Raw genomic sequence first — 72,089 nt, 5'->3', positions numbered from 1 at the left:
TGAAGGAGAAATAGAGCTCAGGAACAGGTTTACAGAGTTGGAAAATGAAGAAGGGGCACAGCAGGTGGTCACTGAAGGTGAGAGGGCAAGGAAAAAGAGAAGAGCAGATAGTCCTATTGGAAGAGGGCAAGAATCAATGGAGATAACAACACCAAATATGAGTCCCAGGAGGATATGGGATGGGTTGCAGAGGATTGCAAGGGACAATAGGAATCGAGAGGACTTGCGGCCAGATGGAACAGGGGATAGACTGGAGAATCGCACCATCACCAGGAAAAGGCAGGTCTACGTGATTGGGGACTCATTACTGAGAAGAATAGACAGGCCTGTAACAAGAGCTGATCCAGAGAACAGAAGGGTGTGCTGTCTGCTGGGTGCTAAGATACGGCATGCGGACCTGAGGCTGAAGAGGATCCTAACAGGAGTGGGAAAGAATCCATTGATTATCCTTCATGTGGGAACAAATTATATGGCTAGGTTCTTGCTGGAAAGTATAAAGGGAGACTATGCCAGGCTCGGGAAGATGCTAAAGGAAATCGAGGCTCAGGTGATCTTCAGAGGGATTCTGCCTGTTCCTAGAGAAGGGCAACAAAGGTGTGACAAGATTATGATGCTCAACAGATGGCTCAGGCAGTGGTGCTATAAATAGGGCTTTGGGATGTATGGCCACTGGGAAGCATTCATGGACAGAGGACTGTTCTCTAGGGATGGACTTCACCTGAGTAAGGAGGGAAATAGGCTTCTAGGATGGAGGATGGCACAACTGATCAAGAGAGCTTTAAACTAGGAATTCGGGGGAGACAGTTGGGAGATGTCCAGGTATTCTCTTTGAGAGGGAAGAAAATGAAGTAAGAAAGGATACAGCCATGGGTAGGAGAATGGACATAAGGTGAAAAGGCAGTGTACATACCAATCTAATAGGTAATATTGGCGGTAGACTGTCTGTGCCCAATTGGGTAAAGAATGTGAGTGAAGTCAAATGGAAAAAATTAAGAAGTTTGTACACTAATGCAAGGAGCCTAGGTAATAAAATGGATGAACTAGAGCTACTGGTGCAGGAAGTGAACCAGATATTGAAACAGAAACATGGTGGAATAGTAGTCATGACTGGAGTACTGGTATTGAAGGATATGTGCTGTTTAGGAAAGACAGAAATAAAGGCAAACGTGGTGAAGTAGCATTGCATATCAGCGGTGAGGTACACTGTAAAGAAATAAGAAGTGATGGAATGGATAAGACAGAGTCTGTCTGGGCAAAAATCACATTGGGAAAGAAAGCTACTAGAGTCTGCCCTGGGATAGTGCTTGGGGTGTGCTATAGACCACCGGGATCCGATGTGGATATGGATAGAGACCTCTTTAATGTTTTTTAAAAAGTAAATACTAATGGGAATTGTGTGATCATGGGAAACTTTAACTTCCCAGATATAGACTGGAGAACAAGTGCTAGTAATAATAATAGGGCTCAGATTTTCCTGTATACAATAGCTGATGGATTCTGGGGATGCCATTTTAGATTTGGTTTTGGTGAGCAGTGAGGACCTCATAGAAGTGAGCAGTGAGGACCTCATAGAAGAAATTATTGTAGGGGACAACCTTGGTTCGAGTAATCATGAGCTAATTCAAATCAAACTAAATGAAAGGATAAACAAAAATAGATCTGTGATTAGGGTTTTTGATTTCAAAAAGGCTAACTTTAAAAAATTAAGGAAATTAGTTGGGGAAGTGGATTGGATTGAAAAACTTGTGGATCTAAAGGTGGAGGAGGCCTGGAAGTACTTCATGTCAAAGTTGCAGAAACTATCAGAAGCCTGCATCCCAAGAAAGGGGAAAAAATTCATAGGCAGGAGTTGTAGACCAGGCTGGATGAGCAAGCATCTCAGAGAGGTGATTAAGAAAAAACAGCCTACAAGGAGTGGAAGATGGGAGGGATTAGCAAGGAAAGCTACCTTACTGAGGTCAGAACATGTAGGGATAAAGTGAGAAAGGCCAAAAGCCATGTAGAGTTGGACCTTGCAAAGGGAATTAAAACCAATAGTAACAGGTTCTATAGCCATATAAATAAGAAGAAAACAAAGAAAGAAGAAGTGGGACTGCTTAATACTGAGTATGGAGTGGAGGTTAAGGTTAATTTAGGCGTGGTCCAATATCTAAACAAATACTTTGCCTCAGTCTTTAACGAGGCTAATGAGGAGCTTAGGGATAATGGTAGCATGACAAATGGGAATGAGGATATGGAGGTAGATATTACCACATCCGAGGAAGAAGCCAAACTCGAACAGCTTAATGGGACTAAATCAGGGGACCCGGATAATCTTCATCCAAGAATATTAAAGGAACTGGCACATGAAATTGCAAGCCTGTTATCAAGAATTTTTAATGAATCTGTAAACTCAGGGGTTGTACCGTATGACGGGAGAATTGCTAACATAGTTCCTATTTTAAAGAAAAGTAAAAAAAGCAATCCGGGTAACTACAAGCCTGTAAGTTTGACATCTGTAGTATGCAAGGGCTTGGAAAAAATTTTGAAGGAGAAAGTAGTTAAGGTCATTGAGGTCAATTGTAATTGGGGCAAAATACAACATGGCTTTACAAAAGGTAGGTCCTGTCAAACCATCCTGATCTCCTTTTTTGAGAAGGTAACATATTTTTTAGACAAAGGGAACGCAGTAGATCTAATTTACCTCAGTTTCAGTCAGGCATTTGATACGGTTCCACATGGAAAATTATTAGCTAAATTGGAAAAGATGGGGGTCAATATGAAAACTGAAAGGTGGATAAGGAACTGGTTAAAGGGGAGAGTACAGGAGGTCACACTGAAAGATGAACTGTCAGACTGGAAGGAGGTTACTAGTGGAGTTCCTCAGGGATCGGTTTGGGGACTAATCTTATTTAATCTTTTTATTACTGACCTTGGCACAAAAAGCGGGAATGTGCTAATAAAGTTTGTGAATGACACAAAGCTAGGAGGTATTGCCAATTTAGAGAAGGACCGGGATATCATACAGGAAGATCTAGATGACCTGAGTAAACTGGAGTAATAGTAATAGGATGAAATTTAATAGTGAAAAGTGCAAGGTCAAGCATTTAGGGATTAATAACAAGAATTTCTGTTATAAACTGGGGACGCATTACTTGGAAGTAACAGAGGAGGAGAAGGACCTTGGAGTATTGGTTGACCACAGGATGACTATGAGCCACCAATGTGATATGGCCATCAAATAAGCTAATGCAGTCTTGTGATGCATCAGGAGAGGTATTTCCAGTAGAGATAAGGAGGTGTTAGTACCATTATACAAGGCACTGGTGAGACCTCATCTGGAATATTGTGTGCAGTTCTGATCTCCCATGTTTAAGAAGGATGAATTCAAACTGGAACAGATACAGAGAAGGACTACTAGGATGATCCGAGGAATGGAAAACCTGTCTTATGAAAGGAGACTCAATGAGCTTGGCTTGTTTAGCCTAACCAAAAGAAGGCTAAGAGGAGATATGATTGCTCTCTATAAATATATCAGAGGGATAAATACCACAGAGAGAGAAGAATTATTTAAGCTCGGTACTAATGTGGACACAAGAACAAATGGATATAAACTGGCCGTCAGGAAGTTTAGACTTGAAATTAGACAAAGGTTTCTAACCATCAGAGGAGTGAAGTTCTGAAACAGCCTTCCAAGGGAAGCAGTGGGGGCAAACGATATATCTGGCTTCAAGACAAAGCTTGATAAGTTTATGGAGGAGATGATATGATGGACTAGCCTAATTTTGGCAATTAATTGATCTTCAACTACTAACGGTAGATATGTCCAATGGCCTGTGATGGGATGTTAGATGGGGTGGGATCTGAGTTAATACAGAGAATTCTTTCCTGGGTGTCTGGCTGGTGAGTCTTGCCCACATGCTCAGGGTTTAGCTGATTGCCATATTTGGGGTCGGGAAGGAATTTTCCCCCAGGTCAGATTGGCAGAGGTCGTGGGGATTTTCGCCTTCTCTGTAGCATGGGGTATGGGTCACTTGCTGGAGGATTCTCTGCACCTTGAAGTCTTTAAACCATGATTTGAGGACTTCAATAGCTCAGACATAAGTTAGGGGTTTGTTACAGGAGTTGGTGGGTGAGATTCCATGGCCTGCGTTGTGCAGGAGGTCAGATTAGATGATCATAATGGTCTCTTCTGACCTTAAAGTCTATGATTCTATGATTATAATGACAGGTTTCAGAGTAGCAGCCGTGTTAGTCTGTATTCGCAAAAAGGAAAGGTGCCACAAGTACTCCTTTTCTTTTTATGATTATAAGTAATCTCTTTGTAATGTTGCTTAGTGAACTGTAACATACTACTGTTTTAAACAGCACTAAGGAAGCCTGGTGCTAACCAGTAGGGTCTACACAGACCAATTAACGTGCAACACATTAGTGCACTTTAGCAATCACACACACCCTGTAGTGCATATTACCACTCCATGTAGACAAGCCCTTAGATACAAGTAACCATTTCTGATGCTTTTCCAGTGTTTATCCAAGTGATTTCTTTCTTTTGTTTGTGTGTCTATAGAGAGTGTTTTATCAGTGTTAATTGGTTAACATCTACAATCAGAAGCCCTATACACATTTCATGCTGTACATGGTACACTTCCTCCACTCCTGAAATGCAATTACCTCTGGGCTGAAACAAATCTAGTATTTAACAGTACACCGTAACACTACACAAGAGTTTTTAGGAAAGAAAGTGAAAACTATGACACAAAGACAGGACCAGATCAGTCCAATGAACACCCAAAATCCTAAAATATTGGATAGCTTTAAATTAGTCACCATTTAGACCCAACATCGCTAAAGTGCTTCAACAAGAATATCTCAGAAACCAAAGCACTGGCGAGTGCCACCTCACTGCAATGTTAAGTCAGCTCCCCTTCTCTGCCTCTGCAGGAAATCCCTGATCCTCTGCTTTGCTCTTCTCTCCTCCCTGCCATTCTTAGCAGTGAGCCTGCTGCTCTGTGCACAGTGAGCAGTCAGCACGGCTGCAGCTGTTAAGTGCCAGCTGGACAGCCAGCCACTTCTCAAATACCCTCTTCCCACCTGGCTTCCTGTTCAGCCAGTGTTCCCCTCCCTACCCACATGTCTGAATGCCTCTCCAAAATAGCACTGCCAATATCACTGCATCCACATAGCACAGTCATTCTGGGCTCATAGGATATTACAGGCCTGAGTTCAGGTAGGAAGCATGTAAGTACCCAAGTTGAAATTTGACTAGGACACCTGGGTTATCAATTTAAGAATTCCCTTCCCCCCCCCCAAAAAAAAATTGTCTTGGGATATTTAATCTCCACAAACCACAGCTGGTTAGATCCTCAGTTTTATGTCAAAGATGGCAATTCTAGCAGCACAGTGCCCCTTAGAGCCCTAAGGACAAGTAGATGCATATTTAGAATTCTATGGTGAGGGAAAGGTGTTGAGATAAGCCAGCTGTTGTCACTCACCTCCTCTACCTTCCCCTCTGCTCCAGGCCCACCCCGTCTCTACTTTGTCTCCCTTGCCTTACTTGAAATGTACAATGTACGCTAACACAGTGACATACATGTCTAGTTTGTGCACAAACTGCCTGATCTGCCTGCACAAATCCCTGATTTGCAAAGCCATACAGCTACATAGTTGCCTATTAAGCACTCTGTGAGTGCACATCAGAGATTTGCATGTGTACATCTTGTGTAAACTAGGCCTAGAGGACCAGATTCCCTGGTCTGTTCTGGCCCTTCATGTCACTCTAGTAGCTCACAGGGTCAGCTGAGGAGCCCACCAGTGTGTACAACCAGGATAGCAGGCTGTAGGCCACCCTCCCTAATGCCTCCCCCTTCACCCTAGTGTAGCAAGTAGAGGTGATTGGGAATTTTTTGACAAAACATATTTTTTTTTACTCACTTTGGATGTGAGAGACCTAGATTCAATTTCCTGCTCTCGGTCAGTCTCTCTGGTGCAAAGATGACTTATTTATACAAAGTGGAACAGCTACAACAGGAGAGTGTGAGGCAGGATGAGAGACTGCTCTGCATCTTGGTGTTTAGGGCCCTCGCCTGCTCCCTGAGAGACTCAAGTTCAAGTCCCTGCCTGGAATCAGGGGGAGCAGGCACTTTAAATTGGGTTCCCACATCCTGTGTGAATGCTCTAGAGCACTGGGCTATTGCCTATTCTGGAGTGGGGTGTGCATGCTCTCTCTCTCTTTTACTTTCATGAAAAATCTCCAGAGGTCTCAGTTTCATTCCAATGCAAAATGAAAACAAATTCTGATATGTGGCTGTTGGCCACTTCTTGAAATCCCTACCCGCCCACATCACGGATGTAGTGCAAACAAGGTGTGGGGGTAGTCAAAGCTGGGTAGGGATCAATGGGAGCTTCTAGTCCTAACTTCAGAGATCCTCACTCACTCTCACACACCCATGGCCATGCTGTTAGCTTTCTGCCAAGCTGCTGCTGGCTGGCAGACAATGCCTGCACTGCAGCCACTCTGGTGCAAATCCTAGAGTGCATGTAACACTGACAGACACCGGTCATCAGGATTGAACCTGGGACCTCTGGAGCTTAGGGCATGAGCTGCTATTGCATGAGCTAAAAGCCCTACGGCTGTACAGCAGTCTCAATCTCTCTCTCTCAGTGCCACTAGATGGGACAGAACACCACACCCAGAAGATATGTGAGTTAAATACTGAGGAAGCACATCCCCAAGCTTCAGAGATTTCCCAGTTGAAATCCCAGACAAACCCCCACTTGTAATGCCGACAGACCCTCGGTCATCAGCAGACAGGATCGAATCTGGGAACTCTGCAGCTTAGTGCATGAGCATCTATTGCATGAGCCAACTAGCTGCTCGCTGAGGCTGTAGAACAGACTCATAATCTCTCTCTCTCTCACTCTCTCTCGCGCTCTCTCTCTCTCTCTCTCTCTCTCTCTCTCTGCCACGAGAAGGGACAGAACACCACACTCAGGAGGTGCATGGGTTACATACACAAGATGGGTTAATGCTGATTTAGGAAGCATTAACTGAACTGAACTTTAGTATAATATGAAAGGGAACATGCAGTTTAAAGGAGCTGGTTCCTCGGCCAACATATCTGTCTGTGCAATGCCCAGAGAGGACACCAAGGGTTATGTGCTGGAAGGGAAACATTCTGCATAGCCCTCATTCCCATCCATATGACTTGTCTGTAGTTAAGCTTCCCTCCACATCATGCTGATAGGGAGAAAATGAAGGCCTATGATCCTATATCTTATGATGCTGGTTCTTGCTTAGCAATTGTATCATGAAAGGGTCAATTCTACCTACTTCTATAATGTGTTTCTGGGATAAGATAGTGTTTATATATTACTCACTGCTAATCTCTTTGCAGATGTGCCTCACTTAAGTTTTTGCTCAGGCTTCATGTTGGTACAGATCCGATATGTATCAGGGAATACATGCCTGCTTTCCTTTCTACAGACAGGCAACAAGTCCTAGAATACATTTGACTCAGTGTTTATTCTGTTCTTTTTAAAAATGTAAAGTGTGATTTCAGCTATTTAGAAAATAGCATCAAAGGCACAATAGTTAAAAAAATTCAGGATAAATGTTCTGTTCGGCTTAAAATCATTTCAACCAGAGATAGAAGAAACTTAATTATGTTAATTTTTCCCATCCTGTCTTCCATGCAGGATTATTCTCCATGGTATAGTCTCAAGTACTTTGTCTGGTCCAGTCTTGGATGAGGCAAACAATGGGATTTCCACCATTGGTAAGAATTTTTTCTGATATTTAGCCTGAACATTCTGTTACTGAGTTCCATCCTATCACTCCTAATTAAAATGAATCCCTCAACAGTTCCTCTCCCTCCTAGGGCTCAATTATAGCCTTAGCTAGAAGACTCCCCTTGAATTACATGAGAGATTCAGACTCCCAGGAGGGAAAAAGAAAAGGAGTACTTGTGGCACCTTAGAGACTAACAAATTTATTTGAGCATAAGCTTTCGTGAGCTACAGCATCAGATGTATCCAATGAAGTGAGCTGTAGCTCATGAAAGCTTATGCTCAAAGAAATTTGTTAGTCTCTAAGGTGCCACAAGTACTCCTTTTCTTTTTGCAAATACAGACTAACACGGCTGCTACTCTGAAACCAGGAGGGAGAGAAATCCAATAGGTTTTTTTTCTACCCCTAATTTCTATGTATGCTTCAAGCAGTGCTGCTCTGTACTCTAGTCAAATCTTAGCATTGCAGAAAATTCTGCAGTCTAGTTCTATGATTCTAACCACCTCACTTTTATGCCATGACATGAAAAGTGCAATAAAACATTTATTCTAAATATCTTTAACTACTGTGCCTTTGACAGTGTTTTATAAACAGCTGAAAACCTACTGTATATTTTACAAAAGAGCAGAACAAACAGTGACTCAAATGTTTACTAGAAATTATACAGCCTTCAGATACTTGCCATTTTTAATAATCTCACCCTACTATAAATTCTCAGTAGTAGCTGGAAGCAGAATATATTCCTAAAGGAGAAAACAACCAAATAGCTCCTGCAGTAGGTGAGCAGGTTGATGTTTTAGACATCAGAAAACAGATTAAAATCTATTTCCTAGTACAAGCCTTACATACATAATTCACTACATAAATATGAAGAAACAGCCTAAAATGTGTGGGTTTTTTAATTGTAAGTTACTTCTTATTCAATTCAACTGCTGAATTCTGCATTTCCTCAGCCAGAGGGTGAGGAAATGAAACTTTACACCATTTACTAGCTGATTCACAAATCTGAATCATAAGAACCTCACTGAGGGCAAATTAGCCTTTGTTACCAGCCAGCATCTAAGTTAAAAATTGCCCAGTCAAGAGTTCTTCTACAGTTATGCCAGGGTTGGGGGTCAGGGGAGTACTGCTTTTCTATATCTGTTTTATTCATTATTCCTTATCAATGAAATCCACATTAGCCAGTCAGAAAATGTCTTTAATATTACGGGCAAGATTACATGTACAGTCTTGCATCTTCCAGAAGAAGACTACCATTGCTAGTCAGTCAATCAGGCATTAATCCTGTCTCCACTGAATACAATGAAAAAACTCTCATTGATTTCAATGAGACCAAGTTCAGGTCTTCACTGTTACGATTTAACAAAATCCCACAGTGCTAGATATAGCTTGACAAAACTCAGAGTTCACAAATATAATTTCAACAGTTGGAGTTGCATAAGCATCAAGAGGTGTAATTCCTTTAATCTCTAACTCATTTTACTGCATGCATAGCCCAGCATGATGGTGTGTTTCATCACACCTAGTGCTCGTCCTTGCATTTGGGGTAGCAGTCTGATTTTTGCTTCCAGCAACTTGGAAGGAACCAAGAAATCTGAGAGTCTGGAAACTTTGCCAACAAAAGTTCAGCAGGGCCAATGCAGTCTAAAAATCATCTGGAATGTGACACCCTCAAGTGCTTTCCAATGTAAATTATGGATTTGGAAGCAGCTGCGGAAAATGTAATTTACCCTTACTCAGAGCAAAGAAAAAAGTGAACTTCCTTACAAGCTAAGACATGCATGCTCTCCTCTAGTTCACTCTTCTTTTCTTCACTACACCCCAGATTCTTCTGATAGCCTGCATTTCAGGAGTTTGTGTACTACAGCTGGAGTTCAGAAATGCTGTGTGATTAATCTTGCCCTAAATTTTTCAAGTTTAAACAAACAGTAAAGCCCAAATCTTTAGATGCAAGTTTGTCTAAAGTGAGTATGCAAAACGCACACATACAAATTGAGGCTGCATGTTTTCTTGCATAAATCCTTGAGTTATGCTAATACATCAGGTATTTCAGGTGCACAACTAGAGTGTGTGCAAAAAATATGGACATAAGTCTGTGTAGTCACTTTTAAAAAATTTAGACCTGGCTGTTTACTACAAAAATATTAACTAAGGATATGACTGTCTCATATTCTCCACCAAGTGCAATATTTCACAAGAGATCTTAAATTCTGAGTTGAATTTTATAAACTGGTGTTCAAAAGAGCACTCACAAAAATTAGAATATGACCAGGTACCCCCTAAACTATAGAGCAACGCGCAACAGAGCTGAAAGCCTTTTATATTTGGCTTCTCTCCAGTTTCATGGAAAGGGTGAAAGGAGGGAGCCAACTTTCATTTGCAGCCAGTGTATTTTTTTTAGATGTAAGCAGTGCATCATCATGATGAATTCAGTGATGGAATTCAACTCCAGATGGCTGCATCACCCAACATCTATTTCCCATTAACTTAGAGGTCAGAAAACATGGGCAATCACACTCGCCTTCAAGAATGGTGAGCTTGTCACAGGAGAGTGATAGAGAGAAATTGGAAAAAAAACCTAAATCCCCAAAAGTCACTGCAATGATGTTGCTTTAACCAATGGTCATGATGCTAGCCATTAGATTATTAATCCATTTCAGACCTAGTCCTGCAACCTTGATTCTCATAAATATGAATCGCAGGATCAGATCATTTAGTTCAGCCTAGCTTAATACTTCACTGAAGTTCACTTTACTTTCAGTTATGGCTAAAAGAAGCACAAATAAAATAAATAAAAGCTTGATTTTTGTAGGGAGTCCAATAACTGGCATTTTTAAAGGTCTAGAACTGGCATGATTAAAGGTCTAGAAAACATGACCTATGAGGGAAGATTGAAAAAATTGTGTTTGTTTAGTCTGAAGAAGAGAAGACTGAGAGGAGCATAATAACAGTTTTCAAGTACATAAAAGGTTGTTACAAGGAGGGGGAAAATTGTTCTTCTTAACCTCTGAGGATATGACAAGAAGCAATGGTCTTAAATTGCAGCAAGGGCAGTTTAGGTTGGACTTTAGGAAAAACTTCCTACCTGTAAGAGTGGTTAAGCACTGGAGTAAATTGCTTAGGGAGGTTGTGGAATCTCCATCATTGGAGATTTTTAAGAGCAGGTTGGACAAACACCTGTCTGGGATGGTCTAGATAATACTTAGTCCTGCCTTGAATACAGGGGACTGGACTAGATGACCTCTAGAAGTCCCCTCCAGTTCCATGATTCTATGATTTCACAACACCTAAAGTGACAGCTACCAACAGTGGGCCAGATCCTGGACTAGTCTAGTCCATGTTATGCCATCATAGCAATACAAATAAGACCTAAATGGGCCCTACATAAGAACCCTAAGTCCCTTGGCTTGAGAGGGCGGGTGGCCAGCAATTCCTGCTTGTGTATTGGCCGCTGGGAGGCGTAACAAGTTGGCACAATTTAGAACAGGCCACTAGTTTTGGCCCCAGGATATGGGTGTGGATAGCTGTCTTTGATGCCTTGGTCCTGCTCAAATGTTCCAAACACTGGCTTGGGACACATGCACAGAGCTGATTGAAATGTTCTGAATTCTGAAAATTCAAATAAAAAAATCCAGGGGAAATATGAATAATTTTCCCTTTTCTGCTAACTCGACTAATGAGAATTCAGCCCATGGTTGTTAGTTACACCTTAGGGAGTGGGATAAGCTTCACTTCTTGTTAGAGATGTTCTAAAACAAGAATCTTATCCTAAACTACCTCTGTCCCCTTCCAAAAATGGATAGTTTAGATAAAATGGTACCTGGACTGAATCACCCTTGATTTTGAGTTTGCTTTTGGAAAACTAAAACCTAACCAAGTACATCAGTGGTGGGCAGCCTGCTGCCCACCAGACTCAGGTTGCCCACCATTGAATTAGATGTTGCAAAGTAACAATACAGCCTCCTCAGCACATCTGTACTAATTACATTGTATAATTTACTTTTTCTTTGAAAACTTAATTTTACCTTTTATGGCTGGCACACTAGGACACTACTAAAAAGTAGTTTAGACCTAACCATATATATTTTGTAAATAAACAAGATTCTATTCAAAACCTAATATGATTAGAAATATTTTCATTGAATTCTTTGGTGTTTCAATATTCCCCAGAAGCATGGGAAACCCAAACCCAAATAGTATAATATATATGAGAACCAGAAAGTGAAACAGATCATTATACAATGTGCAGATAGACACAATTAGAGTTATTTTGCAAGACATTTGCATTTTTATCCTGAATGGTCTCATGTTCAGAACTTCCTGGAAAAAATATTTCCAGTTCAGCTGGAATTTTCTGTTCTTAGCCTCAGGTCATTGGTGGATTTTTCTGACAACTTCAACTACATTTAGGTTAGGGAACTGAAGAAAAAACTGTACTTTTCTCACTGAGCTAACAAAAAGATGGGGAAGGTGTATATATATATATTCTGTGTGCAACTCATGGATTCTATCACATAAAATTTGAAATATTACAGAAAACAAATAAATAGTGGACATTAGTAGCCGGGTATACATCCCACTGAACTGTCAAATTCTTTGGATGGGGAGTGTGATCTTTTTTATGAGATTCTATCTAATACATGTACCTAATAATACAGTGTTCAACCACTGTAGTGTGCTATTCAAGATCACTCTTATGCTAGTCACTCATTCTTACATTTTTATTTTCCATAGCCTTCAGGCAGAAAGGGTCAGCTACTTAAATATCTCTAAGCCTGTTTTTGAAAAAGCCCCTCAGCACTGTCACGGCGCATTAATGCCCACAACATTTCTTGGCGTAGAATAGCCAGTAGCTTGCCCTGCACAAAACTTGAATAATTACATTGCCAATGGAAAACCTGTTATGAGAACACTAAGGTCTAATACCGGGGTGCACAAACTGGGGGGGAGTACAAGAGGTTCTCTGAGGTGGAGAGGGCAAGGAAACCTCAACCTTTTATCCTTTTAAAAAACAAACACACAAATAAAAGCACAGGCTGGCTTATTTTCAACAATTTGATAAGTTTCATCATTACAGAAGGCTTACTGTGCCTTTAAAATTAATTTTGATTCTCATAAATTTTAAAACTCATTTAATGATTAATAAGTGATATTAAGACATAAACTGGCAACATATATAATAATAGTTGAGAGCCCAGGACCTCTTGAGTGAGTCAGATGCTCTAACACTAAACCAAATGAATGAATAGTCTCATCTCTGTGTTTCCCCTCCACCTTCCAGCCTGAAAAGCAGTTTCAGATTACAAGTAATGCAAAAAAACCCCCCAGTTTCACATTCAAGTAAGGGAGGGAGGGGCACAACAAATCCTGTGAATGGTAAGGGGGAGCACAATTGGAAAAGTTCTAATAGAAACTGCTTATTATTTCACACACTTTCCTGCCTTCTAAAGGACAGTTTGGGCCAGAATCTTATTGAATATTCAGTGCAGGGGAGAGTGGAAAGAGCTTCACTTTGTGTGTGAAAGGCCAATCTGCCAGGCACAATTACAGTTCCTGTGTCCAAGGGCACATAGGCACTGGTCTTACTGTACTCCTAGGGGCCTTCAGGGCCCCAAAGAGGTGGAGAGGAGACGTGATCATCGCCCACACCAGTGCACAAAGCAAGACTGGTGCATAGGGAGAGTCTGCTGTATGCTGCAAAGGGACACTCCTAGTGAATGCTGGAATCTACATCCTGCGGTTGAGCTGGATTAATTGCTGGTGCTCCTCTGGGAGTAGGGTAGCTCTGCACCAACCACATCATAAAAGGCATATCTGTGCCTTAAATGGGGGTGAGCTCCATTTCAGTAATCTGCTGATTGAAAGTGTTCACCAAGCAGACTGCACCAAAACGTACTGTAATATTAGAGACTTGTCAGTGCATTTAGAATTCCCATGCACTCATCATTACTGTGTGTCTTCTCACTATCTTCATAAGTATAAAAGTGAGTAAGCTCATCAGGATTTCTTGTGAGATGTAGTACACTACCTTCTTTCCTTCATAAAAGGACCTATATAAAACAACAGTAGTAAAGGCATAAAACATTTTAAAAGAGCCATTGCCAACCTACTAACTGAAATCCGAACCAGCATATTCTTCCCTGGTGTAACTCTATTGGCTTCTGACTTGCTATTATTTAACCTGTTTTTTCGACCAATTGTTTTTATTGTGGTTGGGGTTTTTTGGGTTGTTTTTTTTTTTTGAGGCTGAGGATCCTTTTAAAAGTACTTTCTCAGTTTTTATATCCTTTTTGCTTCTACTGTAGATCATAATCCTGTCAATACTAAATTTGTCAGCCAGTAAATAGAAAGGGCCAACAGAATTAACTTTATGTGGTGCTTAAAGTAGACAGAGAAGTAATTATTTTTCAAAAGAACTCTACATCAGCCTGTCTCTGCTGACATTGAAGTCAATGGGATTTTCCATTCAATTACTTCAATGGGGACAGAATCAGACCAATGGTGAGAGCTCTTTTTAAATTCCAGTTGATGGTTTATAACACTAGAAAATGGTCTAGAGGTGAGGTGCATAGGGCTCCAAAAAACAGCTTGCTTCCTAATTTGCTGTTAGAAAAGTGAACCTTCAAAAATTGTCACATAAAAATTATCTGTTTCTGTATTAAAGTATGACTGTTGACCTAAACTAGAAACATTGGTTGATAGGGATCTTAAAAGTAGACAGCACATGGTGGGACTGATGCATCTAGCAAAGGAATGACAAAATGGTTTGGTTAAAATAAGACCAGTCTGAGAGCCTTAAGACAGCAGTGACTGTAGCTCTGTTCTTTGTGCTAGTGGAGAATCTGTCAGGTTTGTTTTCATACTATAAAAAAGGACCTCATTGGGCAACTTCTCCAAAGAAATTTGGGAGGAGAGAAACTAAGCTCAAAGGAACAACTTCCTAATAAAGGAACATAAATATTCATGGTTGTTTCTTATCAAGAGTGAACATCAGACTGATGGGCTTGTGTCCTCTTTTACCACGACCAATTTTGTTACAGTTTTTCACTGATTATCTTCCAGGAAGTGAAATAGGATCCAGCAATAAGAGGTGCAAGAAACAGTGCACACAGTTGAGGTGGGAAAAGGAAATAGAGATCACTAAATTCTTTCAATTAAAAAAAAAATCTCACCCTCCTGCACTGCACTTTGTTTCACTAGCATATGTGCGTTAGTGAGAAAGGCATAAAACATAGCATAATGTGAGCATTTCCATCCCTATTGTGGCAGGATACAATAAATATAGTAATCCACATTTATACTGGCTAAATTCTGAGGGTTTACCAAACTGGACTTTGCCTTAAAATTAACTATCGAAAAATTTGGCTGCACGGTGAAAAATAACTGCTGATTACTGGTAAAGAACCAACCAATAATTTTTAAGGTAAAATGGATACTGCCATCTAAATCCTAAATTATTAAAATATTAACAATTGCCGTTTTCCATATCTCTGTACAAAATCCTCTTTGCAAAACTCAAAACAATTTCTAGTCATAATAAAGAGAACATAACTGGCTATTTAGAAAAAAAATCTTCTCTATGTCAATTAGTGAGCACCTTCCTTTGGATATGGATCCTTCATATTTGGATCCTATTTGGTATGCACATCTACAGTCTAACATAGCCAGCTGTACAGGTAAAGACATGCTGCATATTGCACATGTCATATAAAACAAGACAGAGGGTTTTTTATAGAAAGCAAATTAAAGTAAATTGAGAGTCTAAAGTGACTGAATTCCTGCAGGCAATGGGTAAAATTTTCAAAAGTGCTTAAGTCTCATGTTTAAAAGAGACTTAGGCACCCAAATCTCACCAGTGAGACTTAGGCTCCTACATTACTTTGACACTTTTAAAAATTTTACCCAATGAGAAAGTGCTTTCTTTTTGGGGCTGCTTTAATAAAAATTCCATGGCTACTGAATGCATAAGGAATGTTTTGTTCCTCTCTTCACTGTGAAACTAATGAAGGGAGATGTCTCTGTTATTAATATCTTCACTGTTGCAAGGAAGGAGGAATAAAAAGAACTGAGGAAATTAAATTACAAAGTAAAATATAGAAAATTATGTAGGGAAGCTGAAATATAGCACCTAGACTTGTCAGTGACAATCTTATCATGTAGTGGGCCAAGTTGATCTCTGATGTAACTTCATTGACATTATACCAAGAATGAATTTGACCTGATCTCCCTTGAGAAATATGCATTGTTTATAAAGGATAAAGCTATTCATGGATGCCCTTGCATGGATGCACAGTGAGGAGGAAAGGCTCTTCGTTTTGCATGCCCCATACAAGATCTAGGCAATTGCAGTCCTCACTACTCTCCCAGGGGCAGGGAGGGAGGAACTTGGAGAAGACAAGGCCTTGGCTCTTGCAGCACAATTATTTACAGAATGAGACCAGTGAAGCACAGGAATTCAGTTGCACCCCACTGAAAGGGTGCAATAGTGGGCCTGCCAACTGTTTCCTCCCCCCAAATGAGGTGCTGGAGATCATATCCCAGTTATTTCCGACACTCTGATATTAAATCCACTGCTGATTATTTAAGCTAGCAACCAATATCAATTAGTTCCCAGCTAGCTCAGGAAATAAATGTGCTTTTGTATTGAGTCCTAAAGGACCAATTTTGACTTTTCCATTGCAAACGAGTACTAGAGTTGAATTGCCCTCCTCCAAGAAGGTCTTGTTGTCCCCAAATAGCTCAGTCCTGGCAACAGACAGCAAGGACCTCCTATTGACTTCAGTGAGAGGTGAATTGGACTCCAAGAGCATTCCAACCAGTCATAAAGTCCATCTCTGTATATATGGGTGGTGGTTTCAGAGACGTAGACTCTTTCTTCTCAGCATACTATAGCTCTGTAATGGTGTCTTTTCTAGGAAGAAAGGATTTGCCATACTGGATTAAACTACTGGACTGGACAACTATGTCAAATTGAAGTGGAAATTCAGTAAAGGCCTGAGGATTAGCTTATAGTTCTTTGAAGAAATAAGTAGGGAAAAATTACTCTTTCCATGAGTGAATCCTCCCACTGGAACTTATTACAAAGAACTCTGTCTTTCTGACCATTTACATGAGCTTTTTTAATAGATATGCTATAGGATAGAAAATTATAAGAAATAAATCTCATTTGGCTTCTTCTGGAAGCTCCTATCTTTTTAAGATAGCTTTTGTAGCGGAGTTGTCAGGGGATATTTTGTATTATTAGCAATTTCAGTTTGAATTTTGCCTAAGTCATTGCTGGCTACAGTGTTTTTAGACAAGATAATTTCTTCAAATGCTGAAAAAGATGTAATGCAAAAATGAATCCCTACAGTGGGTGGCTGATACTATATTTTTTTCCATTTTCTTTTCTTTTCTTCCTTTTTTTTTTTTTTTTGGTTCAGGCTGGTTGGTCAAGACATTTCTGTTATACTAAAGACTGCAAGGGATGTCATGTTACTCTTTCCAATGAATTTCAATGTGCCTATGCTAGCAAAAGTGTTTACAAAATAAGAACTTTGCAATAGCCATTACTTTCTGCCAGAAATGCATATAATTTTCCACTTCACAGTGTGGTTCCAAAAGGAGAGAGAATTCACTGAAGACCCAGTGTTCTTCGGAAACACTTTGATCTTTCCAAGCATCCAAGATGGCCTTAGCATTCTTGAATAGACTTGCTAAGCAACATTTGCCATCTTCTTCTGAGCATACCCAACTGCTGTATGCCTTGATCAATACGAATGAGACCATCCTGAAGACTCTGGGGGAGGAGGATCAGATTCTCGTTTAAGGAGAATAAGAATGGTGATTCTTTCAGACACACCCTAAAATGAATGAATTTTGATTAACTTAGAATGTGTGTGTGGTGGAAGAGAAGAAGAAATCTCTCTAACCCTTCTCCCCTTTCACCAACCCAAGAAAGAAAACAGCTGGAGATTAAATTTAGAAAAGAACAGAAAGCCGAGCTTCTCCCTTACATGTCTACCTCCCCCAAATCAGGATAGCCCAGGACTTCATAGGCGCCAAAGGCCAGCTCTGAGTCTCAGAATACCATTCAGAATGTGCTATTACTCACTATAGCCCAAATTGTGCCTGGCTAATGTGTGGATGCACAAGGAGGGACTGAAATCTGAAGTCTTACCTCTGTTCCCTACTCCCTCTGTGCAGCTGCCAGGTACAGTCAATCTCTGTCCAGAAAGAAGCACAAGAACTACTTCCACCTAATCACCCAGAAGGGCTCCAAGTCACCCTAAAGGGAGTAGCAAAGAGGTGATTTCTTTGTCCTGGATCCACAAACTGGCCAGCAGAACAGGGCCTGACTGCGAGAGGCCACAGCATGGCTTTCTCCTACACACATACAAGGCAGATTTTTTATCCTACATTGAGCTCCAATGGAACTACTTCAGATTACACTGGTGCAATAAAGAGCTTCCTCCTTGACTGTAGTTTTTCCAAACCTGCTACGGGTCTGATGGAGAAACCCACCAGTAAGTAGGGACATGCTATGATGATTGGTTGCCCTTCCTCCTAGGGAAGGACAGCCAATCAGATCTACTACACTTGCTGAAGGACCACTTCCTTCCTCAGCTCATGTAAAAGGTTTCTCCATTTCCTTCTGCTCTGTATGCAAAGGACTAGAGCACTCCTGTCTCACACCCTGGGAGCTGTTGCTCCCTGCTGACTTTACAGCTCACATGCAGTAATGAAGCACTGGCAATGGTGTCATTCCCCCTCCATCCCCACTCAGATCTGAAAGGGTGGGAGATGAAAAATCCCTGTCACCAAAGCAAGGATAGGCTGGAGTAGATGTTTTTTGAATGGTGGTAGAAATGGGCCTGTGAATCTTCTCCCACACCATGGAGGAACCTCTGCAAATCAGACAATAATTTATATAAATATAGATTCTGCTTTTTTTTACCCCACAAGATGGTGGCCAATATGGAATTTGGCATTTTAATCCCAATCCTGCAAGCTGCTCCATGTGACTGGACTTCTGCACTAGCACAGAACCCCATGTTGGATGTGTCCTCCTAGGCCTTTAATACACTAGACAGGCCACCTTTATCCAAAATAATTCAGATGGATTAGAAATTATTTCATTTGAACAGATTCAACCCACCTGTTCAGTGTATAATGATTTATGCTCCCACTGAAGTCATTCAGAGTCAAAATTATATTTTTAATGTTAAGAAAAATTCTGTCTCTTGGGTCTTCTTTCATGCCTTGTTTTTCAACTTCTTTGGACCCAGTGGAGTCACTTTGGATTTGCTCTGGTGTACGTGAGAGTAAAATTTAAATATAATGGGATGAAATATGTTAGCTAGGTTCTCTTTTTTTGGCATATTGTATTTCAGTCACTATCACACCCATGAAACACACATACTGTAGATAGCATTTAAGGTGTTACGCTAAGTACTGTTGTTTTATTACTGTATTATATTCTGTTTGTCTGGGATAGGTGCTGGAAGGAGGAGTGTTGGGGGCTTGAAGTGTATTCCATCATCTAGGGTTTACACTTTGGTTAAAAAGATCTCAGCACCTCCTCTGTACTAATTTTTCCAGCACCCCTGCTTTTGTGTGGTAGGGTGTATTTTGTCAAATGAATTTCAAGCTATCCTTTAGCCAGAATAGGTATAATTAGATGTTTTAGGTAAGAGTATGAAGGTTTGTTTGTGATGGATGTTTTTAGCGGCACTGTTCTTCTTTGTTAGAGCAAGTCCCATACCAGAACTGAGTATTGGTCCGGATGTAAACACACGTCCACAGCGATGAGCGAGGGGTCACTAATTTCTCCTTTGATCGGTTCTGGGAAAGCTACCGGCATAGAGCACTTCAAATAAAACAACGTGGCGTTAGCTGATGAGTCAGTGTGGCGTGCCCGTTACACTTCCCATGCTGCTGTGTCCAGTACAAAGCGAGGTGCTTTCTGCCCGTGTCCAGGGCCTGCAGCAGCTCCCATTTTCCCACTACCCGGCACCTGGCCGAAGCCAGTGGCGCTTCAATATACACCTAAAATCTGACCGGAAACGTTTCAGCAAGGGAAGGAAAACAAGAGCTCAAAGAGCAGACGTGCCTCTCCAGTGCGCAGAGCTAGCATCTCCCCAAAACAGCTGTTTCCCTCTGCCCTGGGCTCCCCTGAGCTGCCGTCCGCGGGAGTCGCGGCTGCCCTGCCCCATGCACACAGCAGCCTTTTGGAAAAGCGGCGCCCTGTTGCTGCTAGTTCGTGTGTCTGAGCAGGAATGTCTCTGCCTTGCAACAAACAAACCAAAAACAGGAGGGGGGGGGGGAAGTTGTGAGCAACTGCAGCCCGCAGGCCCCTTTCTCGCCCCTTCCGCTGCTGAGAGCAGGGGCAGGCCTGGATCCCACACCCCCCCCCCCCCCCGAGGCCAGCTGCCTTTGCACTTAACCGCGTCTCTTCTGCTCTTGGCTCCTTTGAATGCAGCGTCGGGGTTTGAGGAAGGGAAGCAGCTTACGGGAGGGGGGTTGGGACCTGCTCCGCGGGAGGCAGCTCGGGCTGCACCTGAGCTACCTGCCGCTGGCTCAGGCCAGGGCAGCGCGGGCGGGCAGGCAGACCCGAGCTCTTGGAAACCCACTCTTGGCACGTGGGGGTGACCACGTCAGCTTCCCTTTCAGCCGCCGCAAATCGCAGCGAGCGGGGCCGCCTGCTGCAGGGGAGGAGGCCAGCGAGCCGGGGGACGCTGCTGCGGGAGGCGGATTTCACCCCAAGTGCCTCTGGCTGAGGCCGTGGCGGAGGAAATCTGGCCCCGTACGAGACTGGCACTGGGGAAAGCTCATCTCCTAGCGTCACGCGCCCTGCTTGTGTCTTGCCCTGGGGGCCAGCCGGAGCCCTAAAGCTGGCAGGGGTGGAAAGGAACGGGAGGGGGGGGGGGACTAGGCGGTGAGGGGGCAGGATGTCCGGGACCGGGGCTCAAGGCGCTTCATGGAAACGGGTGGTAAACATGTGACGTCTTTGATCGGCTGGATTTCTGTCCCAGATGAAAGGGGGCACATGGGGCTTGGGGGGGGGGTGGAAGAAGGGGGAGCCAGGTAGCACAGGCAGGATCGATGGAGCGCGATAGATAGAGAGATACTCTGGTAATATCGTTAACATCTATGTAGCTCGCTCCCGAAGACGTTCAGCCTCTGGCTGCTTTTGCTGGCGCTGCTAATGACCATTGCTCGGACCGTTGCTCAGACTGTGTTTCTTCTTCGCTAACCGCTCAGACAACTGTGCACCCACACAAACTCCCACTCCCCTCCGTGCTCCCCGGGGGCCTGAGGGTGGCACAGAGATTGTCAGGGGGGTGGGAATTTGGCAGGACCCGTTACTGAGCCCTGCCTGTCCCGCGGCAAAAACCCGAGAGAGGAGAACACACTGGGAGCCCGTGTCCTGGCCGGCGTCACCGCCTGGGGCAGCAGCAGGCTCATCGGCAAATGAATTCTGCTTTGAACAGATGCAGGCGAGGTGCTGCTGGGGCTGGTTGCCCGCCTGTGCCAGGCGGCGGGAAGCAGGGCACCCCAGTGCCTTATTGATGGGGGGGCGGGGCCGGCTTCAGGCGGCGGATCAGGGCTCTGATGTGCAGTCGTGCGGGGACGCCTGGGGATCGGGATCTGATGGGCTCGGTAGGAGCGTCTGGCTTGTGCTGCTACAGTGTGGGAGCCTGGGGAGCAAACCCACACCAGGCTCCGGCCCGGGCCAGCTTTCCCCGGTCGCCCTCGCTGCTTCCCCCTTCCCCACCCACCTTGAGCCGGGCAGGGCGCGAGGTATCGCAGGACCTGGACAGCTCCTGCTTTGAAAGCAGCTTCCCGGCGGCAGCTCGAAAGCTCCCGAGCAGGCGGGCAGCTCCCAGCCGCCCGCCCCCGCACCTCCCACCCCAACGGGGAAGCCAAAGCAGACAGCGAGTCAGATTTTCCTTTTTAAAGCCTCAAAGTGGCCACGTCCTCACGAAGAATGGAACCAATTTCCCCCCCCCACCCCCCCCGCACGCGCGGCCCCTCCAGCCCTCTGCCCCGCCCTCGCTCCGGCCCCCCACCCCAGCTGCCGCCGAAGCTGCCGGGGCAGGTCGGAGATAAGGAGCACGTGACGGCCTGGGAGCCTCGCAGGGCCCCTAGGGCGGCTGCTTCGCCATTGGCTGCGAGGCGTTCGGGGACCCTCCAGCCCAGGGAACCTCCTGCCGTATAAATACGGCCGAGCGGGGCTTTATTATTTTAGCATCCCGGGCAGCAGGTTTCTGCTAAGTTTGGAGTTACTCGCCACGACTGTATGCCTGCGTCCCATAGGTAATATCTAACCACCGACCAGGGGCTCTGCAACACAAGGAGTCTGCATGTCTAGCAACTAGACATGCTCAGCTTTGTGGATACACGGATTTTGTTGCTGCTCGCAGTAACTTCATACCTAGCAACATGTCAATGTAAGTGCTTTCAGCTTGTTTGCGGTGTGGGGAGGTCTCTTTTTTGGGGGGGGGGGAGAAGGGGTGTCCTAGACTCCCCACTCTCCCTAGACTTCTTGTCCTTTGAGGGTGAGGAGCGGGGGGGGGGGGGAGCTCGGTCAGTGTGGAGCTCTGCAGCCTGCATCTAATGTCATTGCCGCTGAGCCAGTGCAGATTGTCCACCCAGTTCGGATTTACACTTAAAAAAAAAAACCCCACCAAAAAACACCCCGCTCTTTTTCTGTCTGAGGATGGCAGGAGGCCAAGGAATCCCCACGCTCTCCCTTTTCTCCTTTAAAGAAGATAGGTGTTTTCCAAAGGCGAATGGAAAGTCTTCATTTGTGAGCAGATGTTTCAACTCCTAGCAGGGGGATATTTGTAGGAGGCAGAGCAATCCTCCTAGCTGCACTAAAATGATAGCTGTGTAACACTTTTAAAAGGTCCGTGAGGGGGAGGGGTTGGAAAGCAACAGCTTACCCTCTCCTTGCAAGAACAGTAAAGTTAGGGCGTTGTACATCTTTGTCTGGGCTGCTGCTGCTGGCTTCTGCCCAAGTGGCGCCCTCTGGAGGGAGGAAACGAGTAGTGCAGGGGACCCGGTCTCAAAGTCTGTGGAGTCGGGATGGATTTACTCTGGAAAAGAATGGGGAGCGTCTCAGTTCATTAGATCCAACCCCAGAAGGAGAAGTTATTAAAGTTCAGATCTCTCGGGGGTTGGCTGGTTGTTTTCTAGAAAAGTTAAAATCGTACCTTTGGAGAGAGAAAGAAAGCACTTGTTAGGGGAAAAAAAATCTGACCATGTGAAAAAAGAATGTTTCTTGAGCTAGTGTGTAAAAAGTGAAGTAATATGCTGAGTATTGCCTTATGGAGACGCTGAGCTCTTCTCTCGCACGCTCCGCTTAACTCAGGAGTAGTGCCCCCTTCTGGTAAACTTTACAACCAGACGTTAGAGGTCTTAACAAGTCTTGCCTCTTAACTGAATGAGAAATTCAAGAGTCCCTTTGCTTTAATGCAGCATTTGAAATTCATTTGCACATCCAACACTTGTTCCTTTAAACGACTTTCTATAAAAATGAGCTGTGCGTACAGCCCATGTGGAAGCATCTCTAGACAAATGATCTATCTGGCTAAATACATCTGTGCTAGCTGTATTCCTTCAAATGGCACATGGATGCCATAAGTAAGCTTTTGAACACAATATTCCCATAAATTTCCCCATAAATATCCAATATGTTACACACAAGCAAACTGTTCATTCTACAGATGATGCTTTTACTCAGTGACATCCTTTCTGATAGATGGTTGATCTATCAAGAACATTAAGACAGCAATGACTTTGCAATGGTGACCAGTGTTGAATAACTGATTGTCCAGAGCACAGAAAAGGACCTAAAGATGTAAAAAGTTATCACTGTAATATCTTTACGACCATACTGGCTTCCTCTCTTCCATTTTTCTCCCTCTGGTGGTAAGAAGAAATAGTAATGCATTTTGCAAATCCAGTAACATTCTAAGAGAGAAAGAGACCTTCCAAAAATGAAGGGGATTCATGGGGAAATCCCATTATGTCAGTCAACCCTAAAGTTAAGAACATATGACCTTTTCCAAAAGGATAATAAGGAGAGAATTCAACCTGAAATAATTATCAATTAACAGCCAAAGTTTTATATTAAACTGCTAGTTTAGATAACTAGAATTCAGTTTGGTATTTGGGAGCACACCAAACTGATGTTTTAGTAATATGTTTTACATATCAATATTCTGTATATTGGATTATACCAGTCATCTTTCTGTTAAACTGTACCAACCACTGGCACTGGTCTTGTTCATAATAAATTGCCAAACTGAAAATTTAAAAGACGCACACTCAAATTTTAAACATATCCATTCAGTGTGGTCGAAATATAGTGTAAAGTACAGATTAATTTGCTCAATTTTGAGCCAGAATAGATATGTTTTAAATTGCTTGCAGTTTACAACAATTAAATAAAATGAGAAAAACATAATTTTATAGATTTTTCATTTGGGGGATTTAAAGCACTAAAAAACACCCTTGAACAATTTGTTATGTAGTATTAAATAACAAAAGTGTTCATAAAGAAAGTTATTTATCATTTAATGGCTAATCTAATTACTTTCCTATACCATGTATCTGTAGTCATTGTGTTTAGAATTCTCATATCAGAAATATTGGTGAGTTGAAGTAGGCCCCTCCCCCAACTTCATAAAAATGAGCTTGGAGCCATTTACAAGAAAATGGAAAAGTATTCCTTTCAATCAAGATCTTTACATGCATCAGTGTTGCTGGATTTGTCCCTTTATCTGTCTCTATGTCTGTCTCTCACACACACACACTCGCTCTCCTCTCCTTCTCCTCCCCCTCTCGCCCCTCACCTCCCCCCCTTTCCCTAGGCCCAATTGTTATTTTGATGGGAGATTTTCCTGAGAAAGCGCTGCAGGATCAGGTCCACATAGTACATCCAAGTCTTACAATATAAAATGTAGTTCTGTATTTAATTTCCTTAGTCAATCTGTTTCTCCACATAAAATCTCAGTAATTACTACTGTAAATTAACATTTTAATAATCTTAATTAAATGTTGGCATATTTTACAAGCCTTGAAATGTAAGCTTTTTAAAGCTATTGTAACCTACAATCTATATTTTCTTCTTTTTTCCTTCTTTTTCCAGCAAATGAGGTCAGTATAATTTCATTCAATATACAATATTCACCCTTAACTAACAAGCTAGGCACCTTTTCTGTTCAGAATTGGCATTCACTTACCTTAATTCCCAAGATGATCATGGGAAAGCTAGCAATCATTAAGTGCTATAGGGACTGACTAGAAATGTGCCCTCCCCAATTTCTAAATGGGCAGGGCTTTTTTAAGAGACTGCCTTCGTAGGTGAAAATAATATAAAGAGGAAATAACATAGCTGTGACATTTGGATATTATACATGGCCCTTGGGTTGGAGATTATTATACTTTACAGCTTAAGTATCTCTATAAACGTTGTTTAATCAAAAGGATTATGAATGAATTCAGGTGTGCTTTTATTTATACCTTGTTTGCATGCTGTGGTAAATATAAACTAGCTAATTTTATATGTAAGTTTTTAACAGATAGCTGAATGCATTAATAATCTAACATAATGTGTACAATATACATAATTCCTCCTAGATTTTAGAGCAATTTCACAAATATAGATTTTAGAGCAATTACAAAATATAGAACTTGATTTAAGAGGCTGAATTTCTGTGTTTGTACATTATAGTAATTTAATAGGGTTTGAGATGAACTGTTATTAATTTCAGTTTTGTTATAATTCATTCCTTTTTAGGCAACTGCAGGGCGGAGGGTAAGCATTGATATTATTATTTACTATTGTTTGTTTAAGAATTTTGCTAACATGAAATTTTCACAGACAAACTAACATTTTGTTGGATATAGGTTGAAAGGAAACATATTTATCCTGTCTTTCAGATACTTGACCAATTTAGCACTTAAATTATTAGACAGTAAAAAGACGAAAGCAGCTGTTGGGCTATATTTACACCAGTGTAAACATAGATTCTGATTTACACTGGTTTACATGAGAGAAGAATTGTGAACACAGAGAACTAAGTTATATTTAGGAAAGCATTCTTGAGAACATTTCAGAAAGCAATTGATGACAAATACACATTTTACACAACAGAGGTGCCTATTCAGGTCTATAATGATGGAGAAAATACATGTTGTTTTTAGAAATAAATAACATATTAGTGCTAATTATTCAGTGTGGAGTAAAACAAATATCAACTTTACAGGGATGTGTTTCCACAGACTATTCTGTGCTTATCTAACTAAAATATTGTTATAGTCTACTCCTCCTTCTCAATAAGTTATAGGGAAAAGATCAGTTATAGCTATATCAAAGTAACTATAAGTGGCATATATAGTATAGTAGTTTTGTCACACTTTCACAAATTGATTATTCTAAACAATGCAATTTGTTTATATGTGTTCATATATTTTGCTGGAGGACTGCATGGCAAATTACATTGTTTTCTTTTTCTTTCTGCAGGGTCCCAGAGGAGACAAAGGGCCACCAGGAGAAAGGGTAAGGAACCACGATTGTTGTTCAACTATTTATGTTAGAACAATTGTCTCTGGAGGAACAATAGGAAAGAACCAACCACATTAAAGCACAAGTAATGAAATAAATTCACTTGAGAGTTTTGTGTACACACTTTTATAAAAGTAAACTACATGGCAGACCAAATTCTGCCCCAAGTGACATTTGCGCAGCCTGCTTAAGGTGCTGGAGCTGCCCAGGTGTGAGTTCAGAACTTGACCTAGTACCTTTGGTCAATAGTCTGAAGAATAATTTCCAACTGTACACAGTGGAGGCCGGTGACATGAAAGTGGAGAAGAAAAGCTGACGCGGAAAGTTGCAGATTCAGAGCTGGTTCAAAGCATTGGGTAAAGATAAAACTATGCAAAACACTAAGCAGAATAGACAAAGCCTGCCCTGAGAAGCTTTCACTTATCGTAAATCAAATATACATGTCTTGAAAAAACTTTTATAGGCAAATGTATATTGTGTATATTCTACTGGTCAATGAGAAGGAGGTGTTCATTCGTGGATTTTGTTTATGTAACTGTAAATGAAGATAGTTACATATCTAATTACAACTTTCACCTCCTCCTATTATTTACATCCATTTTCTTTTTCTGGCTTGCTTTGGTGTCACGCAGCAGTTTTTTTGGGAGGAATATTTTTAATCTTCACAAGGTGCAGTAGTGATGGCTGTGGTTTTGCATCATTTTATATCATGGAAATGCCATGATATGGTGCATATTTTGTGTAATGATCACTTAAAAGCTTTAACACCCAAGCTGTAAACCATTAGGAAGAATACATATACTTGTGGCTGTATATTTGCTTTACACTATTTACTTCTATCTAAATCCATTTAAGAATTATTTTCCCTATTGTAACAATATATAGATAGAGTGCGTGCATGTGTACAGTGGTCCCAGTCTTGCTCCAGCTGAGGTCAATGGGAGTTTTACCACAGATTTCATTTGGAGAACAGTTTGGGCCCAAAATACAGAGTAAACTAAATGCTGTCCTCAATCACACCTGTAACTGAAGGCACAATGTAGCGGGGCTGCATGGGTGTAACTGAGGATAGATTTGGCTCACAATTTGGTTGTGTATATGCAGTTTCAAGCAATTATAGGAAATGAAGAGTATCGTCAGTTGTGGTAGAGGGACAGAACAGAAAATCTTTACAGCACTCTGTTTTGCTTCTGTTATCAGATTTGTAACTATATTGGGCCAGATCCACTGCTCATGTAAATTGGTCTCATTGCATTGAATGTAATGAAGCTATGCTGATTTACACCAGTGGAGGGTTCTGCCCAGCAAGTCTCAGCTGACTTCCTCCCACTTTTCAGGGGCAATTTTGTACACCCAGTCATTTGTGCCCACAATTGTTGCATGCCCAGTTATTTGTAACTGCAGAAGACTTAATTTGTGACATTTGGGCACAAAGGACTATGCCAATGTCAGCTGCCCATACTCACTTTGAATATGCCCTTTGTGCTACTTAGTGTGAATAAGTATGGCAGAATCGGGCTCTGTGTGTGCAAATTGCAAGTATAAAATTTGACAGTACTTCAAAATTGAACACCCCAATTTAGCAGCCATTTTTGAGAGCATGGATCTAATAAAAGCTCCAAAGAGCCTCTAATGCTCTAAAACATAGTAAACGTACTGTTATGGTGAAACAATATGGCAATGGAAGTTCAGACTGTGCTAACTTTTTAGAAGTTAACAGTCAGTGTTGAAGTTGCATATATGGGAATGTTCGAGAGTATGTCCTAGCTTCTTTCTTACCTATGATTTCACAAGTTCAGAGTCTTCTTCAACTACTCCTAACATTCACTTCATTTTAATCTTTTTGACTCTAGGGTCTACCAGGTGTACCAGGCAGAGATGGTGAAGATGGTCCACCAGGGCCACCAGGCCTCCCTGGTCCTCCAGGTCTTGGCGGAGTAAGACATCCAAATTTTAATTACTGAAACTGATCATCCATGCATTGTAGCATCTGATGATTAAATATACATCTATCAGAAAATAAAGGCATTACACTTTAGAATAGGAGAAAACATTCTGTTGGACTTGGAATGGGATGGGATTCTTCATTCCATTTCACTGAAATGTTCTTCAAGGGGTATATTTCCCATGATGAATTTGGGACCCATATAAATGTCAGTAGGGTGCTTAGCACATGCATGAAGGGGAGAATTAACTACTTGATTCCATAATACTATTTTTTTTCTTGTCTGAACATCTCAGAGCTGTGCACCCACGGCATATTTTTGTTATTCAGGAATTAACTAAATGAAATCCATACTGGTTAAGCACATGGGCAAACAAGACAGCACTTTTTGCTATTGGCTTCACGTGAGGGGAAGTTAGTATTGAAACCAAGTGTAGAAATTATATAATATAATAATTTATATATAAATAAAATAAAAACGTAGTAAACATACTGTTATGGTGAAACAACATGGCAATGGAAGTTCAGACTGTGCTAACTTTTTAGAAGTTAACAGTCAGTGTTGAAGTTGCATATATGGGAATGTTCGAGAGTATGTCCTAGCTTCTTTCCTTCTTACTAGCTAATAAACTATATCTTTCTTCCCTCTGAATTTTTCAGTATGAACAATATCAGTGTCTCAGAGCTTAAATGGATTGTGTCTCCTCTACCCTTTTTGCAGAAACAATGTGTGCATCGCTTGTTCTCAGAAGGCCTTGTTATGCCTGTTTAACCCTTTGAGTACACTATATTAACTTCATAAGAGGCGTAAGGTCTTAGAGATGACGTGTTAATGGGCAGGCTCTGTAAAACCCTGGGGCACCAGGGAGATTAACCTACTTTCATCTTCACTGGGAAAAGAAATGGGTTTGTTTGTTTGTTGTTTTTTCCCTTTTAACAGACATAAAATTGAAATAAAAATATTATGTTAAAATAATAGGAATTTAAAAGGAACCCAAAGCATGAAAGGAATATTTTCTATTTCATCTTGGTTTAAGAGTTGGACAGAGCATTTTCTCTCTAAAGATTTCAGAAAATAAAACATCTTCTATAAAAATCTGGAAACTCATGAAGTCCACTATAGTCTTTTTGAGAATGTAGGGGCACTTCAGATCTTCTGAAAAGCTGCAGAGCCCTAGCTCACTTGCAGGTTTAAAGGGGTGGAGCATTAGGTCCAACTAGTTGGTGCAATGATAAATGTACATAGCAGCTCAAATTGAGACTTGTCCAAGATGATTTAGGTGATTTAAGAATATTAACCTCTTCTAAATGGGCATAAGATTTATGTTCAGAATTTTCAACTCATATTATCAGTCTCTCTCAGCTACTGTTGAACAAATGTTGCTGAGAAAGTTGTGTGAAATGGCATAATTATTACTAAGGAAAATTTAATTTTTTGAATAAACACAGATGCACTCAATAAATGTTGCCATTATTATAGATTTTAAGGAAGTTAAAATAAACCAGTATCCAACAAATATAGCAAAAATCAGGTAATCTGAGCATATAAAATAGATCTAAAAGCCTGATAGCATTAATGAAGTTCTTATGTATAATATGAATTTCAAACATTTTCTCTCCTACAGAACTTCGCTGCTCAGTATGATCCATCTAAAGCAGCTGATTACGGCCAAGGACCCATGGTAGGCAACAATCTCCTTCATTCGACAGCTTACATAATATGTTTATTAATTGTTTCATTTGGAGCCTTACTACATATCTTGCCTGCATCATAACTGACAACATAGTTTAAAATGGATGTGATGATCATATCATAGTCAGAGTCAATGTAAAGTTTTTGCTGCCCTTTTGATGTAGGACAATTGAAAATGTTTGCAGTGCATTCTTAGAGCTAGACCCTCTGCTGGTTTATCTCATTGTTGTTCCTTTGACATCAGTGGAGCTGTGCCGATATAGACCAACTGAAGATCTGACCCTTATTTTATCAGGGAAGTTCATGGTCTGATCTTAGGTAATAGTTTCATTTTATTCACTATCCTTTTCCCCATAATGAGACATAAGAAAATTGTGTTTTGAGAATGAAGAAAGTTGACAGTGAAATTAATCTCAGTCCTATCAAGATAGACCTGGTAAGAGCTACCTCAGCTAATTCATCTCAGCACCATTAATATGAGAAACTTGTGGGAGCAAGTTCTACTCCCACAACTGTACGACTCCGTTGACTTCATTGGGATTACACAGGTTTAATAAGGGCATAATTTGGTCCCTGGATTCCATTTTGAGTCATCTACTTCCAATGCTTATCACATCTAAGAGTAATTAGGCAAAACAGACATATAAAATAGCTCTCACAATACAGAATGAATTGAGTAAAGATCAAATTGTATTTGATAAAAAACATATAGGCAAAGCCTATCCTGAGGGAGCGCCTTATCTACCTACTACTGCTAAATCTGTAGAAATGGATATTTTAGAAGTATATTTGCTTCTCCACTTGGATCATGTTGTATGAGTATGTGGATAGCAGAATATGGGCTAAATTCTGCCTTCAGTTAAATCTGTGTAACCCTATTGTAGTCAGAGGTGTAAATTAAGGTAGAATTTGTCTCTGTCTCCAGGAACAGTGACTACACACAATATCAGTGTTGTCAATGTACCTAAAATGTAATCAGTGAGTTGAATTCTGCCCTATTTTACAGCTGTGCAACCCCCTACTGAAGTTCCTAGTGGGTGTATGGTTGTAATTCAGTGTAGAATTTGTCCCCAACTTGTTCAGCTAAACTGTTCAGTATTGGGGCTGATCGATTAGTGTTTCCATTCTTGAAAATAGCTTAGATATGAAACTTTCATAAAAAGATGTTGACACACCTGCGTGTCATAGCATTAATTACATTCATTCCCTCCATAACCAATATGTATCACTGTTGTTCAGATTTTTCAGCTATATATGAATCTATTAATAGATCATAAAAATGTATTTGTACTTTGACAATGTATAGAGAAACAAATAGCAGGGTGTCTCATAATGCTTCAGTGACAACTCTGGGGAGGGATAAAATAATTTACAGCTGAACATCTAGATGGAGGCTGTCTCTGTCCCTGGGAGGAAGTGAGAAAATGAGCATGAGGATTCATTCACCCTGTGATTGTCACTGTTGCAAAGTGCTAATAAAAGAATTTTCCACAAAGAGTGAACAAATAGAGTATATCACCCCCCTACCAGCAACACTATTGGTGCTACATGGACAAAGATGAGCCTATGCCCCCTTGTTATTTAATACTTTTTTTCTCCTGTGACAGCCCTAAATAAAAAAGTGAAAATCAATCTGCATTCAAAGCTTTCCTTATCTTCCATGGGAGTTTTGAGTGCAGAAGCACTGAAAGATTGGACAGAATGGAATTTATACATATTCAAAATGAATCTGAGCTATGCCCGCGTTTACTGTACTCCTGCCTCCCCCACATACCAATATATATACCAGTATATAACCAATCATGTGAGAGTAAATAACTATGGTCTCCATGAAAAGGTAACTATGGGTAAATGATGAATTTTTAATGGAAACTACTCTATCTACAGATACATCATGAGTAAATTCTGTTAGCCTGAATGGGAATAATGCACTCATATGGCGAGAAGAATGGACTCCTTAATCACATCCAAAACTTGTGTGATTTCATAGTGAGAAATCTCTTAGATCTTGAATTTTAGCAAAATCTGCTTGTAGGAAATATTGTATCTTTATTTCTAAATGCCACAGAAAAAAAATAGGGAAAAAATGGGTGTGTAATTCACCTTCATGCAAAGAGCCAGTGCAAGGCCCATGCATCACTCCAGTCCTACGTAGACCCTATTTTGAGGGTTTAAGCAAGACAAATAGCCCACAGGCCTTGTTCAGGGAGTCAACATAGCAAGAATTTTACTCCAAATCATTACATATTTTGGTAAACATATCACGTATTGTAAAATACAGTTTGTGTAGTCTCACCATCCACTAAGATTTCTCTCGATCCCATAGGGAAATGTCCTTCTTTCAATAGGCATACGTTGCTTTCATTAGTTTTAATGAGGACTGACCACATTTTTAATAGACCCTAATTTTGCATAATCTAATGTATTGAAAAGCTATTATATATTTTTTCATCCTGCTCTCAGAATATCTGAAAATGTTCCCAAATTCGTATTTTAGATTATTATAATCTGTTAATACTTAATTATTTCAGTTATGACATAGAGCACTTTAGATCCTATAAAATATGAATTTGTATGATGGAAGTTTAGATAGATGAGTTTTGGGGTGGCTTATTTGTTTGTTTCTGTGTTTGCTTTGTAATATATAAAACCACTGTTAACAGATTGCATGCTAGTCTATTAACAACCCTCTTTAAGGGATTTGGCTTCATAATATCAGTTTAGCAGAATAAACTAGTAACACTTTATGGATTGCCTTGTGAAGTTCAAAAAATGCAAAATGGAGAATTTAAATTAAAATAATTTCTCCATATCTGACAAAATATTACATATGCAATGTATACACAGAGTCACTTTCCAAAGTAGTACACTGACAGGGATTTTGCAGTATATAGTAATAGTAGAATATAATCATTCATTATCTAGATTTTTTTTCTCTTATTGCCCTGCCATGATATCAGTTTTCATTGTTCAATATCTCTTCCTTTCCTTTGAAGAGCCACTGACAAGGTCGAGAGACCCTAAAATGTAACTTTCTTTAACAATGGCTTTTTTGTTGTTTGTTTATGACTGTGGGGATGTGCATAGTTGTGTCATCATCCTTTCACACTGTCTGTTTGCTCACAAGAATAGTACAGGCAAGCCAAGAGGAGGAATGACCGTGTGCGAGAGCACTTGTATCAGATCCTCACCTACAAGCCAAAAAGACAGTAGAAAGTCTAATGACTTGTCAGCATTGGCAGTGTGCCTTAATAGTTTCATTATATCACATATATACTGTGCTGAGTTGGTGGTAAGCTAATAGGTGAAGAAGAGTCAGGGGACTCCTAGGTTCTGTTCCCAGCTCTGCCTTTGACTGGCTGTATGCTTGAGACTGATCACTTTAACCTCCTGTGCTTCAACTATTGCACAATGGCAGCTGTAATCCCTTCCTACTCCTCAGGAATGTTGTCAGACTTAATGAATTAATGTTTGTAACATATTTTGTGCTCCTCAAATGAAAGGCTCTAAATAATGGCCAAGTATTATTATTATTATGCTAACAGGATTTTTATATATTTTTTTCTAGGGTATAATGGGACCCAGAGGCACACCTGGAGCAAGTGGACCCCCTGTAAGTGTATTCAGATTACAGCCATTGGGGTGGAGAGAAGGAGCATATGCATATAGAATATGAATAGTTTATTCTATAAGACGATATTAAGAAAACTTATTTTTTCTAGGGTGCTCAAGGTTTCCAAGGACCTGCTGGTGAACCTGGTGAACCTGGTCAAACAGTAAGTAGATTTTTTTGCCCCTTACTGTTAATTTGAAGCAGATCTGAACTCTGAAATATGTACATATGTGCATGTCCAGAGGAATTTGAATGTATTGTTTCCATTTGCTCCTGTCACAGAGATAGGCCTGAACCATGAGGCTTAGACTTCCACAAGTCTAACGTCCATAAACCACAAAATCAGCTGGCTTCCACAAAACTTGGGACGGAAAGACTCAGAACCAGGGGACCATGTCAGGCCCGTCTCTAATTCAAATTGAACATCAAAGCAATTGAGCAGTCTCACTTCAATTGTTCAACTTCATAATCCTGGTGCTTTTTTTGTAGGGTCCCGTTGGTGCTCGTGGTCCAGCTGGTCCTCCTGGAAAGGCTGGTGAAGATGTAAGTAGTTATTAAACACCATTCATCTTCATTAGAGTCAGATGTTCATGATTAAAATATCTAAATTAAACTAATTTTATTTCAGTGGCACCCCTACATGTTCTGGTGACAATTACTCAAAAGTGTAAAACACACACCAAAAAATGAATCACAACTCCCCAACCATTGATTTTATAGAAATCATGTTGCATTTTGCAAAAATAATGTAAAACAGACAAATATTAAATCTTTCCAATCTGACCTCACACCTCAAAAATACAGGAAAAGTGAAAATAAAGCAAATGTAGCATCCATGCACTGAAGATAAGCTCCATCAATTTTTAAAAAGTGGTTCCATTTCCTTTGTTTACACAACTAGTTTTCTTTTCTGTCACTTTTTAGGGTCACCCTGGAAAATCTGGAAGAACTGGTGAGAGGGGCGTTCCTGGCACTCAGGTGAGAAATTGCCTCTCGTATATTAAACCGAACAATTGCCTCGTAGTTGATAAAACCTGGGGACATTTAGGAAAAGGAACATATTAGCAGACCAGTAATACTGGCCTGAATGGACTACTCTGCTATTCTGCTGCCATTCCATACCCTAAGGGATTCTTCTGTATGTATATTTTTCTGTATGGAGCTAGAGGTTCTGTGTATCAGAAACATTTAGGGGCTTATATTTATTTATTTATTTATTTTGGTGTGGGGAAGGAATTGCACAGGAAGAGGAGAATAGGTCCTTTAGTGTAGAAGACTACACTAATATAGAACATATTTGGTGTCCTAACAACAGCTATGATCTACACCCTATGCATCCCACACAAGAACTTGGCAATTGGCTGCTTATTGTTAATAATTTTGCTTAATAGGCGCCTGACCCTGTGAAGGATAGGAATTGACAATGCTGAGTATTTCACAGGTTCAGGCTTCCAGCCTATAGCTAAACTCTTTTTCCTAATTTATTAATCTGATCAATACATGAGTATATTTTGTGAAAGTTATCGTTTTTCCCTTTAGCTATAATTGCTAATGTGAGAGATATTCTTCACTCTCCCTCTGTTTCCTTTAAGGGTGCTCGTGGTTTCCCTGGAACTCCTGGTCTGCCTGGCTTTAAAGGAATTAGGGTGAGCATATTTCTTACCTATGTGGTCAAGCCTGAAAATATCTCCAGATCTTGAAGTCCCCATAAATCTGTCACAGATTAATGTGAGAGACATTGTAAATGTATGGATTAGCAAAATGAGTCTTGTTAGACCCTTGAATGTGTCCATGATATAACAAAATGGAAGAAAAACAATATGATTAGCATTGAGGGTTAGTGGAAAGATCGACCTTCCACATGTGAATGACAGTTTGTAGGCATGAATAAATATTGGCAAGAAGATATATTTTAATAATTATTTTTTATCCAATATAGGGACACAACGGTCTGGATGGTCAAAGGGGACAAGCCGGTGCTCCAGGTGTCAAGGTAAAAACTAAATCAGAATAATGGAGTTTAAAACATAGGGCACTTACAACTTCTTCCAGCAAAATACACATGCTATTATCTCCAATTCATCTCCTACATTGTCACCTAAACATTTCTCAGGATGAAATAACTCCGACATCAGCTGACCCATGTAACAGAAATGCATGTCATTTCTTAACAAGAGAGATCATGTCTGGGGCCTTGAGCTGTTACTCACGAGATTCGTTCTACTGAGTAAGAGCTGCAGGATTGGGCCCCTAAGGATTAGCTTTCCAGCAGTATTTAAAAAATCATGATTCTCCTTTCCCTACACCCTAAGTCCATTACAATGAAAATCTCTCCCCTTTCTGAAAAATTTTGTTGCCTTAGCCATGTATTGTGGTACTGCCTTCTGTTAGAACATTGATGATTAGTGATGTTGCTTTAATTTAGATTGTGTTGGTCTTTCTGGGCTTTTTTCTTCACAACACCATACTTTAGCAACAGATTTAAAGAGCAGTGTTGCAAAACTGAATTTAAACGTGGCAGAGAAATGCAGAATCACATAGACACAGGCATTTTTAACAACTTATTAGGTTCCCCATCTAGTCATTCTTTCTTTCCTTCATACTTTTCCTCCCTTTTCATTTCAATCCTTCATAGCAATGTTGATAGAAACAACCAATTGTGAACTAGGATACTTTTGCTTATTTCATACTAGAAGTTTGATTTTGACAGTTCCTAATCAGCAACACACAAATTTCACACACAAATTTCACACACAATTCCTTTCCTCACTTTTTTTCTGGGGGTCTACTAATGAATGCTGCTGATTGTAGTACAGAATTCTCGTATCTCTATGCAGCATGCTACCTGGTTGCTGACTTCTTTAATGGCAAGCTATTAGGCTATCAAAATTTCTGTTAAATACTTGTGGGTGAAAATCAGACAAAAATTGTGAAATGAATGAGAGAGCAATTATTAACACATGAGTTATGAATACTAATGACTCGAAACAGAGTAAGCCAATTCAATAATGGTGTATCTATGCTGATTAAAGGGAAGTTAAACCGGGGTTAAATTTGGCCTTGTCATTACTTTGCAGGACCCATGATTAAGGGAGAACAGATATATTCACAGGGACTAATTTACATGAATCCATGACATATAGAATGCAGATTATAACACTGATTCATAAGGCTAAATGAGCCACTATTTGGGGAATTTTAGCTCTGCTATACATTATATTATACCTTTTTATTGTCACAAACCAAATACATCATATGGTATCACTGCATACAAATGTGTTACACTGTCAACCAGCAAAATTTATTTGTTCTCAAATTACATTGCAACGGTTCTTGCAAAACCATATTGTAGCTTCATAATACTTCTATAGAATAAAATATTAGTGCTCTAGCACAGTGATATATTCACCTATGGGACAGCATCCAGGGCAACATCTAGTGGTCAAAGGACAGAAAAAGGTGTGTTTAGTTGGATGACTCCCATACATATCTTTGATCACTGGCCTCAAGATACCAGGCACTGGGGTAATGGCTTACTTCTGGCCATTAGATGGAGTGGGCTGACCCAGTGTTTGTAATCTTGACCTAAGGCAAAAAAAAAGGAGGGGGAGCGGGGCAAAAAAAAAAACATACTGAAAAATATTGATCAAATCTGGTCTTTTACTCACAGTATGGGTATGTTCTACATGTTAGATATGTAAAGTTAGGGACTTTAGGGGCAGATATGCTCTTACTGAGGACAGCGATATGCTTCCCACTGAGATCAATAAGAGTAAGATCAGGCCCTTAAAATCTCTGTAGGGCCATTGAACAGTCCATTAGAAATGTAATGTAGGCCTAACTGATGAACAATTTTTTATTGTTAATAGGGTGAACCTGGTGCCCATGGTGAAAATGGTAGCCCAGGACAAGCTGTGAGTATTTGCTTTTGTTCATAATGTAGAAAATTGCTAAATCTGTAAGATATTTCTCAGCTAGCTCTTCTAATGTTTGCCAATCACTGTGGTTAATTTTGTTAAAGTCAGTCATCCTAATATAACAGTGCATGTTTAACTGGAATGACATTCTTTGCCTGATCAGAATTAAAATCTGAAACCTATTCCTCTGAAGAATATTAATACAGTGATGGAGACAAAACTGAAGTCATGTCTTGCTCAGTGAATGTTTTGCCTCACATGTACAAAATAACTAATTAAATGTATTCTTCCAGGGTGCTCGTGGCCCTCCTGGTGAAAGAGGAAGAGTAGGTTCTCCTGGACCCGTTGTAAGTGACTTCATATCTGTATATTTTACTTACCATAACTCATATTTACTGTGCCTTTTGCAATAGGTATTCTTTAATCCTGCATCAGAAGTTAATTCTCATATTTTTGTCCTGTAGGGTTCTCGTGGAAGTGATGGCAGCGCTGGTCCCACCGGTCCTGCTGTAAGTTACAACTCTGGTCATTTGTGGCAGAGGGGTGCTGTTTTAGGTCTTGTAGCCATCTCCTGAATTATGCAGAATTTCCCATTGTTCAATGAGATTATCTATGTGGCCTTTTCTGTTTATGATTGTCTGTTAACCAACAGGAAGTCAGTAAAATATGAAGTATAATGTCATTTTTAGTCACCACTTGCTGAGATTCTCAGACATTAACTTGGTAGAACATACCTGACATCTGAAAGGATCAAATTGTACTCTCATTTACTCATTTATATACCAAATGGACCAGGCAGCTGGGATTTTATTTTACTTTTCAAGGGCAAAACCAGACCATTTAAATTGTTTCAAAGGCAATTTTTTCACACTGAAACAAATTCAGACGAGTTAGTACTAATGTAAAATCCTAACTAGTGGCTGACTTAAGTGAAATCACTCTGGATTTACACTGATGTGAGATCCAAATCAGATGTCTGTATGTGCAGAATTACTAACTTCGGCAAATCAAATTTCAATGTGTAGGTGATTGATCCTCCTCAAGACTTATTTTTTAAAAAAAGCAAGTGCTTTTCTGCTTCCATTCTCCATGCCTCTCAAAATTAAAAACACTCAAAAAGTCAAGATGATGGAAGTCAGCAAATGGCTACTTTTCATGCATATTACTTCTGGTATGGATTTTTAGCATACATTACTGGGGGGGGGGACTAATGTTAGCAGATACAACCATTGTGGTTATTACCTCTGGGTTAAAAATCATAGAAAAGCGGGATCACAGTGGTTCCTTCAGTTATATAGTACACTGTATAGAAATAGTCTACCAAATTCTCCTCTCAGTTACACTGGGAAACCCCATTGACTTCATTTGGATCTAGGGGGGTTGTTACTGTTGATGAGTTACCCCAGTGTAATTGAGAGAAGGTCTTAGCGCAATAGAAACAGAATGAGATGATGATGGTACCAATAATCAGTGAATCATAGTTATGCTTTCCCTTAATAATTTAAGAAAAAATAACACTTTTTTGTGTCGCTAAGAAGAACAAAATAAAATGAAGGCTATAAATCCACAAAAACAAAGAGATTTAGTGCTATCCCTAACTCATCCAGTTGTGTCTAGGTACTGTATGCCAGAATATTTGTCCCATAATAATTCCAAGCATCAAGTCTCACAGCAGCACCTAGATATGACAGGGCCAGTGGAATGGCAGGTTAATGCTGATTTTTTGCCATTTTTAAAAACTATTATTTAGTTGAATAAAGATGTTTATGTTAATATCATCCTGAGAGTCTATGTCACAAATATAATACAATTTGCCACCCTTAGGCCACACCCCAGTTCTGTATTGTTTTCAGTGAAGTAGAGATTGAAACAGTTGAATGGTTAAAGAGCTGCATAACTGTTTAAATATGGCAACCCACAGTGAGTAGTGCTAACTGGGGATTACCACAGTTACAGAGCATAAGTTGTCTCCTATTCATCACAATGGAAGTGAAGTTGCATATTGCCTCATCCACCCACAAATCCTGGTTTCCTTTTGGAGATGATCATGGTAACTGTTGTACAGTCCATTCGCATCTTAGGGTCAAATCCTGCCCTCTGCTCCCCTATGGCCAGATCCATCACCTATTGAAGACAATGGAAGGACTCACATTGACTTCAGTGGGAGTTGCTTCAGGTACTAGAGTGCAAGGTAATGCAAAGAGCTGAGGGAACCTTTCCCTCTCCCATGCAAGCAGCTGGCCAGTTGCCCTACACAACACACATGCCTCGTGCAGTGGGGTGTACAGTTGATAAGCATCAGCAGCAAGGAGTAGCTGGTGCACTGCTCCTGGCCAGAATAACATGCTCCCCCTTTGTTTGTTGTGATAGTTTGCTGTGAGGCATTCTGCCTGGCACTAGCAGATGGTTGCCTCTGCCCATCCTATACCTTCCTGCCCTGCTCATGTGTTTTGGTTCTAGGACAGGAGTCTTCCCTCATTTATAAAGTCTTAATCCACACTGCAAATATTATTCAGTATCAATCCTATTTCTAATTGTCACTTCTGAGATTCAGAAGATGTATTGATAAGTCATTGATCAGATAGATACATTTGTATTTTGCCATATATTTCAGCAACTAAGATGCCTGTGTTTTCAGTAATCTCTCTAAACACTTTGTCTCTTTCATTTTGTAGGGCCCCATTGGTGCTGCTGGTCCTCCAGGTTTCCCAGGTGCTCCTGGTGCCAAGGTATGAATATCTTCTTTTAGAGGAAGGTGAAATGTACCATCTAATTCTTATGCACAACAAAATGTGCACTCACATCTGACACTGCAGGACTTTCAAACCAAACATTATTGTTACAGGTCAGAATGAGGAAAAATCCTAATAATCTTTTGGAAATACTATCACATATATACATAACATTTTGAAATATGGCAGCTTTTCCACACAGCTAGACTATTTTAATTTATTTTTTCCTAAATAATCCCAGGGAATGTTTGCCCCAAATGATCATAGGGAGCATGTGCCCAAAAGGATTACATAAAATATGTCGATTGTATATAGGATTGTAAAGTCCAGCTGTGGGCTCTTTGGTACAAATCTGTTCCATATTCAGCACTCAAACTGCATTGGCATTGATGTAAACTGAACTTCTTGGAGCAGAATGAATGCTGAATAATCAATAGAGGAAATGCCAGTAAGAGACTCACACTCTGGACCTGAGAGTAGGATTTCCTCTATAATTAATAATAGATTAGATGAAATCTGAATCTAAGAAATGAACAGATAAAGGCACTTATGGAGATACAGAGCTTGGTTCATCACTGCTTCACTCCTGGTACAGTTATGTATACCTGTGACAAGTGGAGTTGAAACATGCCAAATCAGCATGGTAGCATTTTACATCCACTTCATACAGGTATCAAAAACTACACAAGGTGCAGACTGGTGGCAAATCAGGCTCCTTATTTCCTGATTTCCAAAAATTATTATGAAGAACCTATAAATCTATCTTGATTCATATTTAGATCAGAATGATGGAGAATTATTTGCTGAGATCCTTAGTCTTTGCAAACTGAAATACTGTATTGAAGATGAGGATACACGCAGGCCACATTCTTGATAGAAGGCAGTAGCTTTAGAAACCCAAAAAAACCTTACCCAGAGTGTATCCAGTAATAGCAGAGAGTTTGTACAGTCAGTTTATGAATACATAAGTAATCAGAACATTTATGGGTCCAAGGGCTGAGTTTTAAAGATTCTGTCTCAGCTAAGATAGCCTCTAATTCTGATGAAAAGAAAAAGGTAAGATCCCATAAAAAGGTGTAATTGATACCCTGCCAGTAGCTTATTATAAGTTCAGATGCCAAAAATTAAATTGGACATCCATTGCCTGGAGGCACTTTGAGACCGATTCACGGTTGCTCTGCACTTTGTCATTATTTGCAATAGTGCAAACCGGCTCTACAATTGACCTGCTGTGTGATCTTGGGTAATAACATATGGTCTGATTTTTCAGAGGAGCTGGGGACCCACAGCTCCCATGTAAGCCACTGACTTCCATGGGAACTACATAGGCTTCCAAGGCTCAGTGTCTCTGAAAATGGGTAAAAAAGCTATGTCTACACCATAACCTAGGGGTGTGATTCCCCGGATCGTATACATATACTCAGGTTAGTTCTCATTGAGCTGGCACAAGTATAAATAGCAGGGGTAGAGGCAATGGAGGCACAGCTGAGCCATGCCGAGTACACACCCACCCACCTAACACCAGTTGGTATGTATTTGGCATGGCTCAGCCATGCCTCTACTGCCACTACTCGTGTTACCATAGCTACAGTGCTAGTTAGACTCATGCTGGCTTTCATCGAGTACATGTACACGAGTTGGGGAATCACAGCGGAGCTCATAGTGAAAACATAGCCTCAGTTTCTTCATATATCACACAGCAATAACAAATGTCAACGTTTATTATTAATCTCAGGTTGCAGTGGTCTGAATAGTATATGCTGAAAGACACCGTGCTGTGGTATATCACTGCACTGTGCTTGTAGATGAAAGGTCTGATACCGTTTTCTCAAATAGGGTGATATTGGAGCTGCTGGTGCTGTCGGTCCCAGTGGTCCTGCTGGTCCAAGAGGTGAGCCTGGACTTCCTGGTGCTTCTGGCCCCGTTGGCCCTGCAGTAAGTTTAGCTTCAATCTTGCTATCAGCAAATGTGAATTCTTGGAGCTTGGGGAAATAAGCAGAAGATTATGTTAACCAATACTTTTGTCTTTCTTATTAGGGCAACCCTGGTGCTAATGGCATTGCTGGTGCTAAAGGTGCAGCTGTAAGTATCTCTAAATTCAAGCTGAGTTGCTTCAGAAAGCATGTTTCAATTAAAGTGACAAAGATAATGAGATTGTTATGTTCTTTCTTTCTTTTTTGCTTAACAGGGTCTTCCTGGCGTTGCTGGTGCTCCTGGTTTGCCTGGTCCTCGTGGTATTCCTGGACCTGCTGGCCCAGCTGGTACAGCTGGTGCTAGAGGACTTGCTGTAAGTGGCATAGTCTATAATATATATCTATTTTATAATGGCCAAAGTATGCACACTTGTAAAACCTGCTGGATATATTTTATCTCTAATGGCAAACATTTTAGTTTTTCTTTCCAAGGCATTTCAAGTTACACATAGCAGCCCACTTCCACGTTTTGCCACCGATTGGCTTGTTGTGACTTAAGAATTCATATGTCGCACATCCTTCGGGTGTGATGACCATAAAGCTCAGTAGTTCTTGCACACTAATGCTATCCAAACTTGTGTAAGGCAGAAAGATGCAACAACAGTCTTAATGCCAGGCCCTTGGCTGGTATAATGCCAACTGAGGAGCAGGCCCTGAATGCTTTAGGTCAATTGATGTTATTTTAAATTACCTTTTAACATATTGTTTTCTATGAATGTTCCATGTTTCTTAAACCAAAAAAGTCCATGAGACACATACCAGGAATGGCCCCTGATTGTCTATCAAAATAGAACGATGCAGGATACTCCCATTAGATTATTTAATAGTTCTTTGCTGCATAGAAAGCTTGCACAGGTGGAAAAAAGTAGTTTTTCAGGGTGTTTAATTCTGTGACTTCTTTGCTTGACTCTAGGGTGAGCCTGGACCTGCTGGATCCAAGGGAGAGTCTGGTAACAAGGGTGAACCTGTGAGTATGGTAGCACATGAAACATGTTTCAGTGAATTAATTTTAGTGTAGCCTGTCGCACAAGATTCTGATCTTTTTCTCTATTCACATTAAAACAGGGTGCTGTTGGTCCACCAGGTCCCGCTGGTCAAAATGGTGAGGAAGGCAAGAGAGGCCCTACTGGTGAAGCTGGTGCTACCGGCTCCCCTGGTCCAGCAGGTCTAAGAGTAAGTTCTCCTTGCACATTTCAGCCATAAGAAGGGAAACTAGAACGACAAATACAAATAAAGAAATGAGGAGTCATTAATGCTACTATCCGTACTATTCTGGCTAAGTTGAGCCCCCTACAACAGAATATGCCCGTTGAACAGATATTGTATCCAATGATCTGAGCCATTTTCGTATAGTACATATTAATGCTGAAAATTATACTTGTCCTCAAAGTATATGTTCGTGGTTGGTTTCAATTATTGTTGTTTGTTAAATATTTATTGTTTTTAGAGCCCCACAAATGCACTTAGCCCTTTAAAAACACATTGATACACATAAATGTAATTGAAAGCCAGGGGCTCGATCCTGCCAGGCTGGTGAGTATCTCTGACAAGGTGCTGACGGCACCTCCAGCTGGAGAGGAACAAGGCCAGCTTCCTCCAGGAGGCACTCAGCCCTTCATAGGATCAGGCGCTCACCCGGAGAGGAAAGAAAATGGAATGTTAATCCCATATGTGTTTCAGATGAAGATTAGTGGTTGGCTATAGACAGGAAGGCCCCGATATTGCAATCTGAGCTGCACGGGCAGTTCCTTGTACTCACGTGGAACCTCCCAAGTGTCAGTAAGGCTCTGCATGGGTGCAAGGGCCCATCTGCATGGATCAGATTAGAGGATCATGGCCAAAGTTTGGCCCCAGATCCAGAGCTGAATTTTACCAAAGACTGAGGGTGCTCAGACCAAAAGTTCTGATTCCACCCATTAGAGCTCTGGGATTTCCCCACTATTGAGGGTGCTCAGATCCAGACTCATTTGAGATACCAGCAGTTCTGGTTTATATTCTGAGCTTTAGCAAACTGCCTTAGCATGTGACTTAATCTCTTTTCCATTCTTAATCTGTTCTGTGTTTGTTATTCGTAGGGCGTTCCAGGGTCTCGTGGTCTCCCTGGATCAGATGGCAGAGCTGGTGGTATGGTGAGTTTTTGTACAATTTACTTCTAGTCAAATAGTGTAATGCAGGATTTCTTTACTTATATATATGGATGATACTTATGGCTAATTGTCTCTGCTTGGTTTTAATTTTTTTTATTTTATTTTTTTTTGTAGGGACCTGCTGGAAGCCGCGGTGCTCTTGGTCCCGCTGGTGCTAGGGGTCCTGGTGGTGATTCTGGTCGCCCTGGTGAGCCCGGCCTCCTTGGTCCAAGAGTAAGTCTGAACTCAGTAGCTTTGCTGGAGAATTGCAAAAAGGGAAATGACTTTCATTTTATGGGATAGAACTATTCAAAAATTAAAGGATATTTTTGTCCATTATCAGAGGATAACTGGCCAATTTCCATCAGCCTGTCATTATACAGATCTCTTGATATTATGAGTGCTTTTTTCAACAAAATGATTAAACAATATCAAAACATTTAGTGAAATTAAGCATTATTATATAGTGCTATCATGGTAGCAACTAAGGGCCCCAATCATGGACCAGGATCCCATTGTTCTAGGCACTGTACAAACACAGAACAAAGAGATGGTCCCTATCCCAAAGGTGATTCCACTGATTATTACTAAGGCTAAGTTTATGTCACAGGATCCAGAATCCCTGACTTCCAGAGACCTCAGTGACATTTTCTGCTTCAGCCCCTGGGGCCATGGGACTGGAGCTGGCAGCCAGCGGGGCCCTGGCAGGGTTCCAGCGATGGGCGACAGCCTCTTCAGAGTCCCCTGACAGCCTCCTCAGGGGGCCCTCCTCAGGGTTCCAATGACAGATGACAGCCTCCTATGTGTGGGAAGGAGGGAAGAGGGGGAACCCTGCAGCTCCCAGTCACCATGGTGGCAGGAGACACTATGGAGCTGCAGCAGCAAAAGTCACAGACAAGTCACAGCTTCCATGAATTTTTGTCTATTGCCCATGACCTGTATGTACGTATACTAAAAATAAACATGACAAAATCTTAGCCTTAGTTGTTACTTATACAATGTGATAATTATGATCATAGATCAAATTTGTGTGTCTGTTACAGTGTTCTCTAAGCCACATTGGCCCATATTCTTATTCACGCTAACTGAAAGAACAATAAATCTTGTCCATAAATTCACATGAGTTGATAGGTTATCTAGAACTCAATCCTGCTCCCGTTAAAGTCAGTAGCAAAACTCCCATTGAGTTCAGTGGAGCAGGATCTGGCCCTAGTCTGTCACTGTCTTCGTGGCATTGGTTTTATTCTCTCTAGTTCACCCTCTGTAGAATTTGTTTCCATCAGCTTTCTAATGAATGTATAAACCATTAGCTCCCAATTCTGCAAACACTTATACACATACTTAACTTTAAATTTGTGAATGTTTGCATTCACATTAGGGCCTAAATGAGTTTAACCAAGTGGCACACATATTATAAAATACAGTATACGGAATTAAAATGGCTGTTTTCAGTCTGTGTGGGAATATATTACTGAGTTCTGCTTTAATGTGGTTTTGGTGCAAACAATAGGAAATAAAGACTTATTTACTGCAACTTATTCAAATAGTATATAGAAAAAGCTGGGGGGGTTGTTTTGTTTCTGTTCTTTTTAATGATCTGAATGAATTTCATGATAATAAAACACACCCTTTCTGTTTTAGGGTCTTCCAGGTCAACCTGGTAACCCAGGCCCTGCTGGCAAGGAAGGCCCCGTTGTAAGTATTCTTTTCTTTTCACTATATTTTCCAAATATATATTAAAACACCAGTAATAGCTATATTTAGGAAGCTGAAATCTCATTGTTCAGCTTTAGCACAACTATGTTGAAAGTCAGTGAGATCATTTCAAAGTATCCTTTACAGTTATGTATTTTATTGCTCAAGGGACTGATCCAAAATCCATGGAGGTCATTGGGAGTCTTTCCATGGGCTTTGGATCAGGCCCATAATCCCAAAAAGTGAAATAACAATAAAAATACGATTACCATTGTCACAGAAAGGAGAAAACATACAGAGTGACTGTATATTCAGATATGCTCTCCACTTTTTAAAAGTAAACCATATGCATTAGATGTTTGCTGCTTCCCCATACAGGTAACTCTTTTCTTTACATCACAGAAAGAAACTGAACCATGGGCCTGTGATTAAAAAACAGGCATTCAAAAGTATGATTGATTTTTCTAGGGTTTCCCTGGTGCTGATGGTAGAGTTGGCCCAACTGGTCCAGCTGGTGTAAGAGGCGAGCCTGGCAACATTGGATTCCCTGGACCAAAAGGTCCCAATGTAAGTACAATAGAGCAGAGCTTTATAGTTAAGACTTGAATCTGCTTGCATGCCATTTGCATTGTTATTTATTGAGTATAGTATACTTAATGCTATCAGAACATTTTTGTCTCTAGTAATTTGTGCAGTAACCCAAAACAGAAACAATATTTTTTCAACAAACCAGTAGAAAATGTTTAAGGCTGTTATCAGATTAAGTGCATATTACAATATATGTTCATTTTAGTGCTGCTCTCTATATTTAATTGTTCTACAAACATTGGTCCCCGGTATGCATTTCAACTGTAGAGGAACTGCAGAGTCTGGCCCTCCAAAAGCTTTCTGAATATGCCTGAATATATACAGTCTGATCTAAAGCCCATTGAAGCCAGTAGAAATACTCCCATTGACTTTAGTGAGTTTTGGATCAATCCCATAGGTGTGATAGGTAATTTTTACACTCAACCCCCTGGGATTTATGGTGTTGCCTAGTGAAAGCCACCATGCACAGCATCTCAGAGAGCAGAACTGAGTCCTGCCAATATAGATGAATGGGGATTTGAAAAAAAGGACAAGGTAATTATTTCTATTGTATAGATGTTTTTTCCTACTTCTTCAACTATCCAGTGAAAAGGTTTGAAAACATAGGGATAAAGGAATATTATAATAGATTTTGTGGCATGGAAAATAACAATCTTTGAATGGCACTTTAACTGTTTCCAGAATGATGACTTGTTTAATTTGTTTGTGTTTCCCCTCTTCTCCCTCCTCTCCCCCGATTAACTGTAGGGTGAACCTGGCAAACCTGGTGACAAAGGCAATGTTGGTGTTGCTGGCTTACGGGTATGTGTATATTTTATCTAGTAACATATAGATAGGAGGCAAGAGAGCAATAACAGATATTCAAGGCCCCCACAAAGAGAAGATAGTATTAGTTTGTGCAAGTGAACCAAAGAATAACAGATGAAATAGGAGAACACTCTGTAAACATGTCTAACCTTCTGCCAGTACACATTGGACTAACGTTAAATGTGAATTACTCTGCTTGGTTCACCACATACATCAGACCCCTTCCCCTGTAAATTGATTTTGAAAAGGAAAGCTTATTTGTTTCCAATTTATCCCTCAAATTCTGTTTTCTTCATATTATTTATGAGATTTACTAAATCTCCAGTGGAAGGGATTGCTTTTCATTCACATGCTGCCATCAAGAACTCTTATTTTTCTATGGTTGATGGATCAGATTCATTCATATAACTTCACTGAAGGAAGTTTCACCAGGGATGAATTTGACCCCATGATTTCAAGTTAGTTCTAGAACCATAGCCATCCCACAATACAATTGTGAGCATTTCTGCTATCTTCTTACAATGCAGCTATTAAACAGAAATGGATAGAAATCTGAGCAGGATAAAGACTCTTATTAACTAGACCAGTTATAGGTACAAAATAAGCTGTTATGGCCCTATACTTTCAGAACGATTGTGTAATTCAGAAAGACAAGAAAACTTGGATTTATAAATGAGTCATCAAATGTTTCTCCAATACTGTATTTAGGGTGCTCCTGGTCCTGATGGCAACAATGGTGTTCAAGGTCCCCAGGGCGTTGCTGTAAGTAACAACTTCTACATCATAAACCTAGTTGCAGAACGTTCTTGGTTTAATGTTAAACTACAGGACTTCCAATATGAAAAGCCTTCTCTTGTATTTCCAGGTCCTAGTTAAGCATTTTTCTTTTTAATTCCTTCTAGGGCAATCCTGGTGCAAAAGGTGAACAAGGTCCAGCTGGCCCCCCTGGCTTCCAAGTAAGTAAATATTCACTTGCCAAATATTATCCCATATATTTTATTATTCATAGTAGCAAACACTATAGTTAATATTTAACTCTCCCATTCTTTGTAAGCCCACCTTAGCCCATTCAGAACTTTCTTAGTAGCTTTCTATGTAGCCAGCTGAAATCTCAAATATTTAGACTTCTTCAGTGTAACTGTGTCAAAGCACTCAATTTATGAATAAATGTCAAAAATATTTGGGCCCAGATGTTCTTTCTTTCTACCATGCAGTGGGACTACACAATTGTTCTCATAACTTAGAACCTGATCAAAAGCCCATTGAAATCATCTGGAGTCTTTCAGTGGGCTTTAGGTCAGGCCCTGAAAGCAAAACATGTCCCTTGATCTTTCACGTTCTAAACTTGGCCTCTTACTGCTGCTTTGCTGTAAGATGTGTAGGCTCTTCAGTAACAATCTGAAATGCATTCAGTATTTCAGGTAATAACTTTATTCATACATGTATTTCTTTTCATTTAGGGTCTCCCAGGCCCCTCAGGCCCTGCTGGTGAAGCTGGAAAACCAGGTGACAGAGTGAGTACACAAGCAGTAGTTTGCAAGTAGTGACAGTTGAGTCACCTAAGTGCTGTGATTAAACTCATACATAAGGTGAAGTAAAACTAAGTCTAGTTTAGATTCCCCCATTTACCAAAATGAAAAGTGTTCCATATTGTATGCTAATTTCTACCTAATTCATTATTAAAGGCAGCAACAAATCAAGACGTTCACTTAGCAATTGAGGAGTATTTCTTATTTCAAAGTTCTAATATGAACAAAGCCAAACACTGATCTGACTTACACTCTGTATTCCAGGTTGAATATCTTTAAAAATAGAGTGACAATAAATGGAAATTATTTGACAGAAAATTTCCATTCCAAAACTTCAGTGTCTGCTATTCTTCCGGAATTATTCTAGTTTTATGCCAGTGTAATTCCACTGAAATCTACTGAATAAAATTGCGGTAAATCAGTGGTGAAGCAGGCCTCCAGAGTCTGCAAAGTTTGAAAGCTAGACCTGCCAGTGCCATAGGATACTGTCTGGCTGCATGTTTGGGGAGGAAAGGGTCTCTGCACCCTTTCATCGTTACCCACCCTTGTGCACCAAAGGCCAGGTTGTGATGTGCCATCCTTATCATATGTTATTGCACTGAAAAGTATTTCTAACTAGTATTTAAAAAAAACAAATGTAAGACTACAACAATCATGACAAACCTGCTTTAGAAATCAGCTTAACCCATGTTTTTCTTTTGTCTAGGGTATTCCAGGTGAATTTGGTCTCCCCGGTCCTGCTGGCCCAAGAGTAAGTTACTCTTCATGGTACATTTTCAAACTCTGCCTTGATAAAGTTTTCTTTATTTATGTACATTTCTAATAAGACTTGATAAACTCAGGAGGAATGAGAATTCTCAGCCCCAGTGCATGCGTCAGGGCCTGCTAAACCTCCCATGTAGTGGGAAAATAATGGGGATGGCCTGCTGCTCCCTCCTATGTCATGTCTGACCTCTGCATATGCATAGAAGGCCTGGTCCAAAGCACAGTGAAAACAATAGATTCCTTTGCGCTATGGATCAGGTACACTGTGCACTAAACTACTGGCCATGACCCCAACACACTTAGTCACTTCCAAACCTACCTTACCTCCAACCCTAGCAAGATAGTGTAGAGAAATGCTGCAAAGACTTCTCTGCATTGCACAAAGTGATGCAGAATCCCCCTGCTCGTGCTTAGAAGTAGGCAAAACACTATACTTTGCTGTGGTGGGGATAGAAGGCTACTCCTGTTTTGGACATTGGTTCTTTAAAACACCTGTTTAACTAGTTGCTTTTCAAAATTTGACCATATGGCTACTAGCAGAAACAAAGAGCAAAAAGTTCATGGCAGTATTGCTCTCCTGCCATGCAGGAAAAGCTCTGATTGTGAGAAATAGTTTACATTTTATTTAGTTGTCCCTAAACTGCTTATCAGAAAACTATCCAGTTGGCTTCAAAACACTTAGAAGCTGGGAGATGCCTTTTTTCCTTTTAAAAATTGTATATATAAACACTTAATGTTCTTAGGGGTGATAATGAGCATTACTGAACTAAAACAGACAATAAAGATGCTTGCTTGAAAATTGTGATGGCCCTAATCCTGCGAGCTGCTCCATATGGGTGGACCCCCATTAGAATCCTAATCCTGCCTTCAAATGGGCCTATGGTGCATCAGTTCACAATTGTGCATATGGATCTTGTTAAGAGAAGTTGTGTGCACCCTGTCCAGAGGCAGAATTTTGTGCTTAGAAAATATTTGTATTTTAACTGGCAATCTCTCTCGATTAAAAGCTTTTGGGATTTTGTATTGGTAGGTATGTGTCAAAAACTATGGACCAGATTCTCTACTGCCTAGTGAAGTCATTTATACCTGTACAAAGTGGGTGTAAAACTGCCATTCTGATTTGTTTGCATTTTGCAGCCAGTTTGCATAGGTATCAGTGACTGCACAAGGTGCAAGGTCTTGGAAAATCAGCCCCTTTTGAAAGTGTACTTGGAATATATTTTACACAATGTGAATGCCAATGTATTTTTTTTAGTTTGCACAACTCACCTCAAATAAAGAGTTTGGTGCAATCAACCAGCCCTTTAATGGCTCTGCTTTATCAAGGACAATTCAAACCAACCTGTCTCTTTCAGGGTGAACGTGGCGCACCAGGTGAAAGTGGAGCTGCTGGTCCTGTAGGTTCCATGGGAAGCCGTGGTCCAACTGGCCCACCAGGCCCTGATGGTAACAAGGTAAACCTTTGCAAACTGCTACTGCTGTGACCACTGAAACCTTGACAACTGAGTGCGTAACTCCACTTGATGCTGATGACAATTACCTACATATATCCCTGAGACAGTGGGCCAGATCCTCAGGTGGCATCAAATGCCAAAGCTCCATTGAGACCTAGTATGTACTAGTTTGTTAAGCACTGAAAATTTTCCCTTTACAGAGGACGTGAGTGGGATTCCAGCTAGGAATCACTGATACAATTTCTGTTAGCTAAGTGTTCCATTCACCTCTTTTGAACTGGATTTATACTGTGCCTGACTCATTGTTCCAAACTTTCATCATTGTAAACATTAGCACCTGCATTTCTGTATCTTAATTACTGATATCTGCAAATATGGGAGCCCAATGATGAGCTGACACAAAACTGCCCCCACAAAAACAAAAGCCTGGTTGAAGCCCAGGTGAATCTGGTGCTTAAGTTTCACTTGACCCACAGATCAAGTTGCAAAAACTGAAAGCAAGAGCATCATTTAGTGTCTGAGGATCACAGCTAAAGTCACAGAGAAACAAGGAAATCCAGGCATTGTCATATCTTTGCAAAATCTCATCAGTAAAGTTGAATTTGGAATCCAGGCTCCATTCTGTCAAGACCTCCAGATTCTAAAGAGTCAGGAAAATGGTTCTGATTTGGGCCTATTCTCTAGTAGAAAATTGGGGTGATGCGAGAGGAGGGGGCGGGTTCCTGGGCAAAACGGAAGAGTAGTGTTTTGGAAGATCAGGTTGTTCACCTGAAGCGAAATTCAGCCATCGAGTGAACAAGCACTACTCCACTGCCTTCAGGGAACATTGCTGAAAGCAATGAAGTAGCACCCATTTACCACAGGGATAAATTTTAAAAAATCCTCTAAAATTCGAGGCAGACTATTTGAAGATAAGAATGATTTATTGAGCCAGTTCTTTCAAAAATTAGAAGAAAGATGGGGAATTCTATCTTAAGATAATTTTGCTAAGACCCTTACAGAACAAATCATTCCTTTCTTACATGTTCCCTTGTTACTGCTAGGGTGAACCTGGCAATGCTGGTGCCCCTGGTGGTCCAGGCCCAGCCGGCTCTGGTGGAATCCCAGGCGAGAGAGGTATTGCTGGTATCCCAGGAGGCAAAGGTGAAAAGGTAAGTCACCAGTTTCAACCAGTTTAATTGCAACTGAAACACATGTGCACAGGTTGTGGGGGACAGGAGAGGGGTGACTCTTTGTGTTTTTAAACAACTGAACAGAAAGGTCACCTGAATATAACTTTCACCAAAGCTGAAAAGTTACGTGAAACTATATTTCACAGACACTCACCACTAGCACATGAGTAAATGAGCTATTTTCTCAACAAAGTCATGATCCTGTGAGGTGCTGAAAGTCTCCTTTCTGATGTCAGCACCCTTGAATACCCTTGGGAATCAGTAGGAGTAGTGGTCACTCATCACTTTTCAGGACTGGGCCCCATAAGTGTATTGAGAGATCTATTAAACTTGTCTTCAGTGAGTCCTAATTACAGTAAGAATGGAGCTATGTAAAAAGGGCTCCACCTACTTTGCTACAACTTGTTGAGCACTGACCACTAGTTACAGGACCTGTAATATTTATGACATGTAGTTAGCAAATGTAGAACGAATACCGTTGGCAGTGTCATACTTATATCACGGTATTTTCCTTCATCTGGCTGATCCATTCACAATTTTATTCTTGGAAAATGGATTAAGAAACTGTTTTTAATTTTGGAATTAGGAATGCCCTTCAGTCTGCCTGAGCAACTCACCCCCATTCATATTACTACTGTGTATAAAACTCAATGATGAATTGCAAAATCTAGTATCATTCTGTCAGATACTCCAAATGTGAAGTGCCTAAGTATTTGAGTAATCTAGGTATCCAAGGGGAATCAGAGAAATATCTCAGCAACCAAAGCCTTTCTTAGGATGTGAGAGTATGAAAACTAGTGAATGACCTCTAAGCCTGAGGTTGGCAATATTACTTCATTTGTTTTGACTAAAGGAATCAAAAGGCATTCAGCTAAAGATGCAGTCAAAAAGGGATGAGGCCTGGAACTGCCTGATACTCTTTATAAGATACAGTATCTAGGGAGCTGCCGTGTGGATCAATGCAAAGCAACAGTACATATTTGAGAAAAATAGTTAGGGCTGAATCGTATTCTGATTCCTTGAGGCTACAGTGATGGCCAATGACTATCCTTCTTGTGACCCTTGTTCACTGTGTAACCATTTATATGCTCCCATTGTGTTCAACAATTATTTTTCCTGCTCCAAGCATAAAGTATAATGCAGATTCCCAGAAGAATTTGTACATATTGTTTTTATGGGCCAAAGGAAAAGGGGGAGGGATAGATTTATAATATAGATTATTTATACTATAGATAGATTATATCAGCAGCCCTATTCATGTCTCACATTGTTGCAAGCCAGATTGAGGTCAGTAGCAAGCCCCTCATCTTTTTCACAGATTGTAATTTGTAATTGAATCTTTAATTCCATTCAAACACACTGTGACCTGGGAGGAACATCTATGGGTATGGAGCAGGATTTCCACATCAGGAGAAGGGGAACTGAGTTTGCAACTCCTTTAACTTTTCTTTTGTGTTTTTTGGGGTGGCCCTATGTCATTCCTCTTCCTCTGCAACTTCACTCCACAACTCACTGCTTAGCACAGGCAATGGCACACTGAGTAATGCATTTGCTATTAAACTCTCATTCAGGAGTGTCAGATTTTAGTCTGCATGTTAAAAAGAAAATGTACCCCAAAATGAAGATTTCCTTCTGCACTCAAGATACACATACAATAACTGCACATAAAGAAGGAAGGAATTATGTCTCTATGTAGGAATAAGAGTTAAATGATGATACAGTTAAAATAGGCAGTTTAGATCTCTTTTTGTCTCTGGCCTTCATTAACAATATAACATGGTGGGGTTTTATTTTATTTTTTTCCTGTTTCCAGGGTTTACCAGGCCTCAGAGGCGAAGCTGGGGCAACAGGAAGAGATGGCTCTCGGGTGAGTATATCAAGTCATTCTATTATCACTAAGTTTAGCTCCGAACAGTTCAGAAGTGTTTCTGTTGAAGGAGAATGAACAAGATTTACAGGAGCATGTTCAAGCCTTTCCCGAAGTCTAAGATCTGTTCAGGTCTTCTGCACAGTCAACAACAAAATGGTGTTTAGACTTCAGCTCTCCATATTTTAAAGAAAAGCTTTCAAATACACCAGCAAAATAAAATAATAACTTGATTGAGTAATACTGAGAAGGATTAATCTGGAGTCCCAGCTTTCTCTAGTGTAAGGGAACCAGAGATGTCTCAGGACACTAAATGTTTTGCATTAATGAACTCAAGGATCTCACACTTTATTGCTTCCATAGGCTGAGCTCCTTGCACACCCCAGAGACTCCTTGCATCTCTCCATTCCAACCTCCCACAAGTTCCTTGTGTGCCACCCTCCCATCCCCCTCTATTTCCAGACTCCCTGCAACTCTACCACTCCTTTCCCCTGTGCCGGGGCTCTGTGTACCCTCCCATTCTTCCCTTCCCCCCCCCAGACCAGGGTTCCCCATTCTCCCCCCATGCCAGGGGCTTTGTGTGCCCTCCATTCCTCCCTTTCCCCACCACTACCACCATTATTATTTCTTTTCTTTCTGCCTGGTGAAAACTCATTCAGGGTGTTTTAACTGTATTGGGAAGATGGACAGGGCTGAGATGGTGTTGGAAGGTGTTGATGGCTGCCATCAACTGGTTTTTTTGTTGTTATTTTTTATCTCTAGACAATTACAGATCTGGCTGAAGTGGATGGTTCTGTTAACCAGATACCAGGGGCATTGTGTTCCACCCGTATCTCCCTTCCACTTTTCTGATTTTCACCAAAATCAATAGCGTTCTGCCCACTGATGTCTAGAACACTCCCTAAAATTTCAAAATTGATTGGATGCTGTGTTTTTGAGTTATCTGGTTGCATACAAACAAATGCCATTGATCTGAGTATAGGGCCTTGCTTCACTCAGACAGTTATGCAATGTGATATTACCCTTTAGTTACAAATATTCACACTATATGAGCCCGAAACTGCAAACCCATGAATCACAGGAGTAAAACTCATGTAAGCCAAGTAAGTCTTTCATTGAAGTCAATGGGTCTGCTCAAGTAAGGTTCCATGATCAGACCCTATATACATTAGGTGAAGTGGAAAAGGGTTAAACAATAGACATATACAAATTAAGGGCTCAGCCCTGCAATTGTTCAGTGTATGAACAGCAGTAAAAGTCAATGAGAGTTATGAGTGTAGATCAATGGCGGAAACAGTGAGGTAACAATGAGCTCATTTTTCATTTGTTCTAATTGAAGATCTCTTGTACCCCAAAGGTACATTAGTTTTTTAAAGAAGGCACTCATTTTAATGTGAATGCTCAAAGAGGCTTTGGGATACTCCCAGTCCATCTGGGAACTTGTACTTTGAGAGGAAGAGAGTGATGAAACATTTTTTCCTCACAAATTTTGCGTCATATAAGTTCATAGCTAATAAAACAGCATTGTCACACTGCTGTCTCCAGAGGGAAGAAAAGAAAGGAAAGGCAGTGGAGCAGAGAGAATGGCCACTCTTGCTTGCATGAATATATGTAATGAGAAATCATGCCATGTTTCTGTCTTGTTCTTTAGGGTATTCCTGGTGCTGTTGGATCCCCTGGCCCTGCTGGTGGCCCTGGTGATCGGGTATGTCTTCCTTTGCTTTTTTGTTGCCAGTGTAACTTTTGTATGAACATTTAAAGGCTGCAGGGTAAAATGTAACCAGTTTCTATTTAGAATAAAAAGAAATTCCATTCTAGCTAGCATTGTAAATAGACATTCTACATCTTTCATATATTGCCCATATTGGGAGGGCTACCAGAGGCTATAAAGCCTTACTGGCAAGTGAAGAAGGATTACCACAGCACTGTTCTGTCCTATGCAAACGGGTCGGGGTGGGAAGAGTTGTAAGAGTATAGTGGGACCATATGTAGAGAAGGTTCTGGATTGGGCCCTGCCTTTCTAACTTCACATAGAGCCTAGTTCTGATTGCACACTTAGAATTCTGGTGGGAAGGGGAGCAGGCAGAGGTGATGGAGGAACACATATCAACTCCTCATTGTTTTGAAATACCCTTGCTAACAATTTCAGGAAATGTCCAAAAACCATGCGAAAAATGCAACTCAGTAGCATTAAATAGGTGAAAACGAGAGTATTCTGATGAAGAGTAATATGTAGTGGTGCTCTCTTCTCACTTGCAGGCATAGGGGAGATGAGTACATAATTCCCCCATTAATCAAAGAGAAGGCCATATTACCTAGAGTACGTCCCCATTCTGATTACAGTCAGTGTGACTGCCAATGGCACATCATAGTGAAAATGTTCTTTGGTATATTTTAGGGTGAAGCTGGTCCTGCTGGCTCTGCTGGCCCTGCTGGTGTTCGTGGTAGTCCCGTAAGTAGCAACTTAGAGAACATTTGCAGATGCAAAAATGCTACATTCAGAAAACAACTACTCTTGAGTGCTGACAGCTTTAGTCCTGAGTATTTCTTATCTCACTCTAGGGTGAACGTGGTGAGAGTGGTCCTGCTGGCCCTAACGGATTTGCTGGACCTCCTGTAAGTACCAAGTGTATGATTCACTGTCAAACGCTGCAAAATTCTGTTGTTGTGTTCCTTTAAAATATATTTTAAACATTTTTATTCCTCTCTGTGTTTTTAGGGTGCCGCTGGCCAAACTGGTGCTAAAGGCGAGCGGGGTCAGAAAGGACCTAAGGGTGAACTTGGTCCACTGGGTGCTATTGGCCCAGCTGGCAACAGTGGACCAGCAGTAAGTAAACTGAATTTACAGTTAAAATACTGATCCTTGATTAAACTATGCAACCAGTACAGCTGGCAAGTAGGCTTTGAACTTTAAACAGTTTTGTTTTGTTTGTTTCTCTCCAAGTTTCATAGTTTCAAAACTAAAGTTTTAAGCTGTGAAAAAGGTGGTGATTTTGGTTTGGAAGTTTGTGAGAACTTTGTCATCAGTTTATTTGGGAAACTCAGATGAACTCCTTTGCCTCCAATCACTCTGAACTTGATTCAAAACATTGAAACTTTGAGTTAAAAGCAAAACCATAAATGTGTCCAGGTTACTAAGAAGACATGAGATCATCAATACACCTGCAGTCAAGTTTCTTGTGGCTTCAGATAACAAATTTTAATATTTGTGATAAAGGTTTTTATTCATTTCTCTTAACAAAAGCTGTTATAATTTATACAATCTGTTTATTTCCCATTTATAAAAATGCACCTAGCCAAGACTGTAGGCTCAAGTGTACAATTTAATTTTTTGTTCTATGATAGAACAAATTCAGGTTCAGCCGGGATCAATATTAAATTCCTCCTAACACAAGAACCAAAAATCCCCCACTGCCCCCTCACTTTGTTCATGTCCACTCAACTGACTTCTTCAAATAGAGGCTAGGAAAATAAATAAGTTTTGCAACATGCTATGAAGGTCAATATATTGAGGCTGTTTTGGGCCAAGCAAAGAGATGTCTGTGGGTAAATTCCAAAGTTGAGGATCCCTCACTAATGGCATCCTATCAAAGATAAAATATATTCTTTAGGGGCTGGACTTTCAGACCTATACTCCTCTTGTACATGTGCACCTGCACTTGTGGTTTTGATGGAACTGTCTTCACATCCAAGTGACGTAATATAAGACATGGGGACTAGGTTGAAAAGATGCTGAAAGTCAGGACCTCGATCTTTAACTATTCCCCTTTTTGAAACTTTACAAGAGGAAATTTATTTACAGCATTGTTTAGGGCTTTACCCTTCTCAGTATGCTTCCAGCTAGAGCAGTATTCTGCCTTGGCCTTACTCAATCTATATAGAGTTGTTCTAATATCCATACAACATATATGTAAGTGGTTTCTTCATGCCCTTTGCCAACTAAGCCATTGCTGTTTTGTTTTGTTTCTGAGTTTGTGGGTGTGCATGTAACATGATGGAAGCCAGTTTAAATTGAAAAATCTTCCCCTTAAAGCCTGAAGCCCTTACTCAGTTTGTACCAAGTCCTAGCTATGCTGACTTCCATGAGTTCACTTGCATAAGGTATGAGTGAAAGCTAAGCAAAGGAACTCAGGATTTGGCCCCAGTATTCGAATATGTACTCTGATATTGGAGGGGGTGGAGCAATCCTGTTTCCATTAAAGTTGATGGCAAAACTCCCATTAACTTCAGTCAGAGCAGGATTGGGACTTTTTTCTATATCTGGAACTTCGGAGGTTTTTTGTTTGGTTCATCATTTTCCCTTTCTCCTCCTCGCATGTAGGGTCCCATTGGTGCTGCAGGCCCCGCTGGTGCTCGCGGTGACGCTGGTCCTTCTGTAAGTCTTCAAGCTTCTTACACCTCCATTTTCTCTTGACTTTGAATCATGGTTCAATGATTCACCTTCCAATGATTCAGCCCTTACCTTCTCCTTGATTTTTATTTGTAGGGCGCCACTGGTTTCCCTGGAGCTGCTGGCAGAACTGGTCCTCCCGGCCCTGCGGTAAGTAATTGGTGAAAGTAGTTTATCAGATGACAGACAGGCTGAACCACATTATGGACAAATCCCGATCTCAGTTCCATCTATATAAATCACTGACGTAAGAGGAGTTACTCCTGAATTACACAGGTGTAACTGAGATCAGAGACAGGCCCTTCATTACTTAGCACCAGGTGTTTAAACGTGCTTAGGTTCATAGAGTTTATATGGGTGTCTAATGGGAATTTCAGAACCTCTCCCATTGGGAGTTAGGTGCCTAGATACTTTTGAAAATCCCACTAGGCATCTGTCTGCATGTCTAGGTGCCTAAACACCTTTGTAAATTGTGCCTTTTGTGATAGTTTTCTGCCACCTCTATTCACACTGAGTAGCAACTTACTCTGGGAGCAGTTCCACTAACTTCAGTGGGAGTGTTCCTAGGGAAAGGCAGTCCTCAGCTTGGGAAAGTGTGGCAGAAAGTCACTTTTTGCCCACATTTTCAAAACTGAAAATCTGCCCTCTTTAAAGTGCCCTAAGTTGAGCACCCAAAAATGAAGGGACCCAAAATCACTAGTTCCTTTTGAAAATTTGGACCCTTAATTTTTTCCCACCCAAAGCTTTTCTTTAAGATCCAGTATGTAATCTAATGACACATGCAAAGGCTGGCACGTTCATCACAAAGGTGCTTCCATTCATTTGAAAAAGACCTCTTTTTTTTTTCGTGTCTGACATTCCTGTATTTAATTCTGTTGGATATCACCGCATGTCTGACAGAGCTAAAAGCTGCTATAAAGGGTCCAGACAGACTGGAAGAAGAAAATACCCAGTTATAAAATTGATTATTATAATGTTAATAATCACAGCCAGTAGGCACAGAACCAAGACTATAGTTTATTCTGGGCCAAATTGTACCACTCTTATTCACACTGCTCCTTGGGTAGTTCCATTGATTTCAGACATACATGGTGAGTAAGGGAGGGAGACGCTGGAACTTCTAACTTTCTAATGGAAGTTAGACCCCCCTAAATACCTTTGTGGATCTGGGCCTAAATCCCTAATAAACTATTGCTGAGTGCCTTTTTTGTTTCATTGAGAAATGATGCATAATCTCTGTCTCTGCAGGATAGTGAACTAATGCTTATATTTAATCCTAGGGTATCACTGGTCCCCCTGGTCCTCCTGGCCAATCTGGCAAAGATGGTCCTAGAGGCCCACGTGGTGATACTGGTCCAGTTGGTCGTCCTGGTGAACAAGGTATCGTTGGCCCAGCTGGTTTCATTGGTGAGAAAGGTCCATCTGGAGAGGCTGGTGGTGCTGTAAGTCATACAACATCTCTTCACATTCCTAAATATTGCTTTTAATGTAAATATTACAAATTCCAGTACAGGTCTTGTGCTTCATCAGTTTTCTCTTTTCGCCCCTATCTGGCAAAGTGTGTAAGCTCATGATTCCTTCTGAGTATGTCCCTAAATCCCACTGAAGTCAATGAGACTTAAGTACATGCTTAAGTGCTTAGTTGAATTAGGGCTGTGAACGCAAAGTGTGTTGTAAGCTCTCTGAGTCAGCTTCTGCTGTCTTTACTTCTGCTGAGTAGCATATTAGTCTGAGAACACCCTTCTGAGACCAGTGGGGCTATTTGTAGAGGAACATAGTATTCGGTCTGAGTAAGGGTGGCAGAATTTGGCTTTCTGCCATTAAGCTGTGGGGCAAGCATATTGCTCTTCCGCACAACAAAATACCAAATATGATGCTAAGGAAGAAATTTGTAATTGTATGTTTTAGACAATTTCAGGTCACTTATGGCTCAGAATCCCTAATAAGTGGATGAGGTCTAAGTGATCTAAACTGTAGGTTTAAAATTGTACAACAACAAAATTGATCAGTGCTCTTCAACTTGCACTCTCAGAATTACTAGCCATGCTAAGGCCAAAATGATATTTTGAGGGCCTAGAGTATAGGCTACCTTGGGTTATTGCTTTCTGCTTCTCTATCAGTTATTCTTTCTATGATCTATTTTATTTACAGCAAACAGTTAATTCTGTAGTGCCACACATATGATTTGTGCATGCAAGTGACAATAATGCTAATGAAAGCTGTGTAGTTAAATCTTTATGCATCACACTTAGAAATGTTCCCCTTATATCCAGTGTAAATCTTTGTAGAACATTTCTGAACAAGAAAATCTAATTTTGTATTAGAAATATTGGATAATGGAGCTAATACGCCTGATTCCCCACTACTTTACACCTAGCATATTCATTTGCATCTGACCTAATAACATTTTACACTCACATTGCATAGGCATAAATGAATATGGGCCCTAGCTAGCTATTCTTGGACCAAATTAGCTCACCCCTTCACAATTTCAGCAAAATAGAAGAGTACAGCAAAGGACTCTCAACAGCAGAGTGTATGTTCACATTGGTATCTTTAAATCTTTCCAAAGATTAGAGGATCAGTTTGTATACTACAGCATCTCATTAAATAGATTTATCCTATCACTGTACTGAAAAATACCACATTCTTTATGCACAGCCCTCCCTCTATGGCATGCCAAAGGCCTGGGATATTACAAGGGCTCAGCAGAACACAGAGAAAAATAAATTTTTCACCAACAAAACTTTTAATTGGAAAATATTTTTGTTGGAAGAGTTTTTAGCAGCTATATATATATTAGAGACTTTAACTTTGAAATGTAATGCAAAATACAGAATGTCTAACTTCTCTTGTATGGGAATTATTGTTGAGAACTATGTAGTGAGATTCCTCTGAAAGCATTTGATGCAATTATGGGATCAAATCAAATTGCAAAAATTTAGTCTTGGTAAAAAATCCATTCAGATTTGAAGTGCCACTGCAAAGCTCCATTTTTATAGACAAGGACCATAACATTTGATGTTCTCTTCCTCCTTCCTCAGGGTCCTCCTGGTATCTCAGGACCTCAGGGTATTCTTGGTGCTCCTGGTATCCTTGGTCTCCCTGGCTCTCGGGGAGAACGTGGTCTTCCTGGCATTTCTGGAGGAACAGTGAGTCTATGACATCAGTTATATTCCTTTTATCAGAAACTTCAGAGATAAAATTGACATTTTCTTTAACATTTAGTCTAGGACATATAGAACCAGATTCTGATCAATGGAGTCAGAACAATGTAAAATTGGTGTGAGATCAAATAGTGGCTCACTATATCTAATACTTTCTTCAAAGAAACAGTAAGACTGATTCTGAGATTTGGGATTTAAAGTATAGTAGAACCTCACTAATTCTGGCTAATATGCTAATCTGTACATCCCATCCTTTAATTTGCACCCCCCAAAAAAATCCCTTCTTACATTTTGCTATGCATTATCCCGTTATTTTTAATTTTGTGTGTTTACTTTCCCACTAATTGCAATGCACAGTAATTGGTAATGGATCTCTCCGTCATTAATGTCAATTAATGAGGTTCTCTTTCACTTTGTATCCCATGGGTTAAATCAAGTCAGTTATACACTTATGAATTAAAATGTTCTTTAGATAGCACACCAATGCTCATGTCACAAATCTGCCTTCATCAAGATCTTAGAGAGACAAGGTGGGTGAGGTAATATCTTTTATTGGACCAGCCTCTGTTTGGAGGAGAGACAGGTTTCCAAGCATATGCCAAGATTTTCCAAATGGCAGCAGTCTAGGACCACATGCAAAAATCCAGTTGCAACGTTGTGTCTAACTCGCATGTCAAATTACCACAATCACTCTCTCACACACAAATGGATATTGTGCATGTCCTGTTGGGCATTTCAACAGCCATTTTCAACTGTAAGCACCTTATTTGTGTCTGGAAATGAGGACACCCATTAGGCATGCATTTATACCTAACCCTCGGCACTTCCCCTTTTGAAAACCTGTTCCAGAATGTGTAATATTAATCTTTCACTATTAAGCTTTTGTTTCCCACATTGGCTGGGGGAGGGAGAAGGCACAAAGCATGAAGTAAAAAAAATTGCTTTTTTGCAGTCAGATGCATATGTTAGTTTGTCCAAATTCTGCTTTGCTTCTGGAACTCCTTAAAGAGATATTTCTTCTGTGTGCAGTTCATGGGCAGAAATAAATATTCAGAAAAGTGTTGCTCGATAAAGCCAGTATGTGAATTGCAATACGGTGTCCTACTCTTGTTCCCTTGCTAGGGTGAGCCAGGCCCTGTTGGTATTTCCGGTCCTTCTGGCTCACGTGGTCCCTCTGGCCCCTCGGGTGCTCCTGGTTCGAACGGTTCCCCTGGTGAAGCTGGCCGTGATGTAAGCTACATTTTATATCATTTTGGGGAAGGGGGGTTAGTTCAGAATAATGGGAAACGTATGTGGAAAAACAGGACATTGCTGGAGAAAGTTCTGCTAGCAAAATTACATCCTACAGAGTTTTAGGGGAAGATTAAAGCAGGATCATTGGGAATCCAGGCTCCATATCAGAGGGGTCCTAGATGGAGCAGTGAGTCCAAATCATAATGGGAATGCAGCCAGCTTCCCTCACCTCCTATGCTGCAAGCTCTTCCGGACAGGGACCATGTCAGAATAGGTCCTTAAACCTGATTGGGGCTTCTGGGTTCTATGGCAATATAAGTCAAATCAAGGACTCAGGAATGGGAGGAAGATAGGAGTCCATTAGAGGAGCTGAGAAGGATAATCTATCCTAGGGGTAGAGGACTGGGCTAGAAGGAAGAATTTATCTGGGAGGCTGGTTATCCCATAATTTTTAAAGTACTCAGAACCAAACATCATTTAGATATAATTCACCTCTGCTGCATTTGTATCTCTTGTAGAGAGTTAGTGAAATGCAAAAACACTGAATGGGGAATGCAATACACATAATCCTAAAAACAAAGTGTTACCTTTGAATTCAAAGTCAGTGTTAAGGGACAGAAATTAAGCACATACCTCAAGCTTTCAGAATGTAAGCTGTTAATGATCACACAACACCTAGCGTGTTTTAAGCCCTACCAGAGAAACAGTGGGAGTTGACTGCATAATATCTCCCTGTGTGCTTGAATTGACTAGAAAGAGCCCATAAAAGGTAAGCGTTTCAAAATCTGAAGACATATGCAGTCTAAAAACGTTAAGGAGCAGACTGTGGCTTTTAAGCCACACTTCTATGCAGTGGATAACATGGAGCCATCTGTCCAGGAGGAGCACCAGAGAGGCACAATCAGTGCTTAAGTTGCTTCTTGTGCACTACGGAGAGTGCGAGGGGAGCCATCTGCTCCCCTGATGTACCTGCCTTGCTCTGCAAGCTGGAAGGGAGGGCTATTGTTCCACCTTCTCTCCGCCCTCTTTCCCTTCCCTGTGGGGGGAACCGAATCCTTGAGAGAGGATACCCTTTGCCCAACCATGCCCGGCCATACAGCAACCATGCATAATCTAATCCTCTGGGGAGTAAAAATAAGGTATAAATAAATTATTCTGCCCACTATAACTGTAGAATAATCCCCTCGATTGGTACACACTGGTGAAACTTAATTGATAAGTTTAAGCGATGCCTAAGGTTATTAGATGCTCACTGGAACACAGTGTGATCAGAAAACATTCACTTTATTGTATGAATTTCTTTAAACATAAATAACTTCCATGCTCTGTGATGTTCACATCAAGAGAACACTAGTTAAGCATCCATAACATCAGGGAAGCAGCTGAAATCAACCAAAAGGTCACAGAGGAAGAAATTTATGCTTGCTAACACGAGTTGGCTCTAATGAAGTACCACAAATAGAGTAACTGGGCCATGAATCTACTGTTTGAAGTCTGTGTAATGCATTACATTGATTTCACCACCCCCTTGCCAGCCCCCACCACTGGCACTTTTTTCAAGTAAGCAGGGTGCCCTTTACTAGGCACCTGTTATTTGAATTCTATCCAGTCTTTTATACAACTTAAACAGATTTGAAATATCTGAGGATGGCCTTTATACGGCATGTAAAAATGTACAACTTGTCAGTATCCGTCCAGAAAGTAGGTAGCAAATATAATATGTGAAGTTTCCTTGTAGGCTATGGTTGGTTAATTGGTTGTTTTTGTTTGTCAAGATTTGTGCTGTCTTTTTTTTTTAAATGTCTGATAAATTTCATATTCACAAGGAACTGCAATCGGATACACAGCTCTCTGTTGATATTTGGGTGACTGGTTTCTTATGCTGTTTTAACAGGGCAATCCCGGTAATGATGGTCCTCCAGGCCGTGATGGCGCTCCCGGTTTCAAGGTAAGCTTTTCTCCTTTGTTTCATACTTGTGGCAGATATGTGTCGTTCCTTATAAGAAGCCAGTATTGATACACTGTCTGCTTCCTTTCACCTTCCCTTGTCTTTAGGGTGAGCGTGGTTATCCTGGCAGCAATGGTCCCGCTGGTGCCGCTGGTGCTCCTGGTCCTCATGGTTCCGTTGGTCCTTCTGGAAAGCCTGGAAATCGTGGTGAAACTGTAAGATAAGACTTTAATTTCTCATATTACTAAAACACTTGCTAGTCCATAACACAGATATTAACCATGGAACACTTACTGCTCACTTGTCTTGGCAACAACTATACACAGAGCACTGGGCTCTTCCATTACTATGATGTTATAGCTTACATGTATTTTATGTGTGTGTTTCAGGGTCCCGTTGGTGTTACTGGTCCTATTGGTCCTGCTGGTGCAAGAGGTCTTGGTGTACGTAATTTTTTTTAATCTCTCAGCAAAAAAGTTTAAGTAAGAAATGAAAATGTATACTTCATTGCTCATTAAGGACCCAATCTTGGGCAACAGAGTCCTGAGAGGAGTATTATGGATTTGAAAATATTATATACCTAGAATTGTTCAAATCTAGATCTGTATCTCCCTCCCATGGGACTAATCCACACTCCCTTGAGCAGATTCCACGTGTTAACAGAATCTGTGCATGTTTCACGACGAGAATATGACATACTATAGACTACTCATGATTCATTTTCACGTTGGCTAACTATGTCTAGAAAATGTTTCCAAACATTCTATTTTATGTTTTTTTCTTTTGATGTGTTTTTCTTCTCCAGGGCCCACAAGGTCCACATGGTGAGAAAGGTGTACCAGGTGATAAAGGACCTAGAGGCATGCCTGGTTTCAAGGGACACAATGGATTGCAGGGTCTGCCTGGTCTTGCTGTGAGTAAACTTTTGTAATAATTTAGAACGGGGAGCACAACAGAAATAAATAAAATTACCACAATGTGTAAAGATTCATATGTGCAAGTCTGTAGGCTGACACCGCCCTGCAAATCTTTCAAAGGCTGTGAAATATGCCTAGATAGTTTAGTGTTTGTTGCCATCCACATAAAATATCAAATTTGTAAAAGGCTTCTAAAACTATTCCTATGAATGTCATACAGCACACTTGAAACATAGAGACACGATTTTAGAGACTGGTTTTGAAATGTGGCCAACATTATATTTAAAAGCATATTCATTTATTATAATACAATATTTACCCATTTCTGTTATAATGTTGTAATACTTTAGCCCAGAAAAATGGAAGATCCTCATATAGATTGTATTCTCTTTAAAACTGTGACATTCCTTTTAAGATTTTGACCTTTAAATAAAAACCTCTTTTATTTATATAGAGGAACGTTATTGTCTTAAAACATCTTCCTTAGATTCCAGTTGATTGTATGGTGCCTTTTCCTCCCCATGCCCCCAAGAACAGCTACTTTAACTCTGACTGTACTTCACTAAGGGAGCAAGGTCAACACCAGCTTCCCATTCTCAGAACTCCAAGCCTTGGGGCATGGCTGACCAGTATTATATTAATATAACTGTGTATCAGTGTTTTTAATCCGGGTATGATTTTTCTTTTTTCCAATAGGGCCACCATGGAGATCAAGGTGCTCCTGGTTCCACTGGCCCTGCTGGTCCAAGGGTATGGGAATTTAAGTGAATACTCTCTATTAATTTGGAATAAGGAAAGGGCAAGTAACCCTCTCCAATGCCTGTGACTTTTTAAAAATATATTCCTATTTCTCTTGTATTGCTTACTTCCATTAAAAAGTTGTTGTTCTGTTGTAGGGTCCTGCTGGTCCTTCTGGTCCTCATGGTAAAGATGGTCGCAATGGACTTCCTGGTCCTATTGGCCCTGCTGGTGTGCGTGGTTCTCAGGGTAGCCAAGGTCCTAGTGTAAGTTTGATTTTTTTTTGTGATAAATTAAGGGCACAAGCTGAAATCATCATTTAATAGCCCCAGTGGTTGGTGGAGGGAAGTTAAGAAGAGGAAATGGAAGAGATTTCTACATTACTTTTTTCCTCAAACAGTAGAAGACTTTTTATTTCACATTCTAGCATGTTTCCCTACAAAATTAAGATTTGTTACAGGATAGTATTAAAGACAGCTACAGTACAACTGCTTATGGGAGCCTATGGATGAAAGCACAGAACTAGGATTCTGGAGAGCTGAGTTCTAGTCTTGGTTCTGCCATTGACATGTTTTGTGACCTTGGGCAAGTCACTTAATCTTTTTGTGCCTCCGTTCTCCAAGCTGTAAAATAGGGATAACTATATTGGTCTTAATTTGAAAAGCACTTTGAAACCCTCAGATTATTGAACACTGTATAAATGAAAAGTGATATCATGATTATTATTATTATTCCTATTCCATAGTCTGACTATATGACTGATCGTGGCCCTCACATTTTTGGTGGGCCATTCAAACAGTTAAATAAAATAGTCATGTAAATTAAATATGGGGCTAAGATGAGAAGACTGAACCAGCTGTTCATTTAAGTTCTCTCTTTATATGAGAATACCAACCTTAGATCTAATTGCAGAGTCCTTATTCAAGCTGATGAGTGCTTACTGCCTGTAGCCAGTGAGTACATATATAAAGAAGATGCAATGGCCCTAAATCTAGCATCTGTTACCCTTTTACTCTGAAATACCCATCACAAAGCAGCTCCCTACCAGCTATTTGAGACCGGAGCTGAGGATCCTGTGCCTTAGAGTAAGGCTATTCATGCAAGTAATTGGGTGTGGTGTGCACATCAGTGTAATGCCCAGACTTATATAATGGGATGCTCTTTGTCTTCTGACACTGAACCTCTTTAGGGTCCACCCGGTCCACCTGGTCACCCTGGCCCACCTGGTCCCAATGGTGGTGGATATGAAATTGGCTATGATGCTGAATACTACCGGGCTGATCAGCCATCTCTCAGACCTAAGGACTATGAAGTTGATGCCACTCTGAAATCACTGAACAACCAAATTGAGACCCTCCTGACCCCAGAAGGCTCCAGGAAGAACCCAGCCCGCACCTGCCGTGATTTAAGACTCAGCCACCCAGAATGGACCAGTGGTACGTTAATGCTAGATGGATGCCTCTTCTGGCTCGCTGGTTGTATTCAGCTAAGTAGCTTGTTTTCAGTGTGGTTTTCTGATTGACTAGGGCCTGGTGCAGCAGTTTTATTCTTTTAAGGGTGAAATTTACCCCTGTGCTGAGAGCCAGCACAAGGCATATACACTTTAAGTCTTCTTAAGCCCAATTAGTGATATTGAAGTGGTGTATAGTACTTGTGCTGGCCATTGGCCAGGGGGTAAATTTAACTCTTAATACTCTGGACAGGCAGTGGATATTATTAACCTAATAAATTACCAATGAAACAATAACCCCTACCTCTACTAACAGCACAATTACACAAGCGCACCCTGAAGAGTTTCCCTTCATTTTTCACTGTGGTGCAATCCTCACCACAAAATCAATATGATAATTATGTATGCTCAGCATTCGAAAGTAATGTAGTGTCACACATTAGCAATATTCAAATACAGATTTCTTGTGGTTTGCAGGTCGCCACTGTAATAATGTACACAACTATAGTACCTATGTTATCCCTTTGGGTATTTATGCCATGCCCATTACCATAGTAGCTGGGTGCCTGCACGAGGCTGAATGCATTATTAGTGATCAGGGTTTTTTTTTCAATGACAGGTTTCTACTGGATTGATCCCAACCAAGGGTGCATCATGGATGCCATCAGAGTGTACTGTGACTTCTCCACTGGTGAGACTTGCATCAATGCTAATCCAGAAAACATCCCCACTAAGAACTGGTATGTCAACAAGAACCCCAGGGACAAGAAGCATGTGTGGTTTGGCGAAACTATCAATGGTGGTACACAGGTGAGCAGCCAAACAGTGCAAACTCGAGTGAATTTGTTTCCTACAGTGCTGTCTAAAGAGATGTCTGCACAGTAACCCTTTCAAAAGCACAGACTAATGAAAACTCTCTCCTAGTGGAGGGATAGTAGGGAATGGACTAGCCTTTCATCTTTGGAAAGCAGAATTCAAAGTCTGGTTTTGGTCACAATTGCAAAATGGGTTTGTTGGAATCATTCTACTTTCCCTTTGGGAACATCACAGAATCACAACACAGTTTATCACAAACTTAACATGTTTACTAGTCATTGCTCAAGGGAAGTCTGGGTTTGGTATATCAGGCATGCTCCAAGTCAGTATGAGGATACAGGCACTGAATAGGAATATGTATCAAAAATCCATGCAAGAGCTTTCTTACATTTTTGCAAAGTTTATAATTTGCAGTCAATTTATCTTTAACATGTTGCTCTGACTTATATTGGACATGCTTGGGAAGACCTTTACACTAGAAACACGTCAGTGGAGTCCTCCTAAAGTTATGCCATCATAACGTTTCACACTGCCATAATTAAAGGAAGAGAGATGCCCACCAGCGTGTGGATGTTTACGTTTATAATTTCCAGTAATATAATGAAAAAACCAGACACACAACCCCCAACTGTAAATAATTCCGTTTGTTCAGCTACATAGCTCTAATTAGGTTATTTTTTTAACTGAGTAGTTTTGGTCTTGTGGTGAAATCTCAAAATGCTCAAGATCACAACCTCCTGAATTCCATGATTTTCACATTCCTGTAGCATCCCTGTTCACTTCAGACACACACACGCACACACATCCAGTGAGCATATTATATCCCATTACAGTTCAACGAATATTTGATTTAAAGTTCTTTCTTCCTGTTTTTAGTTTGAATACAATGAGGAAGGCGTGACCTCCAAGGATATGGCCACCCAACTTGCCTTCATGCGTCTGCTGGCCAACCATGCCTCCCAGAACATCACCTACCACTGCAAGAACAGCATTGCATACATGGATGCGGAAACTGGCAACCTTAAGAAGGCTGTTATACTGCAGGGATCCAATGATGTTGAACTACGAGCTGAAGGCAACAGCAGGTTCACTTTCAGTGTTCTTGAGGATGGCTGCTCTGTAAGTACTATTGGACGCATGGTTTCCTGTTTACTCTAGCGGTAGAGTTGGATATTGATATAGAGCTAGATTACCAATCTCCTCTGCAGGACATTAGTCATTAAAATTCATATTGTGTCGCAGACAGTTAGTCTCTAGTGTTGAATCCTACAGCCCTCTCGATAAGTGTGCACAGGCCAAAACACAGAAATATCACTCTTTCACTGTACTGGGGAGCCGGAAGGTGGAGAGCACCTTATAGGCATTTCACCCTTCTACATGCCAAAGAGAAAGCTGCATGCAGCTGTCTAGCCCAGAGAACAGAGGGAATGATATGCAAACTGGAGAAGTGGCAAAAGTCCACACATGCAGCATATCCAGTAGTCCAAAATCCTATACCTGCTACTCCACCATATCCTGCCTAGCCACTGGAAAGCATCTCCATACTAGCTGCTGCAGGCGGAGCTGGGAATCCTGTTATTCAGCCCTCCATTCAGTTTTTGGAGCTCAATGACCATGGTAGTGTCATAGAATCATAGAATATCTAGTCTAACCCCCTGCTCAAAGCAGGACCAGTCCCCAATTTTTGCCCCAGATCCCTAAATGGCCCCCTCAAGGATTGAACTCACAACCCTGGGTTTAGCAGACCAATGCTCAAACCACTGAGCTATTCCTCCCTCCTTCCTCTGAGAATTTGATCTCTAGTGCATATATTACTATATGAAAGCCAGAACACAGAATCTGGTAGCTGCTATGTTAAGTTAAAAGATTAAAATAAATATGTTTCTTTATATGAAAGATCTGTAGGTGGACATCTAACTGACTACAAAATTAGCAAGCAAAATTAGTTGCAACAGATTTCAGAAGAGATTAAATTCACTGGAAGAAATGTTGGTACCGTAAACAGCACAATAACTTTTCTATCACTATTATTATCTTACAGAGAAAGACCAATGAATGGGGCAAAACAATCATTGAATACAGAACGAATAAGCCATCTCGCTTGCCCATCCTTGACATTGCACTTTTGGACATTGGTGGCGCTGACCAAGAATTCGGTTTGGACATTGGCCCAGTCTGTTTCAAATGAATGAACTCAAATTAACTTAAAATCAAAAAAAAATCTCTCTTTGCCATTTCTTTTTTTATACTGAAAGCTGACTCCTTCCATTTCTTCTGTTCATCTACTTGCTTAAACTCTGGGCAAAAGAGAAGGAGAAGGATTGATTGAAGCGTTGTGCAATGCAATTTAATACAGCCCCAAAAGGACTCAGAAGTCTTTCAAGATTTTAACACCTTGTTTTGGGAAATGTCAGCCTTTGTAAAAAAACAAAATAAAAAATCATGAAAGTTTGCACCACTTGTGGCCTTTGAATATCTTCCACAGAGGAAGTTTAAAACCACAACTTCCAAAGGTTTAAACTACCTCATACACTTAAAGCCAAGTGTGATCCACATCCACAGTAGGTACTTCTCCGAATGATCTGAGGTGCTTTTAGTTCCATTCGTAATACAAAGGTGCTAATTTCAGTATGATAGAGGATCTTTCCAATACTTGAACTTTGTTGGTGCTAGCAGCATTTGAAATACCACTTTTCTGTATTAAATTGTATTGTTTCTTTGAAATCTGTCTCAAAACTTTAGTCAGAATGTCACATCTCACCCCCAGATTAAGCATGTGGATCATTTCTCTCCCCCCGCCCCATCTTCAACTTCTTCCTCCAAATTCAGGTGCTCATGCTTTAAATCTCATTTTCATCCTCTACGATGGGTAAAAAGAAAGCATCATTTCTCAAAAAAATTGTACCTATTTTGTATATGTGAGATGTTTAAATAAATTGTGAAAAAATTGAAATAAAGCATGTCCAGTGTTCCAAAAGAAAACATTGAATGAGTAAAGTTCCTTGCTTAAGTGCATCAATAGATATTTGTACCCACTATATGCATTGTTAATTACCTGGCTTCTTAAGCAAAAAAATTATTTTTTTTTTAAAATAGCTTGATACAGCACTTCTGCTAAAATATCTGGCTACATCCAGGCCCATATTTGGTTGTGCTGAATTATTGTTTGATAAATACACTGAAACAGTCATTGAAAACCTGCTTGAGTACAGTTAATGGTGTAGCAGTAA

The 72,089-nt window shown here is 40.5% G+C and overlaps 1 protein-coding gene across 1 annotated transcript; it reads left to right on the top strand.

Moving 5' to 3' along the window:
• Positions 1–21,937: 21,937 nt before the first annotated feature.
• COL1A2 (collagen type I alpha 2 chain) lies at positions 21,938–71,742 on the top strand. Its single transcript, XM_038389436.2, has 52 exons — positions 21,938–22,200; positions 24,906–24,913; positions 25,557–25,574; positions 26,283–26,318; positions 28,178–28,261; positions 29,895–29,951; positions 33,531–33,575; positions 33,685–33,738; positions 34,065–34,118; positions 34,500–34,553; positions 35,168–35,221; positions 35,515–35,568; positions 37,445–37,489; positions 37,786–37,839; positions 37,957–38,001; positions 40,168–40,221; positions 42,061–42,159; positions 42,262–42,306; positions 42,413–42,511; positions 43,111–43,164; positions 43,263–43,370; positions 44,273–44,326; positions 44,459–44,557; positions 45,965–46,018; positions 46,487–46,585; positions 47,354–47,407; positions 48,122–48,175; positions 48,316–48,369; positions 48,874–48,927; positions 49,649–49,693; positions 51,063–51,161; positions 52,205–52,312; positions 54,147–54,200; positions 55,852–55,905; positions 56,599–56,652; positions 56,763–56,816; positions 56,920–57,027; positions 58,522–58,575; positions 58,687–58,740; positions 59,871–60,032; positions 61,635–61,742; positions 62,880–62,987; positions 64,885–64,938; positions 65,046–65,153; positions 65,328–65,381; positions 65,744–65,851; positions 66,552–66,605; positions 66,752–66,859; positions 67,783–68,029; positions 68,663–68,853; positions 69,736–69,978; positions 70,901–71,742. The coding sequence occupies exons 1-52, from the start codon at positions 22,131–22,133 to the stop codon at positions 71,045–71,047; spliced, it is 4,089 nt and encodes a 1,362-aa protein (XP_038245364.1). The 5' UTR covers positions 21,938–22,130; the 3' UTR covers positions 71,048–71,742.
• Positions 71,743–72,089: the final 347 nt, after the last annotated feature.

Source organism: Dermochelys coriacea, chromosome 2 (genome assembly GCF_009764565.3).
Source record: "Dermochelys coriacea isolate rDerCor1 chromosome 2, rDerCor1.pri.v4, whole genome shotgun sequence".
Lineage (NCBI taxonomy): Eukaryota > Metazoa > Chordata > Testudines > Dermochelyidae > Dermochelys > Dermochelys coriacea.
Note: the sequence above shows the minus strand (reverse complement) of the source record. Positions and strands in the feature narration are given on the sequence as shown.

Excerpts from the sequence above, each read along its gene's own strand:
- COL1A2 (XM_038389436.2), top strand. The coding sequence starts at position 22,131 with ATGCTCAGCTTTGTGGATACACGGATTTTGTTGCTGCTCGCAGTAACT. Across the intron at positions 48,176-48,315 it reads AAGGTCCCCAGGGCGTTGCT|GGCAATCCTGGTGCAAAAGG; the intron begins GTAAGTAACAAC and ends AATTCCTTCTAG. Across the intron at positions 66,860-67,782 it reads AGGGTAGCCAAGGTCCTAGT|GGTCCACCCGGTCCACCTGG; the intron begins GTAAGTTTGATT and ends GAACCTCTTTAG.